At 35.3% G+C, this 72,089-nt stretch overlaps 1 protein-coding gene and 1 pseudogene across 1 annotated transcript; one reads left to right on the top strand and one right to left on the bottom strand.

Annotated features, from left to right (window-relative positions):
• The first annotated feature begins 26,791 nt into the window (after window positions 1-26,791).
• LOC131029133 (non-specific lipid-transfer protein) lies at window positions 26,792-27,538 on the top strand. Its single transcript, XM_057959531.2, has 2 exons — window positions 26,792-27,208; window positions 27,296-27,538. The coding sequence occupies exons 1-2, from the start codon at window positions 26,838-26,840 to the stop codon at window positions 27,303-27,305; spliced, it is 381 nt and encodes a 126-aa protein (XP_057815514.2). The 5' UTR covers window positions 26,792-26,837; the 3' UTR covers window positions 27,306-27,538.
• A 32,760-nt stretch (window positions 27,539-60,298) lies between these two features.
• Window positions 60,299-68,846, bottom strand: LOC131029138 (amino acid permease 3-like; annotated as a pseudogene).
• Window positions 68,847-72,089: the final 3,243 nt, after the last annotated feature.

The raw sequence follows: 72,089 nt of genomic DNA, 5'->3' as shown, positions 1-72,089 counted from the left end.
GATACCAATTGTTAGGCCCACTATGGAAAGCTAATGTACTAAGAGGGGAGGGGTGAATCAGTACTCCAAATCTTTTCTTCAATAATAACTTTACTATTATGCATAAATAGAATAGTGTAGTAACATAAAATAAAGTTAAAACAAACAGATAACAATCATACATGATTCACTCCATAACACATATATTTTGGTTATGCAGAAACTCTTGGTTAGAGAGAAAAACTATGGTGGGGATGGCACCCACAACTTCACTACGACAATAATAAAGATTGCTCGGTTAGAGCTACATTTAGCTATTTCTGATAGCTTACCCTATTAGGAGTATCAAGATTTGTTAGATCTACCTTACTAAAGGATTTTACAACACTACATAAATGCTGCACCTGATTAGAGGATTTACAATTTATAGACTTGCTTAGAGTCTTTTACCCTGTTAAAGGTTTCTCTTACAACTTCACAATTTTACAATAAAATCACTACAAATATCTGCAACTTTACATCTGAAATGTTATAGCAGATTCTATGTGCTTAGAATAAGATTACCTAGCTTGTAGCATACCTCGGTAACCCATATTGTAACTCGGTAAACCCTTCTGTTTACTCTTTTCTTTGATTGTTCACTGATAACCTTCTCGATGACCTCTCTGTGTCTCTGTAACAGTATTCCTTCATGCATACACACACATATCTCACATCTCTCTTTTTTCTAACCCTAAAATCACGCTGTATAAATAGATCTCTTATAGCAGTGATCTAATTCATTGCTTCAATCTTACAAAAAGATTCTTCGAATGAATATCTAAACAAAATATTTCATTGGTCAGATTGACCTTGTAATCATACACAATCTCCTAGTGCAATTTCCAATGTAAAATGGTTAGATGTGCCTCGATCTTGTAACGCATTTTCATGTGCATGACTAGGTTCAATGTATTTGGTAAAACATTTCACTCCGTGAATATCAACTCGGTGAGTTAACTTTACTACTCGGTAGCCATGAAGCATTACTCGGTAAACAGCTCGGTGGATACTGCAATCTGTGACTGCTTTCTTCTGTAACCGACTAGACTGTTCATACCGACTTCTCTGTGTGTACCGACTACATGATTCTATAATACTAACTGACTAGAATATATAGTATGACTTTGGATATGAAACTAATGGCAATTTGATAAGTAGTAACACATATGACCCTTTAGGACACCATATGACCCCCCAATGACACCATATTGGGTCGCTTAGTGTCATATTGTGTCCTAAGGGATCATATTGTGTCCTACGACTCCTTAGGACACCATATGACCCATAACGACACAATTTGGTGTCTTAAGGGGTCATATGGTGTCCTAAGACACCATATGACCCCTAACAACACCATATGGTGTCATAAGGGGTCTTATGTTGTCCATAGGGGTCATATGGTGTTCTATGAACCCTTATGACCCCTTAGGACACCATACGACCCGTTATGACACCATTTTGGGTCCTATGGTGTCCCCTATCTCTCTCTCTCCCTTCCCCCTACCCATCTCTCCCTTCCCCTTCCCCCTCCCCATCTCTCTCTCTCTCTCTCTCTCTCTCTCTCTCTCTCTCTCTCTCTCTCTCTCTCTCCTCTCCCTCTCCCTAATATCATATACTAATTTATTTATAAATTAATATCTTAATAAATATTAGATTAATTATGGGCAAATTTAATTAGAGAATTTACTTATTAAAATCGGATATCCAATTATATTGGATATCCGGTTTTTGTAGTCAAATTTTCAAATTTCAAATTTCGGCTCGGGAATGCTTTGGTATTTGCCTTGGAAGTGACAAGCCTGGAAAGTCAACTGAAAAAATGTGTTTTTCAATATTCCTTGATTTTCCAGACTTTACACTAGTGGTTGACGACTTTTTTTTGTAGCCAAAATTGATAAAATGAAAAGGGTTTCTTAAGGACGTTCCCAGCTTTCCAACAATGTAAGGCTTGTCTTATTTCGACTTTAATAAATAATTATTATTTATTTTCTAATTGAATTCTGACAATAGTTCTAATTGATAGACTGATTGAAAAACACTCATAACTTTCAAACAGTATAACATTTTTTGAATCTGAAACATGCATCACATCCAGTGCTTCATCTACTATAGGGAAAGATTGAATTTCATAAGGTTATGACCAAGTTAAGGTGGTCAAACATAGGAGTTTCTGAATTTCTTAAAAGTTGTAGTTAAAAATTCATAAATAATTATTTACTTTATAAAAAATTAAAAACAAATATGTGTCACATCCGGACATGAGTCTAATACTTATCTTATAAATATTATAAAAAAATATCATGATTTGATTGTGATTAGGGTGGTCAGACATATGTCTACCTCTTATTTTTTCCTGAAATTTTAGTAGCACTGCATTGAAATTTGAAATTTTGATCAAATAGGATTTTTTTTGCAAAAAATAACCAGTATCTTAGAAACTACATTCAATTTTCTATATATTCTCTTCTTACATATTTTAAAAATAATGTTCACAACTGATTCAAATTTTCATGTCAAGTTGCATAACTCTGATTTTCTGAAATTCGATTGCCACTTAAGGGCCTGTTTTGGCACACCATGATCTTGCACATACCCAGTAGATGAAGGTGTGACCAATGAGGAGTCAGAAGAAGAAGATGACAATGAAGAAATTGTTTTTGTAGCTGTGAAGGGGGAACTATCTAAAAAAAAGGCACTAGTATCTCATATGGAGAATAGTGATGAATGGATTATAGACAGTGGCTTCTCACACCACATGACAAAGAGAAAAAAGTAAGTTCATAACCCTTAATGAATTTGATGGAGGTGTTGTTAGATTTTGGAGCAACTCTCCTTACATGGTGAAAGGTAAAGGTTCAATCTCTCTAAATGGAAAGAGTAATGTTGATGATGTATTTTGGGTTGATGGTCTTAAGCATAATCTTTTAAGTGTTGGTCAACTCAATGATAAAGGTTATTTGCTTGAGTTTAAGAGTGGAGTCTGTAGAATTCTTGGAGGTAATAGTGAACTGATTGCTACCGGGAAGCAAACTAGAGGTAACTTATTCCATTTGAATAGTAATGTTAATAATTGTCAGGTTACAAGAATGGAAGACAGTTGGTTATGTTATAAAAGATGTTGTCATGTTAATTTTGATAATTTGATTAAGATAAGCAAGTCAAGTATTGTAAGAGGATTACCCCAACTTGTCAAATCGGATAGTGTGATATGCAAAGATTGTCAAATCGGTAAGATGACCTCTATTTCTTTCAAGTGAAAGAATGGTATTTTTGAGAATGTTTTATATTTGGTACATACCGATCTATGTGGCCCTATGAGAACAAAGAGTTATTATGGTGATAGGTATTTCATGATCTTCACCTATGACTATTCTAAACTGATGTGGGTAACATTTTTGACAGACAAATCAGAAGCATTTAATAAATTTAAATCCTTTAAAGCTCTGGTTGAGAAGGAAACCAGTAAGAACTTGAAGTGTTTAAGATCAGGCCGAGGAGGCGAATTCACATCTAATGAATTTGTTAAGTATTGTGATGAACATGGTATAAAGAGACAGATGTCTGCTCTGAGGACACCACAACAGAATGGCGTAGTAGAAAGGATGAATAGAACAATAGTTGAAGCTGCAAGAACCATGTTATTATAGGGTAATGTATCCAATTTTTTTTTTTGAGAAACGGTCAGTACTATTATATACAATTTAAACCGGGTACTAGTAAAAAGAGGTAACAATAAGACACCCTATGAGCTATGGTATGGAAAAAATTTGTGTGTTAGTTATTTTAAAATATTTGGAAGTCAATGTTTTATCAAGAGAGATAACTACACTGAGAAGTTTGATGCAAAATCTGATGAGGGAATTTTTATTGGTTACTCTTCTAAGATTAAAGCATATAAATGTTACAATAAGAGAACTAAGACAATTGTTGAAAGTGATAATGTAAAATTTGATGATTTATCTGATAAGTCTAAAGATACAAGCAGATTTGAATCTAAAAAGGATGATAATGAGGAAAAGTTTGTGATCATTGAACCGAAAGCAAATAATAATGAAGAACTGGTAAATGCATAACTAGGTGCTCAACCAATGAGCGATGACACTGAGGAAGAAGATGCAGAACCGGCATGGGCAATACCTAGATATGTTAGATTGAATCATTCACGAGAGTAGATAATTGGTGATAAGAATGTAGGTGTACAAACCAAGAGAAATATCTGAGAGAACTCATGTTCAAAGATATCTACAATTCAACCCAAGACAGTTAAGGAAGCACTAAAGGATGATGATTGGGTTAAGCCAATGAATGAAGAATTAGATCAAATTGAGAAAAATCAGACATGGCCACTTGTTCCTAGCCCGGAGGATAAGAATGTAATTGGAATAAAATGGGTCTTTAGGAATAAATCGGATGAAGAAGGAAGGATTATAAGAAACAAGGCAAGGTTAGTCTGCAAAGGTTATGCTCAAGAGGAAGGTGAGGATTATGGTGAAACATTTGTACCTGTTTCTATATTAGAAGGTGTAAGGATGCTACTATCATTTTTGCATATAAGGGATTCAAATTCTACCAAATGGATGTCGAGTCATCCTTTCTGAATGAGATTCTAGAAGAAGTATACATTGAATAGCTAGATGAATTTTCCTTGACCGATGATAAAGACATGGTGTGTAAATTGCACAAAGATTTATATGGTCTTAAGGAGGCACCGAGAGCATGGTATGAGAGATTACATGCACATTTGATCAAGATTGGACTCCAATGTACCAGTGAGGACAACAACATTTATTTGAAGACTGATGGAGACAAGATGTTGATAGCAGAAGTGTTTGTTGATGACATAATTTTTGGTGGCAATGATGATATGTGTATGGCCTTTGCTGAAATAATGAAAAAGGAATTTGAAATGTCTCTAATCAGTGAAATTAAGTTATTTATTGGCTTATAGGTTCAACAACTAGATGGTGGTATATTTATTTGTCAGACCAAGTATATCAAAAGGTGTTGAAAACTTTTGGCATGGAAGACTGCAAACCGGTAGGGATTGGCTGCAAGTTGTCAAAGGAAGATGATTCACCTGTTGTTAGTGAAAAAGAGTACAGATCTATGATTGGAAAGCTAAACTATGTTCTCCATAGTAGACCGAACATTAATCATGATATTGGATTAGTGGCTAGATTTCAAAAAGAGCCTAAAGAAAGTCACATGGTGGATGTGAAGAGAATTTTTCGGTATCTCAAAGGCACAATAGACTATGGTTTATGGTATCCCTATAAAAGTGATTTTACTTTAGATATCTTTGCTGATGCTGATTGGGCAAGTAATGTGGATGATCAGAAAAGCACAATTGGTGGAGCTTTTCTACTTGAAGGAAGATTAGTGGCATGGACGAGCAAGAAAAAAACTTGTGTTTCTCAATCTACAACTGAAGCTGAGTATGTAGTTGCATCCATGCATTGCACATAGGCAATATGGATGAGCCATGTGCTAGAAGGATCCAAGATAGATATGTCAGAACCGGTGACTATCTATTGTGATAATACAAGTGCAATCAACATTTCTAAGAATCATGTACTTCATGCTAGAACCAAGCACATTGAATTGAAGTATCACTTCCTAAGGGAAATAGTTCAAGATAAGGAGGTGAAAATGGAATATGTGAAGAGTAAAGATCAATTAGCCAATATCTTTACTAAGCCCTTACCAAAGGCTACCTTTGAGTTTCTCAGAGGTGAACTAGGGGTTAGACCCCTACACTTGAAGAACTAAAATGGTAGAGATCCATCAATCCTGTGGATTTCATGTTTATTTTTCACTAAGGATTGATGAAGGTACAAGCTACTCCTTTGGGGAGTAAGTCTGATGTAAAGTTATGATTTAATGCTCTGTTATAATTTTATTTATTTATGTAGTAGAGATGATGAAAGAGGCAACAATAGAATTAAAGACAAGTGATGCATTTACATCTTTGGTATTGTTGTCAAAGGGGGAGAAGAAAATAATAGAAATCAGATTTGGCAGACATGTGAGAAGTTGAAGATCAGATTGAGTGAAGCATTGGTTAAAGGGGGAGATGACAAAAGGAAAACTAGTAGAGATGTGCTATCGAAAAGCAAGTTGCAGATGATGATGTTATTCTGATTGTATATCTGATTAGTGTTACCCTCAATACCGAAGGGGGAGATTGTTGGCATTTGGCATAACTGATGCAAATCAGGTGATGCAGTTGAAGTTGGATAACTGCACCAATAAAGGATAGAAGTCTATTTGTGATGAAGAGATTGAAATTCTATGAATAGATGACATGATCAGTTATTTGTGTTTTCATTCCTAGCAACTAATGTTCCTGATGTTCCTAATGTTTTGTTTTGTCATCTAAGTGATTTAGTTTACCGGAAGATAGGGTTTACTAACAGTGAACTAAAGTCTGTGAAATAGGACTTTAACTAGTAAAGTAGAATTGTTTTAATTGGATCAGTCAATTAGTGATGACTGGTGATTTGCGGTTTGGATGGTGAACTTGTAACATGGAAAGGTGTATATGACTAGAACAAAAACTTGTGATGATTACTGAAAGGCATGTTTCAAATTTTTGATGAAGTTTTGCTAAGGTTTTAGTAGGGTGTAAGGACCGATGAATAAATCATCAAACTGGTAATGATTTTTGTTATGACAGTGATCGATAGTGAGTCTAAATGAAGTTGGTAACATGGCACAACCCACATGAAATATTTGATAGTTGTTTTAGCACAATTCAAGGAAGATTTTCTTGGGAATCAACAAAATGCTTAGTAGAGTGTTTGCAGGATACAGATCGGATTTCCGTGATGGGTTATGATCAACCAATGATTAATATTGCATTGTAATTTGTTATAATGATCTGTATAGCGATCTATGATGATCTCTTGTGATCTAATTGTAAATTCATGATTTAATTAGGTTTTGTGGCCGACCTAGTTGAGATGGCTATTTAGGTTGACATAGTTGATGTTTATTGTGTCAGTGGTCTTAGAGAATGTGTTAAGCCATCCAAGTAAAGTGTGAGATCTTCCTGAGAGTTGCATAGTGTTGTGAATAACTAGATTTGATCAAGCAAGTAGATAAGTGCAAGTAAATAGATCATTTTCTTGTTGTTGTTCCCTAACAGCTGCAGTAGGTTAAATCCCTTAACCGGGTAGGTCCTTAATAGGGCAGCTCTCAAAAGAGTGTTAAATCCTCTCATGAGGTTGATCCTAACAGATCATCAAGTTCCTAACCGGGTGACTCCTAATAGGGCCTGCTCCTAACCGAACGTATTGTGAGCTCCTAATAGGGGTAAGCTCCTAACAAGCCGAACTTGAAAAGAGTACAAATATTTGTGGGTTCCAACTCCCACCATGTTTTTTCCCTATTTGGGTTACCACATCAAAAACTTATGGTGTTCATGTGTGGAATATTTTTCATGTGATGTTCTTGTTTATATTTCATTTCATGCATTATTTCTGAGACATCGGTTATGATGTTTTATCAGAAGTTTATTAGAGGTTATCGGTACTGATAAGAAGTTGTTTGAGAAATTATTTGATCTTATTGATAAGGTAAATGAGTTGGTAAATGATCAAGTTTATATGATTGCTGTGGTGGTGAAAGTATTGGTAAATGATTTGATTAATGTGTTAAGCAAATTTGATAAAGAGGTTATGAGATCTAATTACAGAAGTTGAGATATTTGTTAACTGGTTTCAGAATTTAGATAAGTTTGATTTTGAGTTAAAGTTTGAATTGGTTTTAATACTGATTCACCCCCCCTCTCAGTATTAACTGGATCCTCATAGGATTAACAATATATATTTTTAAATCTATATTTGAAAGAAACTTCTAATTTAAAATTTAAAAGAATCTTCTAGTTTTTTTCATGGAAATCATTTTATGTTCTAAAATAAGCATCAATTCTAAAAATTGTATTTTCAAATCTAGATTTAAAAGAATTTAATTTAATTGTGCTTTTAAGTCTAGATTTAAAAGAATTTAAAAATTATATTTTTAAATTTAGAATTAAAATAATTTAAAAAATTATGTTTTTAAATTTAGATTTAAAAGAAACTTTCATTTTCAAATCATTTCATATTCTAAAATAAGACTAAATTCTAATAAATATTAATCATATGAAATTAATTAATCTAAAAAATAATATTTTATAAATTTGATATCTTTTCACTCTTATACATTAATTTTATTTATAAAATAAATATGAATATACTAGTTTGCAATAAACCTACCATTTAGCACTTCGCTTCATTTCCATCTCAAGCATCGTTTGAAATTTAGCTTCACTCTTTATCTCTCCAACATTATTCTTTTCCAAGCCATAAATCCACAAGTCATGCAAAGATTTATTTGCAGAAATAACTTAAGAGAAGCGCAAATAACTTAATAGAAACGTGTCACAAGAACAACAATTTTCCATCTTAAACACACAATTATCTGGATAAAAAATGGGAAATGATGTGCCCCAAAAAAGTATATATATTCTAAGCCCACTTTTTGTCTTCCCCATACTAGGGGTTTGGGAAATGTCATGTGGTGTTTACAGTCGCAGAAGCAATGAAGAGCGAGTGTCAATTGGCTTACATTGTGGCGACGATGGTGGTCGTGGTGGTGATAAATGGCGGTAGGACACATGTCGTTGTTTCTTGCTTTATGGAGTTTATTTTGTGCCTTCCTTTTGTTTCAAATAATGCTCCATTGCCTATGCAGGGGTGTTGTAATGGCTTTGGAAGCCTCCAAAGAGAAGCCAAAAGTAGTGAGCAAAGGCAAGAGTTGTGTGAGTGCATTCATAGTATTGCCATTGCTAGTGGTGGTTTTTTCAATTGGGCCAAGGATGCCAAATTGCCCTCTCTTTGTAGAGTTAATTTGGATTTTCCTCTTGATCCCTGCATTAACTGTTCCATGTAAATAATTACCCTATTCCTTTGTGCTTTCAGATTTATTTATTGTGATTCAGGAGATTTTAATGATAGACTCTGTTGTTTTGGTTGTTTTTGATAAATAGGGTCGGCTGAGATGTAGGGAAGTCCTCGATTTCTGTGTGTCATGAGAAGGAATTGACTACAATGTAAGTGTACGAGAAAGGAAATTAAAGCTCTGCAATGAACATAAATAATATTGGTTTTATTATTTATGTTATTTCTTGGAACTAAATGTGGCCATATACCTTAGCAGTCAAGAAAGCATCATAGATTCCATCTGCTTGATGTTGTTCTATTTTTTTATATGATGTAATCTTATTTTAATCTAATAAAAAATATATAAATAGTCACATATATCCTCTTTTTTCATTGATTTATTATATGTTTGTTGGGTTTGAATCTGATGGTATTCAATCAAAATATTTATCTATTATATTCAAGTATGTGAACTACATTATGTTAGTGTCAAATAAATTTTTAATTGTTTTAAATGTTAAGATATATGTGTATGTTTTATCAAGATTTTTTTTTAATGAAAAATTTATCATCGACAATGATTTAGGTTTCATTTCTTATGATATGGGAGTCTTGCACTCAACAAGATTTGATCAATGTGGACTCATAACAACTTTCAATTTCAGTAGTAGAATAAGAGCCCATTGACACCAAGAAAGATATTGAATCGAGACTAAGGATAAAATTCTTGCAATTAATGGCTGAAATCTTTTTACTCGAGTGAAATTTAGAAAAATAAATTTGAATTAAATGTTTGTAGTTTAATTAGTTGAGTATGATTGTAAAAGATAATAGTATGTGTAGACACCTAAAAATGTCTCATTGATGATGTGCTAATTATTTGTCTAATGGATTAAATAATTATTTAATTATTTAATTAAGTTAATTAATCTTGTTCTTCTAAATTCATATTTCCTCATCATTTAATCATTTTAACAAATTTCTAATATTAATTAAATATTTATTCCCCAATTTAAATTATTTTTATTATTTAAATAAATTACTAAATTCTATTTTTATATCTAATCAATTAATCATTCAACCCTTTTCTAAATATTATTTAAATATCTATTATTTTAATTGTGATTTTATTCCTTTAATTTAAATAATCTTTATTATTTAATTAAAGTCCATTTCTAAATAATTAAATAGTTTCTTTAAATTATTTAATTAACTAATTAAATCTTCTAATTCTATTACAAATCCCCAAATTCTAATTTCTTTCAATTTCAAATTCTTCTAATTTCAAATCCATGTGCATGATTTCAAAACTCAAATTGAAAATCAAAGTCACTTTCTAATTATATTCAAATACTAAATTTAATTTAAAATAAATTCAATTATTTGAATAAATCTCATGCAAAGATTAAATTGAAAATCTAAGTTAAAATGCAAGCACATGCTAAATTAATTAATTAAGTCAATTAATTAATTAAATCATTTATCTCTCCAATCTCTATTTCCATCTTCTAGTTAGCTTTCCCATCCTTTTTATTTCCTCCAATCATTCTTTTTCTTCCTTCAGTTAGCTTTTTCTCAAATAGATGACTCAATTAATCTATTCAATCTATTTAGTTTCACCTCCAAATCAGTAGTTCAACAATCAATTTTCATGTGAGCTCAACTGAGTTCCACCTCTTCATCAATCTGTTCCACCTTTCAATCAATCTTCTCCAAAATCCTATAAATTAAGCATTCAATCTCCATTTTCAATAATCACGAACTTTGAATCTTTGTGTCAATTGCAGGTTGTTGGCGTGATATCTGAGAGCCACCATACCACAAAGAGGAGAAGAGAAATGGAAGCCATGATGCACAATAGGGAGTTTTATATTGTTTAATTTTAGTCTATTTTGCATCTATTTCATTGGTTTTGTGTTCAAATTGCTTAGATAGTTAAGGGATTCATGATTTTCCTTATTTCCTATTTAGCAATGATGAATTTGAGCATAGCACAATATGTTCTTTAATTTCATAGTCTATATTAACGAGTTATAAAAATAGAATCTATAAATATGATACATGGATAGAAATTTGATACATGGATAGAAATTTGATAATTGCAATCTATATATGCACCCAAATTATCTATAATGATGTGTCAAATAAATTTTTAACTAAGAAAAGAATTTTAAACGACAATGATTTTAACTCCTTTACAATATGGAAACATAAATGAAATTGATTTACAACATTTAAATTTAATGAAAAAATACTATTTAAAAAACAAATCATTAAATTTGAAAGATAATGAGTGAGAGATATAATTGTATTAAAAAAAAACTAAATTTGAATTGAAACACTATATGTAGATGGTGGCAAATCTAAAACCACATTTTAGGGGAAAAAAATCTTACAATTAAACCATAAAAATTGATTGTGCTCATTCTTAAAGAATGATACTTCAAAATCTAGTAGATAGTGTGAGTGCAGTCCTACATGTGAGAAGATTCAAAGCTAATGGAAACAATATGCAAGTTATGGATGTTTTGTAATAGGAACATTAATATGTTTGTTGTTTGTTGAGATAAATAGAAATTTATATGTTGAATGAGATAAAGCACAATACATCTTATCCATATGGAAAGAATAGTGTAGACATATATTGTGACTATAAATGGTGTTCTATATGAATAAAGAGATGAACGTTAACTATTATTTTTTCCTATATATATGTTTGGATATGAATCGCCTCTCTTCATAATTAATGATTATATATGAAGAAATACAATTTCATTTTTCATATGATTATTTAAGAGATTATTTTGATGATTTAAATTTATACTTAAAAATAATAATATTTTTTCTAATTTTAATAAAATTTTAATTTTTTTATTATTAAATTTTTTTAAAAGAATGATAATTTAAAATGTGTTGATATTGTTTTTCATATTTCTTTATGACTATATATAGTTATTGTTAAAATTATCGCTATAAGAATTAAGAAAGTTTTGTTAGGTACTATTTATAACATTTAGTTTGGTTTTTAACATGGTATAGAAATCCATGATATCATTAAGGTAGCATAGGAAGATGTTTGCACTATCAAAAACAAAAAAATGTCAATTGTTATAAAGATTGATCTATAAGACATGTGATGAGTGAAATAACTATATAAACAACTATTAGTAATTCATTTATATTTTTCCTTAACGATTGTAAATTGGATCATGGATTGTGTTACCTTCATATCCTATACCATACTAACAAATAGTTGCTCTTCAAAATTTCCAAACATACAAGAGGTTGAGACAAGGTTCCCCACTATCTCCCACTATGTCTTGGTTGAGCTCAATTGGTAGCTTTAAGTAGTTTGGCATGATGAGAGATTAGCAAAAAATAGTTTATAACCCACACTTTGGTGGATGATATTTTATTATTTAGTGATGTTTCCAAACATAGTTTGACCAATTTAAAGGATATTATGTGAGATGATAAAATCAATACAAACATTAACAATTGCATGTTTTATAAGATGGTGAGAATTGATATGACATTAATATTATGTTTGTTATTTGTAGATATAAATAGGGGTTTATATTGTGCATGAGAATCTCAAACCACCACACATTTTAGCTATATGAAAATAATGGTATAGATGTATGTATGTATGTATGTATGTATGTATGTATATTAGTGTATATATGTATATATACACATATGTATATGCATATACATATACATATGTACATGTACATATACATATATATGTTAGCATTATGTTATATTTTGTCATTAATGTCAAATCTTGTGGTCTGGATTGGGTTCAGATATGGTATGTTGACCAACAGTGCTTGTATGAGATGTTGTTGGGTGTTTGGAGGTTTCCTGGATATCTTGGATTTTTGGAAGATGTGTTGATGATACTACTAAGTGCTATTTTTTGGTATGGATTGGTCTGGAAGTTGAGGTTTCTGGTCTAGATGATGAAGTTGTGTAATGATAGTCGTATAGCATGTGGATAATGATTTATGTATGGCTTTGGTGATGTACGGAACGTGTTGATGTGTTCGATGAGGAACATTGTGCTTTAGTCCACTTCTCATTTCTTCCCACCATCAAAATGTTTAGTGGTGACCTATTTAATATTTTTGTAGGTAACCTCCAATGGAACTATAGGTACATCATTGTGAGAGTCAGAGAGGAACATGGTTCGATGGGTACTATAGACAATTGTACCCATCAAGGTGGCAAACCTTCTTCAAACTATGTCACAACTGAGAATGACAATTACCAACATAGTCAGTGACAACACAGTCATCAAGAAACAATGTAAGCCACATGAGGAAGAACTAACAAGAAAATGACCACCTAAAGGGAATGAATCCAATGATCCAATGTTGATGCTAATGAGCAACAGAAGGAAGTCGATAGTCATCAAGATGGAAATAATGGGGAAGAATTTGGCAAACACCATCATTGATGGTGGCTCAGTAGTCAATGTGCTACCAAAGGAAACTTGGAAATGCCTCAAAAAACCAACTATGGTTGCTAAACTTTGATTTGGTAGGTGCCAACCAGCATGGAATCAAGCCATTTGGGATGTTGATGGCACATAAAGTAATGATTGGGACACAACAATTCATGTTGCACTTTGTCATCATCTAGTTGTAGAAGAAGGGACACATTGCACTCCTCGGGAGGGGATGGTTGATTGTTGACAAGAAAAATTATAATTAGAAGTGGAAGACACTCTCGATCGAGAGTAAAGGCAGGAAGTACATCATCAACTTGAGAAACTGGGTGGTGAGCAAGGAGTTGGCATCCTTTGAATCAAAGTCTGAAGATAGAGAATCTAGTATGGACGGAGGATAGAAAATGATGGAACTTAATAATGAAGGGGTGCTTGAACGAGAAGATTTCTCTAAGGATGAGACGAGTGCTCTGAATGTATTATTTCACTACAGATGGAGGATTCTGACTATAACATGCTACAAATTGGTGAAATTGAGGAAGTGCAAAGTCCGTACATAGGCCAATTTTGAACATTATGTATAAGAATAGGCTCGAAGAAATTGTATGGGGTTAGGTCGTATGAGAAGGAGAAGAGAAGTTGTAGGAATATTGAAGGAAACTAGGAAGAAAATCATCCATACAAAAAATCCATACAAAATTTGGAAACACACCATTTACCTCCTAGGGTCCGTACATCGTACAAAATACTAGCCGAACAAGGAGTAAAGATTACAGGTCTGAAGGGTTCCATACCACAAATCTATATAGAGGCCAAATTTAGAAAAGCCACACAGACAAACTGTACATTATCAGAGTCAGGGGCTAGACGTTCAAGGAATAAGGCACAACCCATATGAAGGAATCTATACGGAATGAGACACGAAGGCAAGTAAAGACCAAGACATCATCATACGGACACGATACATTTCATACATCAGTGACCAAGATGGAATCACATCAAACTGTCAGGAGGAAATTGCCAATGTACGGACATCTTCTCCTCACCACGTACAATACCTCAAAACCATACATCCAACTATAGAGCATATTTGGGGGGTAAGCGTATAGACCTCGTAGTCATTATTGGGTCATATCGTATGACATTCAGGTATACATCCTATACGGAAACACCAATTGTGTCATTCCCGTACGATAACACCAAGAGGTCATTCCCATACAGCAGTAGCAATATGTCATTCCCATACGAAAGTACCAACATTCCATCTTCGTATGGAATCTTCATCATAAATGACAATACGAACATTTCATTTACGTGCGGCAGCATCAGATTTTTGGATTACTCACTCATATCAACAAGAACGTATGGTACTTTCATGGTGACATTGTGCAGTCGGCTCTTATAGGGCTCGTATGCCAATTTCATCAATTAAATTTTGTCCAACATATTTTAATACGACGAAGAAAATTCTTCATGAAACATCATATTTTAAACACTTCAACATCTCTATTATTGAGCCTTCTTAGTATTTCTTTTCACATCTTAAAAAATTAGAAAAATAATGTGAGCCAAGGAGTTTTGTGTGGTTTTTAAGGTTGTAATATGGTGTTAGTGGTGGGAGCGCTACACCTCGACCCTGCCTTGTATTGCGACAAGGAGCATGCCTTGGGTGTTGCTTCGAGACCTTGCAAGGAGCGTTGCCCATTAACCCCACTAGGGGTGCTGCCCCCAGACCTCTTTCGATTTGGAAAGTACACTACAAGTTGGGGTTTTCTAGTTCAAGTCACTATCTGTCATTAATCTTCTCGAATATTACTTAATGTTTGCTTGTTGTCTAGAAAATGACTTTTTCTTTTGGGGGGGATAATGTCATTGGCATAAAATGCATATTTTTTATGTTTGATATTTTTGGTTCTCTACAATATATTAATTATTTTTATCAAGTGGGTTGTCACTCTCAGGTAGTTATGTGTTGGTTGGTTGATGGTTGTGTACCTCTCAGCAACTGATGATTCCTTTAAATATGTCAAGTACAACCAAGGAATGTAGTACGATATAGTTGGGTCTATTGTAATCCGTGGTAGACCATCTCTAGTCTCTCCTCTGTAGTAATTGCATGTTTGAATAAAGATATTTTTAACTGTTGTGCCTAGTATGCATTGTCATGTACATTATTATTTTATATATTTAATTTATTAGTTGTAGCGGTAAACACTAAGTAAGATTGAGCGTCATGTAATTAGGACCTAGGTGGAAAATAAACAAGGTAAAATGTCTTAATTACACCAACACCCCCCTTTAAGTGAAACTTAGGGAGATATCTGATGTGTACAATTGCAAGATACTCAGTGGTGTGGTAGGTGTTGGACTTGAATGGATCTTGATCATGTTTTCCTACAAGACTTTCAAGACACATAAGCAAAGGAGGAAGATGAATAAGGCCTTTTACCACCTCCTTGAAACTAAATTGATGGAGGGAGCAGGTAGAAAGATGACCATATCTATAATGCCAGAGAGCAGTGGACTCGACTATAGAGACACAAAGAGAAATTGCAAAGGAGGAGACAACATCAAGGGCAAACAGGTGGCCCTTATTAAACCATCTAGCAATGACCATTTTGTCTCAGGATATGAGACAGGATTTGACACCATTCTTGACTTGCAACTCCACCTTAAGCTTATTATTCAAAAGTTGACGGATAGACAAGAGATTGGTTGTCAAACCTAGAACATAGAGCACCTTGGTTCGATAATAGCTTCTCATTTTGAGAGGGATGGTGAAAATACCAATACCTTCTACAACATACACCTTATCATCTTCTATTTGGATCAGAACACTAGTAGGTTAAGTAATCAGGGAATCAAATTGTTTATTGTAAAAGTGGAAACAACAATATTGAAAGGCTAAATGAATTCAACCACAAAACCCTAACCTAACAACAACAAAGATCCACCATAACATATGAAGATTACCTAAGACAATGCAAATCAAATGAAATCACAAAGATTATACCATCACATGTCCAATAGGGTTTGGATCTCCATTCTTCCTATCACCATTGATCTTGCTTGATATATTTGCTCTCAGATTTTATGTGTGCACAAAAGCTCAACAAAGAATGGAAATGTGGTTGCAAGTAGGCTTGATTGCATATGAAAGTTCGAATGCTAGGATGCGTAGTCAGGTAGTTAGCGGGGGGTTTGATAATGAAGGAAGCATCTCCTTATATAGAACACACCATAAGAAATGGAGGGATAAGATTGAGAGGTGTAAAAGATAAATGGTCGGCTATGATTAAAGGGTAGGTAGGGGAAATAAGAAAATAATGAGAGGGTAGGTAGTGTGGGAATTAAGAGATGAATGACATGTGTAATAGGTGGAAAAGGCTAATGAATTAATTAAATAAATAAAGATTCATTTAATTAATAGAGGAAGTGGGATCAATTAAATAAATAAGATATTTATTTAATTTAGGAAAAGGGATAAATTTAAATAAATAAATGTATTTATTTAAGTGAGAAATAAGGCTAGAAGAGGATAAATGAATTAATTAAATAAATAAATATTTATTTACTTAATAGAAGAATTGGGCTAAAATAATTAAATAAATAAAGATATTTATTTAATTAGACATGATAATTTTAGGTGTCTACATTTTACCCCTCTTTGAGACAATGCAGCTTGTTGCGTTGTTTCAAAGAAGATAAGATGAACTGATACAAAGTTGCCCCAAGATGAGATTGATATGCCTCGTTGAGAGATTGGATGAAAATATGTGAAAAGATCGCAAACAATCTCTCAATAAGAAATAAAGGCTAGAATGGACTGACCGGATAAAGTGATAGAGTCACAGGATAAAGAAGACTGACTCGGGAAACGAGGGCTAGGGCTAGGACTAGAGCTAGAGCAGTCTATAAGACAGACCATGAGGCAAAACCATCCTCATTATCATCCACACATCCAAGAGATCAGAGTGCAGAGAGAGAATAGAGTAGCAGTAGTCAGTAGCGATGGCTTTGGTTCACAGATTCGATCGCGTTCGCCAATTTCAGAGGCTAGCAGATGCAAGAGAGCCGGTGAGTACCGCAAAACCTCCTTGTACTTTGTCACAATAAATGTTGTCATAAATGAATGTTAGGTAGCGCATTTAATACTTTTTAGAATATGTCAAGCTGGGTCAAAAAATGCTAAGGCGCATCTATGGTGGTGCCAGGCCCGTCTGGGTTGGCTAGGTGCATTTGGGTTTGTACTAGGCACGTTTATGAATGCAAAGGCATTTATGTCAAATGCGAGCATGTCTATGTTGTGCAGGCACGTTTATGTTGTATGGGCACGTCTGTGCAGAGAAAAGGCACATCTATGTATGGCAGGCGCATTTGTGTAGAGCAGACACGTATGTGTGGTATGTAAGCGCATTTATGTCTTCTCGGTCGAATCGACAGTTCTGTGATGAACATACGTTGCCAATTGGATAAGTTGCTAAGAGGATACACTCAAAAGGGTCCTTTAAGGAAGACTAGGATAGCAGATAGGGCTAGGATTGACAATTATGTGATAGAACATACGTTGCCAATTATGAAACTACTTAAGAGGATACACTCAAGCAGAGGCCCTACGATAAGATAGATCGAGGCACTATGTGATGAATAGGGAATGCCAAGACATAGTACTTTGTGATGAATAGGGAGTACTAAAAAAGAGCAGAACTTTATGATGAACAAGGAGTACCACTAGGATAATCAGCAACACTTTGTGATGAACAGGGAGTGCCACTAGGATTGACACAGTTGATTTGCGTGACTGTAGGAGGACTTACCTATACTGAAGTCATGAGAGAGATTCCTATCGACTCAGAGTTTGGGAGCAGAGCTGATAGTTGAGGAGAGAGCAGCAGTTCAGGCTATGGGCCTATGATATATTTTGTATATGTCTGAGTTTCGGGCAAACATGGGGTTGCTGACTACACTGGTTGAGAGATGGCACTCAAAGACTTGTAGTTTTCATTTGTTGATGGGTGAGATGATAGTCACCTTAGAGGATGTTTACAGGATTCTGAGGATACCAATCGATGGGGAGTTAGTACCCTACGATCAAGATGGAGACAGGGATGCACTGAGACGAGTGTTCCAAGATCCAGGACTAGAGATGAGGGCTGGACAAGTGGCTTGGGATACCATGACATGAAGAGGATTAGCACTACCAGCAATACTAGAAGGAGTGATCAGTGGGTTCCTCTGTCCAAATAGGGCAACACAAGGATTGGCTGTGGGATGGGGTGGTAAACTGGAGACATTGGTGACACAGCACACCATATTTGCATGGGGACCGTGTCTGCTAGCACATTTGTACTATGAGCTACATCAGTTTGTATACCACAAATCGACAGGATTGGGCTACGGAGTTACACTATTGTAGGTGTGGGCATATGAGCATCTGTCAGTGACACGACCAATTCATTTCAAAGGCAGGGGCGATGGGTATAGTTTTGTGCATCTGTATGACATGATTACATCTCAGCCCCGAATTTGGAGATTAGAGTACTAGCATAGGGTCATTGATGAGATTGGCACTGTAGTATGGAGGTTGCACCAAGAGTGTGAGGAGTGGGAAGATAATGCAATGGAGCTACCATATACATTTCAGAGCAGGTATCTAATTGGGTGGATGCCATATGTGCTGGAGAGGCAGTTGGTGGATAGGGTGGGCAGGCAGTTTGACAAGATACAACGGATGCGATGAGGTTTCGGGATGTATGCTCGGACAATGAGGGATCAGATGCACTTCGGGCCATTGTTATCGTATGATCAGGTAGTGATGCAACTGGTAGAGATGATTCCCTTGCCTTGGGATATGTGGCCAGAGATAGAGGATGCAGGGATGGATGCAGAATATACTGCATATTGGGTAGAGCATCCATTTCCATTGTTGACAAATCCAGGGGAGCTGATAGATGGAGATGGTAGAGGTGATGGGGATGATGATGGAGATGGCGGAGGTAGAGGCCAATGGAGGAGGTGGAGTATAGTAGGAGAGAGGAGAGTGGGTCCGAGGAGGGAGGGTGGCGAGGAGAGGCAGGCTTGGCAGGTTCACAAGGTGAGGGGCAGAGGTGGATTGCCTTTATAGGTGCTAGCAGCACAGGGTCCTAAATAGGTATAGGGACAGGGACAGGGATAGGGGCAGCCATAGGATGAGGAAGGAGAGGAGGAGGATGAGTTGTTGGAATTGAGGGAGATCTGCTAGGGACAGGTAGATGAGATCCAGGATCTTGAGCGAGAGAGGGATAGGCTCAGGAGATAGCTGAGGGATACTAAGCGAGAGAGGGATTAGGCTATCCAGCATTATATAGAGGCTGAGACAGCACTGAGGGCAGGGAGACAGGAAGTAGAGGACACGGGAGCTTGATACACCTATGTTCTGCGAGCTAGGGAGGAGATAGGTTACAGGAGAGACCTATACTATGGAGCGGTGCCACCAGAGAAGTAGGCTAGGATCTTCCGTAGACCATCGCGGATAGCGACGACCACTGGAGGGAGGGACAGGAGACAGGTATCGAGTGGTGGGGTCATGGGTCCTCCACCAACTCCAGACAGAGGGGACAGGAGAGACGATCCTGGGGTGGGTCCTTCCAAGGCTCAGACTTTGTCGAGGCCAAGCGGTTCCGAGGGAGGGAGTTCATCATAGCCTTAGAGGGCTCCCTATGTATTAGTTTTGTACCATTTTGTATGATGACACCTTCGGGTGATTATAGCCATATGTATTTTGACATCATTATATCATGACACTTATGATTTTGATATATATATATGAGATGATTCATCCTTGTGGCAACTATATGCATGTGTACCTATGTGATGTTTCTATATGATGCCTATGATATGGATGTAAATATGTACATGAGGAAATGCAATATTTTTGTTCTTTTATGTTTTTAATATGTTATGCATGATGTGGATGTATGAAATGCAGATGAATATGATTATGAAAATAACTATTTACATGATGAGAATGTAAAATGTGCTAACATGTGTTGTGTGCAGGATGAGATGCAATTTTGATATCTATATGTATGTATGAAATGCTTAATATGTGGTAGTGCAGGTGCAGCTACATGAAATGTAGATATTTTTGGTGTGTCATTATACTCAGTCATGTGATAGCAGGTTACATGGACTCAAGAAGGACGTTGGAGGTCAATCATGAAAGGGGGATGAAAGATAGAAGATATAAAAGTGAAAGAGTTTCTTGTGTGTTATCATCATTGATCTTTATTATGGAAAAATAGGTTATGACAATCGAGGCATAGGTTCGATCCAGAAAGTCATTGTACCCATTTGCATGGAGATCAGACAGCTACAAATAAGGAATGCCCCAGTTCACACTAGACTCATAGTGTCCTCATATCCTTGGACAAGTCATAGCATTACTAAGAGACAATGCATAGACAACAAATAAAAATAGGTGACGATACCCCATCCTCGCCTTTCTAGTCAAAGACATCTTGGAGATAAAATCTCTAGTCAGAGACATCTCGGAAAAGATAAAAGATATGTCACTAGAAAAATAAAATCAAAAGAAAACCAAGACTCGACACCAACATCCATTGTAGTCCTCAAGTTTAGTGTCTCTTGTCACTTGTATAAGTCTATTTGATTGTGGTCACAATGTTTTCGTTCACAAAAGGATAGATAGCACTGAACCACAATGTTGTCTGAGTCTATTGAAAGATTTGATTTGTTGAAGCCCGTTGTTGTTGTTGGCTCTCATCTGAAACTGACTGAATTCATGAAACTGATACTTTATTGTAGAGAATACGGAACTTTATTATGGATCGGCGATGCAAATGCTTCTTTATTGTGGATTGTGCGTGGATAGACTGAAGAAAACTGGAAGAAACTATACTCCTCAAAACATGTGATGCTCTCAGTTCCACAACCATCACTAGACATAGGACTCGCCTTAGCCACAGACAGGAGTTGATTTATTATGGATGGAAAGGTTGTGAAAAGGAAGGATTATTATGAATGGCTAACCAATCTTAGGTAGATCAATAACAATCCATGATGGGAATGGGTAAGTTTATTATGGATGGATAGGTTGTGAGTGTGTGCAAAGTGACAGCATGAAAGTGAATCCTGAAGGAGGGAGGAGCAATGTCCCTACACATGGTGCCAGTGACCGGGTTTTCACCATGGTACTTGCCCAAGGCACCACCAAAGTGGTTTTCACTATTGGACAAAATGTTTTTTCTTTACTTTTTTTTTTTTTGATTTTTTTTTAATTTTTTGGTGTCACAAGGCACCTATTTGCCAGGTTTTCATCAAGTAACAATTTTTGTATTTTATGATTTTTTTTATTTTTGATATTTTATGACATTCTTTTTTTTTGTATTTTATGATTTTTTTTATATTTTTGGTATTTTATGATTTTTTTTATTTTTTGTATTTTTGGATTAGGATATTCTGAAGAGCTATGTGTAAAACCTACCAAGCCAATTCAGTTCAAACTTGTCCTTCTTCTGTCTGTCTTGCTGATTTTTAGGATTTCCTTTGAGAACTAAGTCACCTACCTCAAATGTGTGAGGCTTCATCTTATGATTGTAACTACATTGTTCCTTGACTGAATGATGTGTAGCTCGAGTGACTGTCTTCCTTGATAAAGGAACTGAAATAGAATTACTAGTGTGTGGACTACATAGGCCCATATGCGTGTCACCTAAAGAAGCTTGGGCATCCATGATAACAAAGTCATGTGAGGAAGCTCCATTAAAGGTCCATGATGTATCTACAAAAGAGAAAGCATGTGTGGAACAAGTGGATGAGTGTGAAGGTTTGTGATTGTGAAAATAAGTGAAAGTAGGATAGCATGATGGAGACTTAGGATCAACAAGTATGCTTTTTGACTTTAAATTTTAGAACTTTTGCCCCTAGTTATTTTGATATTAGGGGAGATCAACTCTTGTTCTTTTTCTTTCATAGGATTTCATCCTTGACCTTGATTTTTGCAGAGTCCAATAGCTTTTGATTTTGATTTGGACTAAAGGACTTTTCTTTATTATTGACTTCTAGATTTTTCTTTTCAAAGTTTGATTTTTGATCCCCAATTAGTAAGGGCTTTTCTGATTCTTGTTGATCCAAGTGTAGAAGTGGAGCAGAAATGGAATGAATGGATGAAATGGTAGAGCTACGTGAGTTCTCAAGAGGGATGGTGATACGCTCAATAGATTCTTCGCTGGAATCACTCTTAGGACTATTGATGTCAAGAGATGCTTGCACCACTAGAAGATATTTGCATTTAGACTTAGTAGCCACAACACTAGGTGGTTCCCTCCCAATTCCTTGATTTTGCAAATTGCTTATAGATTTATCTTGTCGACTGAATACCTTAGGAGATAGTGGGAGTTGGTCAACATGAAAGATATACTCACCACATCCCATGCCTTTAAACTTGAACTTTTCTTTGATCTCTTCTTGTTTTGATGTAGAAGCTTTCAAGGATTTTGGATCAACATATGCTAATGAAGGAACAACCTCTCGATTGACTGGTATTGTTATTTCTGATCTAGGTTGCATATTATTGCAATATATGAATGGATTTGGGTCAGCTTTGACGGTCACTTCAGTTCCATTATGAGGAAACTTGATATATTGATGATATGTAGATGGGACCGGGCTCATCTCATGAATCCATGGGCATCCCAAGAGTATTTTGTATGTGATATCTAGGTCTAGGACTTGAACAACCACATCCTTTGTAACTGGCCCTACTCAGAGAGATAAAGTGACTGTGCCCTTAGATGAATGCTCTTCATCATCATATGCTTTGATGGTAATTTTATTTGTAGCATTCACGACCCTTTTAGAATATCTCAATTGTTTAATAGTGCTCAATGTACAAATGTTTATACTTGCTCCTCCATCTATCAGGACTTGTTTTATTTGGTGTTTGTGTAGGAAGGCTTCAATGTGTAAAGATGCATTATGTGATTGGCTCACAGAGGTATCGTCAGCTTCTGTGAATGTAAGGGAGTATGGAACAGAAAGGTATCCCACCATGGCTTGAAACTAGTCCACATTCAGATCAGTAGGGATAGAAGTGTCTATCAAAGTTTTGTCAAGAATGGCTTTATGTGCGGGGGATATGCATAAAATCTTGAGGATTAAGATAAGCGTGAGTGTCTTCCCTAACTGCTCTACAAGGTCATACTCAAGTTTGGTTGATGAGGAAGTGGTGTTTTTAGCTGGAGCACCTTGCAAAGTGAATTTATCTCGACGAGATGTAACATTACATTCAAAGGTGGGTTCAGAAGAAGGTCCAATGCCTTTTAGGACAACCTTGGGTCTTTGGGTAGAATTCTCAGGTGTTTTGTCCTTGATGATAATGGTAGAGACATAATTGTCCATCGAAATGTGATTAACAGGTGAATCATAGTTATAGGATGCTCTGGTATAGTTGGTCTGCTCATCTGTGGCTTTAGCTTTTCCCTTGTCATATTTTGGGAATGGCTCTTTAAACATTTCATGTTCTTGATTGGATGAGTGTCCTTCAATCTCAATGTCACCTCTATCAATAAGATCTTGTATGATGTTCTTCAGTCGATGACAGTTTCCTATTTTATGTCCTTTTCTCTTATAAAATTCACAATACTCATCATCATTCCACCAATTTGGTTTAACCTTTGGCTCATATGGAGGTAGATCTTATATTGTTATTATTTTGTTTGCCACTAGCTTCTTGAAAACTGATTCTAGTGGTTCTCCCAATGGGGTGTACTTCCTTCGTGACTTTGAAGTCGTTTGAGTATTCACTTGATTGTTTGTAGAGCTTGATCCGGAAAAAACAATTTTGGGTCGTACTATATTGGCATCAACAACATCATTGACGGTGTTCTTGTTTTTATTCCAAAATCTTGGCTTGTCCTTTCCTTTAAAGTCCTCTTTGTTTTCTTTGAATATTTTGACGATGCCTTGCTCAATTAGGACCTTTTCTGTCACTAAGCCTTTTTCAATGATTTCCTTGAAGGTGGACAAACAATCTTTTCTTAGGTCATAACCAATGTCTTTTCTTAGGTTATAACAAGCATGCATACCAAACAATAGGTTATGTTTTATTGGAAAACATGAACACTTTTGTGTGGGTGAAATATTTGATCCTCTTAATCTTATATATTTTTGAAAATCTTTAGTAGTTTATAAACCAGATTTAGAGTACTACAATTCTTTTTCTTTTGGTATTTTCAAATTTTGAGTGCATGAATCTCAAATTACTCCTTCAAGTTCATATTTAGTTGATTTTAGAAAGAAAAAAAATTGGTCGCTTTTACGCCCTTTTTGTATACAATCATAGTGCACATACCCAACAACTCTCCTCTATTCAAGTTTTCATCATTTCCTCCATCACCAAACTAACCTTAGAACACTCTCTATCAAGGACGATGTTGCATAGCTTATATTATTTAGGTGGAAAAATGAGGAACCAACAATAATTGTATCTTTGAACATTTGTTTGCAATAAAGAGAATGTGTCACATGAAATGGTATGGTATGGGAAAAAAATAGAAATGGAAGATTTTATAGCTACTCATGATTCTATATTGTAGATACTTGCACTTGGCCCCAACCTCTCACTATCATTAGACCTCCTCTTTCTTTTTCTAGAAAAATCACTAATACCACTAGCAACCATGGATGACATAACAAATTGTGTACTTTATTGACATTGGCATACCTTAGAACTTGCTTCACTTTCCATAAACAAATCTAATGCTCTTTGTCTATTTAATTGTGGTCAAAACCATAACCCCATATCCAATAAATCCAAGAAGTGACCAAATAACTTAATTTATATATTTTTTAATATCTTTGTTACTAATTGACACAACAAAACTCTACTTCCCTCTTTCTTTCTTTCTTTTTTGGCCTTTTGTGTATAGCTCTCACAAATTGGAGAAGTAGTTTAGAAGGTTTGAAGGGCCTTTTGCATAATATTTCAAGACGGTAGATGAGTACTCTAACATATTATTTGGACCTCTACTTCACTCCCACATTCTAATGAAACTCGTGTTGAAACCCTTCTTTATTCCATACTAATTGTATTATGTTCACTCTCGCTACTATTGTTCATGTTATTTAGTATTTTTAAAAAATATATACAACTTACAAATGCTTATTAAAAATATAAAAAAAATAATTTAGAAAGAATAAAATAACTTAAAATAAAATCTACTTGGACATTTTTAAAATGTTTTTTCTTACTTTTTAGAGTTGGGGATGATTGATAATTGTCAAGATAGTTATCCAGATGTCTATGTTGGGGATGATTGGTAAATGTTTTTTCTTACTTTTTAGAGTTGAGTAGAAAACTACTCTAACATATTATAGTTGCATGCTTGTTTTGGTGTGCATGCTTGTTTTTTTTTTAAGTTCCTATCTTTTCTTAGGACATAACAAAAAAAATATTGATAAGTTGCACAGACATACATCTAGTTAACTTACAATGATTTGTAGAAAAGCATAGGAACCTTAGAATTCAAATTTTAGAAATTTAAATATCTCAAACATCTTAAAATTGATTTCAAATGATACCAAATTAAATCTTGATAGAGATGATAACTTGAAATAGAAAATAAATATCTAAAGTAAGTGAAAATAAATTAACAAATATCTATTAAAGAAATGAACTTTACTTAACAAAAAAGTTTCACATTAAGAAATTTCATTAAAATAACATAAAACTAAATAAAAATTGACATAAATATAAAAATACCACAATTACGACTCCATAATTTCTACGCAAACAGAGTCCCATCAACTCCATAAATATGTAATGCCTAATTAAAACTCTATTGATGAACCAATTCTAATCAACTCCTATACCAACTATAAAACCTCCTCTAGTATGGGACCCTCTCCCCTATATAGTCAATCATCCATCATATATAGATCATATTTAGGAATACACTTAGGAACCAAAAAAAACAAACATAATTTAAAATCAATAAAACAATAAAATAAAAGTTAACTGGTATCATGACCTTAGAAAATGAATCTGACCTCCATTTCTTGAATACCGCGCGAATCAAGCACTAACTTCACGCCATTGCACGTAAACCATATGGATCCCATTCAACCACCCCATGATAGGGAACCTTTCCAACTTGCGATCAATCAACGGACAAGAATCTGTCTCCAGACAATCTTGCTTTCCCCACAGTTTAAAATGGCCGCTCCACTCCTGCAATGGTCAAGAATTCAATTAAAAACTAACATCTCATTCCCCTTAAACCCCACCTCTGTGAAAAAACCAAACCAAAAATATCTCACAACTTTTCTTTGATGTGATCAAACCCACTAATAGATTCTTCACAGCTTCTATATATTATCTTAGATACCCACTGATACATGCAAGAAAATCTCATCTAAGCTCTAAGAATATTTTAAGCATGGCAATGGCAATGGAGGGAAGTTACAGATTGAAATCAGTTTACTTTGTGGTGGCTATAATTGGCATGGTGGTGGTGGGAATGAGCAGCAAGGCGGATGGCGCAATATCATGCTCAACGGTGGTGTCTGATTTAATTCCTTGTCTTTCCTACGTTTCAGGAAGCTCCGCCCAGCCCACGAAGGGATGCTGTGATGGCATTAAAACTCTCAACACCGCCGCCAAAACTACAGACGACAGGCAAGCCATCTGCAACTGCATAAAGTCGGTGGCGTCTTCCTACAGCAGTTACTTTGATAAGGCCAGCAAGTTGCCCGGTCTCTGTGGAGTTAATCTCGGCTTTGCCATGACACCCTCGCTTGATTGCAGCACGTAATTTCTCCATCCCTTCATTTTTTTAGCTCTTTTTGCTTGGCCAGCTTCAAGTTCATCATGTCTAACTGGTTTTTTTCATTACAGGGTCCATTGAGATCTGCTCATGGGTGGGCTGCCAGCTTTGTATTGCAGTAAAGTTTAGTATCTATAGCTGTAGGAGACCTGAATAAGCATTGGGGATACTATGAAATGTGAATATAGCGCTTCATCGGCGATGGGTAATAAAGAATACCATTGCTTAGTCTTCTGCTTATGCGCATATAGCTGTTGTATAAACGGTGTGGGCTCCTTCCAATTATCTATTGCAAGAATCTACACCTTAAGTTATTTTGGCCAATTGTGTTTTTGCTAGATTGATGATGATGATTTTAGATCAAAATGGGAGTGAGATGAATACAGGGACTCTTAAGGGTCATCCAAAATCATGTTAGTTGTTTTAGAAGAACCATTTATTAGTGTGTGTTTTAAACTGAGAATGTGTTGGTTAAATCAAAATAAATACTACAGCAAAACAAATTAGCCATAAGCCACCATTAATAAACAAATTTCGTTTTGACTCTGCGGTCATTTCATTTCTACTCGGCAATCTTGGCTTCACAACTCCATCCCTTGTGACAGCTTAAATTTTCTAAAATTCTTTCCAAAATGGGAGAACTGCATCTTCTTTTCCTTATTTTCTGTTTGAAAAAAGAAAAGTTTGGGAAAAGGAATCTATAGTGGTTCAGGTAAACTTTACATTTTTCAAAATCATATGTAGATATTTCAAATTACATTTGATTTTGTATAACAATTTATTTATCAAGTTATTTATTTAAAAACTTGTTTTTAAGTTCATATAGTCAATTCTATATCACATCAGGAATTTGTTTTTTGTTTGAGGTGTCTAAAATAGTCCCAATAAAAGGTAAGATCGATAGTTGTGCAAAAAGTAATGTTTAGTGGTGTATTGATGTGGCATCAAAGAATTGGTTGCTTTTTAAAATTACGAGTCTACCTATTTTTTCGGGATAAGTATTGACATAAAAAATTTAGTGCACCACTACAGGGCTCATTTTGTCCACCTACTATAACATGTATTGGAATCCCCCTCCACTATAGATACCTCTCCCCTACCCCTCACAATTATTTTCACATTCTCAAACCATAAGGCATTCACCAAGTACAGGATGAATCATTTTACTACATCCATAAGCATTTTACAATAGCATTAAGAGTTTCAAGTGCTCATGTTTTATATAAAATAGAGATTATATATATTTTACAAAAAAACAAAAATAAAGTTTACAACTCAATTTCTTCTTAATACCTCTTTGTTTATTCATCCGTGTATGTTGACTTGCATCAATCTGGTGTTGAACCTTAAGATTCAAGGAGAGGGGTCAATAATTATGTAGACTAACTTTGTTATTTATTTTAATTGTAAACTAGCCTCTTTTGTGTCCATAACTAAGGTTTGGAGATATGATTCATCACATAACTTGCCATATTAGCACATCTAATGAGAAGTGTCGTAAAATTTACTTTCTTAAAGATTCAACCAAAACTTAATCATGGTATCCATAGTAGTTGAACAAAAAATATCATTTGTTGTTAGCACAATATCATATTGTTATTTAAAATATAACTTATATGCAACCTAAATGATCACAATGCCTTTTGGTAACCATTAATCTTGTCATCCCAAACCTTTATATCCAACACAAATGGAACAATAGTTGAACACTAAATTTTTTTTATAATCCTTCACATTTCATGGTAAAATTATAAAGACAAGGTAATAATTGTACTCACATTTTATATTCGTGATAGGAAAAACTATTAATATATATTACTATAGTGCATATATGGTGTTTCTCCAATAGTTGTACACATAAGAATAATATTTTTTCATTATGAAAAAAATACTTGTTTAAATGAGCGCCTTATTTTCAAAATGACACACTCATAGTAAATAGTTATGATATTTCATTTGAAATGAAAAGTATTTATTTCAATAGAAAGGTTGGATAGATTGTTGTAATGGAGCTATCCAATGCACATTCTACTTCCTTCACATTTATGGCCTCTAGCTAGCTAGGGTTCATAATCATGCAAATGAATTCACCACCTTGGATCTCTATAAATCTATCATGGAACTTGAGGCCAACCTCTTTTCTCTATTTTTGCATTTCGAGTCACTTAGCTCTACCATAAAAAATAAAATGTTGATTATAATTCAATTGGAGATGCCCAGATTAAAGCTCAATTGCTTTGGCTTGATTGGGAAACAAAGCTTCTAATAAGTTATTTCAATCTCATCATGCTCATACCACCTCTCAAGATATCAAATAAATTATGCATGCTAGTAATCACTCAAAAGAGCATATTGATACATGCCAAGCCTTGTTAGTCATTATAAACAAGTTTCCAAAGTGCAAGAGAATTCCCCTAAATAATCTAGCATGATTTGCATGGTGTATCTAGGTTATCCTTCATTGTCACTCTTCTTATCAATGAGATGTTTTGGCATTTATTTCCCGCCATTGAGGATTTCTAAAAAGTGGTATTTACTATGGCCAATGATAAAACACTAGGTTCTAGTATAGTTTCCCTTATGAATTTTACAAGACCCTTTGGAATTGTATTGGTATAGATTTTCATAAAGTTTATCTTGAATCCTTTAATTTTAAATTATTAAAAAATTTAGTGGAAAAAAAATATTAAATCTTACTCAAGAATGGTCATCTTTAGGATATCTCCAATTGAAGGCCAATCTTGCTACTTCATGTTGCATACAAGTGCATATCCAAATCCCTTGTGCTAAAATTGAGCTTATGTGACTCAAGAAAACCAACTTATTAAATATAAATGAATCCTAGATAATTTCATTATAGTCTACAAATGTATGAATTGGGATTAACAATCTCATTAGCAAGCAATTTTCATTAAAATCAACTCTACTAAAGCTTATGTCTACATTAAATGGCCTTTTATCCTCACCATACACCAAGGTTCAATTTTTTACCTCATTTTCCATAATCTACATGTATTATCTTCTTTAAGGCTTCAACTTGTCTCATTATTCATGGCTAGCAATCTAATACTTTTGACCTTTTTTGGTGTATCCACTAGGGATGTCTCCTATCTCCCCATTATATTTCACTACCTAAAATACCTCATATTAGTCATTTCCATTAAGATGGCACCATTTGAGGCATTATAAGGAAGGAGGTGTTGAATTCCTATCAGTTAGGATAAGCTAGAAGATAGGCTAAGCCTCAGTCCTAAGATGCTCAAAGGTATTTCATTACTTCATTCCAAAATTCAATTGTACTTAATAGTCATTTTTCTTGTAATAATCTTCTCACTCTTTTGGAAGAAAATAATTATTTTCTAAATTTTTGCTACTTGGATATTAAAAATTTACCCACTGAATTGCCATGCAACTATGTGCCAATAAACCTATAAATGTAGGGTGTCTCTGAGATACTCTATGACACACATTCATATGTTCTACCTATACATAGAAGAATGGTTTCTTTGATCTATACATATTAAGCTTAGAGAATGTCAGCCAACTTTGAGTGTTTAACATTTTTAAGTAAAAATCAAAGCTTAATGTGTGATTTAAATAGTGTCTTCAACAAATAAATTATCATGCTATGACCAATCACTATTATTCAATTGTTTCTCCAATCACAAATAATTCACTAATAATTCCTTTTCTTTTTGTCTCGTTCTCTAAACTCTCTCTATGATGGCTCACCATTAAGATATGTTTTGATGAACAGTATTAGCCAAGTTGTTTCAAATCTGCCCATGACATCGCCACCATGAGTGTGACTCTAGTTGTTGGATGGGTTATGGATTTTAGATTATGGCTGAAAAGATCACAAATGTATATCTCTTGTTGAGCTACAAGTTAATGAAAAAAATAGATGAGTGAACAGTGTTTTTCAATTTAAAAGAATTACTAATATTTAATTATTGAGTTTAATTTATAAATATTTAAAGAATTTGCTTGTAATTTTGTTGTTGTTATATTGAATGTTAATATAACATGATATAGAAATGAGATTGGATACATAATAATATTTAATGAAAGAGTATAGGAAAAAAAAACAATAAAAATCAAATACACAACGTAAATATGCATTCAAGTCAGCCAATTTTATTATGAAATTGGTGTACATAAATAAAACAAGGTGTTTGATTGAGTTAGAGTCAACTTAAGCACCCAAGTAGTGGTGGAAAAATAAGACCACCAAGTGGAAAGAGGGATGCTTCACATAGCTTAAAAGAGTTTAAACAATTGTCAATGACACCTCAAGATGCCACAAACCTACTTAAAATAGTTTAATGTTATGTGTAAATTTTTTTAAGATAATCACTTTTCAAATAATAAATAAAACATATTCTCCTCTAACACTTAATATATGATAGCTGTTGTTTGATAATTGAGTAAACAAGGTTATGTATAAGTTTACTAAAAGTATTTCAGCTATAGATCAATAAATTAAAAATAGAAAAGATTAGTGATTTTAAAGTTAAAAGTGTTTACTAGGAATTATTGAATCTATTTTTAAATAAATATTTATGAAAAAAGTGTGAAATATTTGTACTTGATTCTTTTTTATTTGTACTTTACATTTTTATTATTTCAACATGGTATCAAAATGAGTTTAGGTATAACTTCCTCATAGGAATGTCTATGAAAATGAGAGTATAAGATATAATACCAAATAGATTATGTAAGGTGGTTTAAAATTTGAGCATTTGTACAAGTGAATTTTGAGCATTATAGAAATTAATTTATTGTAAGAAAGTTTTTGTGATATTCATATGAAAACTATTATGCTCTTATTCTAAAGAAGAAATCTTTAGGTCAAAGGAATATTTTAAGGCTTAAGGCAATATTGTTTTTTGTCTAATAATTTAGAAAATTTAGAATTTGAAATATTAGGAAGGTGAATTTTAGAAACTCAATAGTTCAAATGAGTGGGAACTTAAAAATTATATGTCAATGAGGGGAGAAAGATATATTAATCTTCATAGTTAAGCTACTACCTTTTCTATATTCATGACATCTCTCCTTTCTATCTCCCTCCATCTATATATTCTCCAATCCTATCTCCATTACTTCTACAGATGAGATAACTGATTGTGAATATTGATGATAGCAAGGATGATGAAGAGCGTGTGGGAATTCATTTATGTTGTGGTAGCAGTAATGGTGATGATTAGCATAGGGACATACATGTGTTAACAATGAAGAGCAAACAAAAGCAAATTGCAGAATCAGAAATAAACATGAAACAAACAATCACAATAAATAACATTAGATTTATAGTGGTTCATCATAAAGGTTACATCTACTTTTTAAGTGGGAAAAAACTTAATTAATTTTTGTTTTACAATACAATCAATAACAACAATTTGTATCATATAAATAAACATAATTGTCTTATCTAGAATATGAATGGTCAAGAGACAATTGGAAGGAAACCATGATGACCATTAGACTTCATATATCCAGCAATCTCCCACATGAAGTCCAATGACTTCTGCAACATATCAAAGACATTCCCCTACTTTGCTCCTAATATCACATCTTGACTATGCTGAGAGAAGCCTAGCAAAATTTGAACTTCTCCCGTAGAATTATATTTGTCAATGTCCAGGTGAGTCCATTTCATTGCATACATGAGACTTTCAACAAAAAATTAATGTGGAATGACTATCATTTCTACTTGTTCTTCTTGTATTGTGGGACAAATGGTAGAAGATAAATGGAGATGATCAGCTAATGGAGTGCTAACAACCTTTGCATTTGTCATACCAAACCTATCCAAGATCTTACTAATATATTTTTGTTGTGACAACTTGATTTCTTTCATCTGTCCATCTCAAATTATGGTCATACCAAGTATTCTCTTCGCTTCTCCTAAGTCCTTCATTACAAAATGTTAAACTAAGTGTTTCTTAAATTCATGAACAACTCTCATGCTAGCGTCGGTTACTAACATTTCATCAACATAAAGATATAGTAGAACAAACTCACCATTAGAAAACTTCTTGTAGTAAACACATGGATCAGATTCACAACATGTGAAGTGATGCTTACTCATGAAGCTATCAAACTTGAGATACCAATGCCTCAATGCTTTCTTGAGCCCATAAAAACTTTGCTTCAACATGCAATATAAATACTTCTACCCCTATTTTGTACAACCTTCAAGCTCCTCCATATACATTTCCTCTTCAATATCTTCATGTAGAAATGTAGTCTTCACATCAAGTTGTTCAATCTCAAGATCCCATGCAGCTACCAAACACAAGATTGCTTGGATTGTGATCATCTTCACTACTAGTGAAAAAATTCCATTGAAAACTATCCTTTTTGTTGATCATATCCTTTAACAAATAGTTTGGTCTGATAACATTTCATGCCTCCTTCCTTTTCGATTGGGTGGAAGTTTCATCAAATCCTAAGTGTTGTTTACCAGATCAATAAGTCAATTTCCTTTTGCATTGCATCCCTCCATTTGTCATGATTAACATCATTACAATATTGTTTGAAAGTAATTAGCTCTATTTGATCAGTAACAACAAATTTAGGTGATCAGAAAGTAACAACTCATAATTATCATATTTTGTTGGAGGTCTTCTCTATTCGATGGACCTTCTCAGCTTAGGAACTTAGCTCTGTATATTACCTTATAATGGTTACAACTTTGGTCCCCCAAGAGTCCCAACATTATTATTAGCATCATCAAGATTACACCTCTATAATCCAATATTTATCCCCTTTGAACTACACTCTAGCTAGGTAGAAATCTAGTGACCAAATTGACTCTTATACAAACTGAAATTACTAGTATAAACATTTAGCAATTCTCTTATTTTCTTGCAACCAAGGTTTGGTTGTGTGGGAGTTTGATCAAATTCTTATGCTAATTTTGGTTATTGCAGACCATCTAATATCCTCTACGGTTAAACATTGTGTCTTTGTTCCACGTTTTGAAGTTGTCTACCATTGCTGAAAACCTACAAATTTTCATGACCCCACACCCCTTGTTTTGACTAATCAGAGGATGGATAAACTACCGGCGATGGAGAATCTAGCCGATTGGAAGACCCATACCCAGACCTCGCGTGTTGCTCTGAAATTTCCTCACATATTGAGGACTGTTGGAGTGAATAAGTTAATGGGAGTCATGTGGCGTGAATATCATGCATAGTGAAGCAGTCACCGGTGAGGAGGGACCTCATACAGATCAATCCGAACCGGTCAGCAAAAGTAAACACAATAGAAAAAAAAGATATGATGGAGGAAATATAGAACAAATTGTTTAATTGCTTGAAAATTGCTTACAACCAACTGATAACAACTAGGTTACAACATACCAACTCACAGGCCTAGTAGAGCATACAGAATAGGTCACAACTAGGACCTTGAATCATAAGATCTATCTTCTATGCATATACTAGCTACTTGATTCTCTTATTGATTACATTCTGATATACAATTCAAATTATATATATATTGATCCAAAGGATCTAGTTAGCCCAAAAGGGATAAAAACCCAAAGAACAAGACCTAACGTGTAAAATAAACAAGGTCGGCCTTTACCAAGATATTCTTTTGGAAAAACCAAAGGATGAAATGTAGATCACAGGAAAAGGTTGGCCACACGCCAAGGAACATCAGAATCAATGCCCAAGGCTCCACAAGCTTCGGAAAGGGTTCTGGTAGATCACCAAAAAGGTCTAGGCAATCGGTAATAAGAATTGTCAATCGGTAATAGGAAACTATCAAGGAAACCGATAGCAATATCTTTCAAGAAAATGAGCCAAATGCGATGCAGTCTAGAACTAAGAAAGATGATCAATTCTTCATGTATAATCCTACTCCACATGATCTGGTGAGCCAAAATTGGGACCAACATAAATAAAAGCTGAAACTGCAAATAGAAAGCAAAACAGAAAGAAAATATTTTTGCTTGATGCAAGATTGCTATGAACCGGGGATGCTCCCGCATCACACATCTGGGGTTATAGAAAAAAGGTGAGCCTCTCACTTTGTTGGGGTTAGAGGAAAACCAAGGCGGTCTACCTCTACCTGAGAAATCCAAGATGAATCTTCAATTGGTTTTTCCTTCCACTTCACAAGATACTCCTTATACTGATTGCTTCGAGTACTATGCCCAATCCTACTATCCAAAATTTCTTCAATCTGATCCAGTTCCTTCCGGGGCAACTGTTTCTCCAAATCTGCAATACTATCCTTAGTGAATTCTGGTTCATGATACTCATGAAGATTTACAATGTTGAATACATGTGAAATACTCAGACTATCCGGTAACTCCACTTCATATGCATTTCCAGAATTGAACTTCCTCAAAATCCTACAAGGTCCAAACTTCTTCATCTGCAACTTGTTATAAGTTCCAACCGGGAATCTCTCTTTTTCAGATATACCATCACTTCACCAACTTCAAATTACTTATGTCTTCTCTTCTCATCTATTTTCTCCTTATACTTGTTGTTCATGTCTTCTAAATGTTGATTAACCCTAATATGTAATTTTGCCATGTGATCTACAAAGTCTTCTGCTTCTGAACTTCTCTAGTCTTCACTGATAATGTCTCTCAATTTTGATATGCCTCTAGGATGCACTGTGGTAACAATCTCAAAAGGTGTTCTTCTGGTACTCCTATTCATTGAATTGTTGTAGGCAAACTTTGCTTGTGCAAGGATGAAATCCCAACTTCCGGTTTTCTCTCCCACTAAACATCTCAAAAAATTTCCTAAACTTCGGTTAATAACTTATGTATGTCCATAAGTTGGTGGATGAAAATTAGAACTGAGCTTCAAAACTATCTTCATCTTCTTCCAAAGTCTTCTCCAAAAATAGCTAACAAACTTAGTATCTCTATCTAAAACTATGCTCTTAGGTAATCCATGCAATCTCACCACTTCCTTGAAAAATAGGTCTACTACATGTAACACATCTGATGTCTTCTTACAGGGTATGAAATGATCCATCTTCGAGAATTTATCCACTACCAAAAATATAGATCATTCCCTCTCGGTGTCTTAGGAAATCCAAGTACAAAATCAATGCTTATATTCTCCGAAGGTTTTACCGATACTGTCAAAGGTTTATACAACCCCACATTCTGACAACTACCCTTTACAGCTTGACAAACTCTACAACTCTGTACATATCTCTTAACATCCTTATGAATGTGGGGCCAAAACTACTGCTCACTCATCAATGCTACTATTTTGTCAATGCCAAAATGTCTAGCTAAACCTCCACTGTGTTTCTCCTTTATCAGATTCTCCCTCATAGAACTCTTAGGTATGCACAACTGAACTCCTTTGAATAACATCTCATCCCGAATGAAGTAATCAAATCACTTGCTTCTATCAACCATAATTGGTTCTCTACATGTTTTCCAAGGTTCTACAAAATCTAGGTCATCATCATACAATGTCTTCAAATCTTTAAATCCTAATATTGTCACTCTCATCTCTATCAGCAAATTCCTTCTCCTACTCAATGCATCAACACATTTGTTAGATTCCCCACTTCTATGCTTCAACACAAAGGTTTAACTCTACAAGAATTCTACCCCTCATATGTCTTTGATTCAACTTACTCTGACTATTCAAATACTGCAAAGCTTGATGATCTGTATACAACACAAACTCCTTAGGCAACAAGTAATGTCTCCACTTCTTCAGGGCTTGAAATATTGCATAAAACTCCTGATCATTCAATTTATCACTAAAATAAGCTACTGCTCCTATTGTTGTTCCACTTGCATCACAATCCACTTGAAATAATTTGTTGAAATCCAATAAAGCTAACACAGGCTGCTCAGTAACTTTCTACTTCAACAGTTCAAAACTTTTGTTTTCTCTAGTGGTCCACTTGAATTCCTTATGATCTCCTCTTATGGTCTCGGTCATAGGGTTACAAACTAAACTAAAATTTTTGATACACTTCCAATAAAAACTAGCCAATCCATGAAATGATCTTACCTCTCCAACGCTTTCTAGTGTAGGCCACTCTACAATTGCTTTGACTTTCTCAAGGTCCATCTTCAAACCATCCTTAGCTATCACAAATCCCAGATAGACTAACTCATCCTTCATGAGAGTACACTTCTTGATATTGATCAACAACTTTTATTATCTCAATCTCTGCATAACTTGTCTTAACTCATTCATCAACCTCATAAAAGTACTTGGTAAATTAATCAATCCAAAAGGCATCACCAACCATTCATACAGTCCTTCATTTGTCTCAAATATTGTCTTCCACTCATCACCTTCTCTGATCCTAATCTAATGATATCCACTCTTCAAATCTATCTTTGTAAAGTATTTTTCTCCACTCAAATAGTCCATGATGTCATCCATCCTAGGCAAAGGAAATCGATATTTCACTATGATCTTGTTTATTGCTCTAGAATTTGTACACGTCTCCACTCTCCATTCTTCTTAGGTACTAATACTTCTGGTATTGAACAAGGGCTCAGACTCTCCCTGATGAAACCTTTCTTCAACAGCTCTTGCACTAGTCTATTTAGTTATTCACTCTTTGTCGGTGTCAACTGGTGTGCATCTTTGTTAGGAAAGCTAGCTTCGGGAACCAAGTCCATGCAATGACTAATACTTATCATAGGTGACAATCCATCAGGTAGATTATCTAAAATGATGTCTTCATATTTTGTCAGGAAATATTTTATCTCTTTCGAGTGTTCTCCTTCTAGTTTTGGTTTCTCAATATTCTTAGGAATTAATGCAAAACATACATTCCCATGTCTCAATCCATCAATGAATTTCCTTCCATCTACCAAACAGATTCTAAAATTTGTATAGACTTCATTCTTCAAAGGTTCCTCCAAAGGCAACATGGTTTTCTTCATCCCATTGGCCACAATAGTGTATGTATTTTTCCTCCCATCATGTGCTGCCTATCTATCAAACTGCCAAGGTCTACCCAACAAAAGATGACAAATATCCATAGGCATAATATCACACAAGACTTCATCATGGTAATTCCCAAATTTAAATTTCACCAAACATTACTCACTTACTAACAACTTATGTTCATCCTAAATCCATGTTATCTGATAAGGCTTAGGGTGTTTCAATCTCTCCGATTTTAATTTATTCACCATCTCTTCTGAAACAATATATCTAAACTACCACTATCAATAACTACTTTACAACATTTACCGGATACCTTACATCTGACCTTGAACAAATTCTTCCTCTGCAAGGGCTCTTCATCTCCTTTGGTATGACACAAAGCTCTCCTCATCACCAATAGTTATCCATATTTTGGTTTATTGTCTGATCTGGTGGGGTTTTCTTCCACCACTACTGCTCTTCCAATATTTTTTTTCTTCTTACACTCAAATGCACGATGTTCTTCCCCTCCACACTTAAAAATGATTCCTCTAAATATTCTCTTGTATTGTCTCCCAAAATTCTCATTTCGGTAACCATCTGGTTCTCTTCTTTGGTAGAAATTTCTATCATCCTTCCGGTATGAATTACCTTCTTTGTTCACTTCCTTGTCCTTGTTATGATCTATACTGATTCTTCTACTTCTATTATATCCTCTTCCTCCTTGAAATCTTCCTCTGTTAAACCTTCCACCTCTACCTCTCTGCCTCTACTCATGTCTTTTATTTAACTTCTCTTATGCCTTTAGGGCATACTGGTAATCCTCTTCAATGCTCTCCTATTTGATCAAACTGAGTTCATCTTGTATAGACATCTATAATCCATTCAAATATCTTGCAACTTATTCAACATCATCATCAACATGTATGGATTTGATATTCAACTTGTAAAATGCTTCAGTGTACTCCTTCACACTAGACTCCTTCTATCTCAAATTTTACAACTTCTAGAATAGATTCACTTGATAATCAGTTGGCATAAACTTTGATTTCAACTTAGAAATCATATGATCCCATGTCTTAATCTAGTCTCTTTACCTCTGCTATATTTATCAGCTTGCAAATGCTCCCACCAAAGAGATGCATGACCTTTCAATCGAGTATAGGCATCATATTCTAGTGGGGTAAAATGAGGTTTAGTATTCACCCTACTCAAAACTGTCAAAAACCTTTCCTCATCTAGATCAACCGTCAGTGGCTTTACGTGTTCTGTTGGGGCTTCTTCTCCTTCATCTTCACTCACATCTTTGATATGTCGATTTCTTCTCTGAGCTATCTCCATGGCTTCCAACTGGGCTGCTATACCTTGCAACATCTCCATCACAACAAGGTCTACATTCCCACGCGCTCCACCATTCCTAGGTCCTCTTTGTGCCATTGTTCATGTCTATCCTCTGCATATGCAGGTCAGATCCGCAATTTGCAACCCTACAACAAAATTTCAGGACATGCAACCTCCAGAACAAAACTTTTCTCTAATACCACTTGAAGTAGTCACCGATAAGGGGGGACCTCAAAGAGATCAATCCGGATTGGTCAGTAAGAGTAAACACAATAGAAACACAGATATGATGGAGGAAATAAAGAACATATTGTTTTATTGCATGAAAATTGATTACAACCAACCAGTAACAACTGGGTTACAGCATATCGGCTTACAGGCCTAGTAGAACATATAGAATAGGTCACAACCAAGACCTTGAATCGTAAGATCTATCTTCTATGCACAGTCTAGCTACTTGATTCTCTTCTTGATTACATTCTAATTCCCAAATATAATTATATATATTGATCCAAAGGATCTAGTTGGCCCAAAAGGGATCAAAACCTGAAGAACAAGACCTAACGTTCAAAATAAACAAGGTCGGCCTCCACCAAGAGATTCCTCCGAAAAATCCAAAGGATGAAATGTAGATCATGGTAAAAGGTTGGCCACATGCTAAGGAACATCATAATCAATGCCCAAGGCTCCACAAGCTTCATAAAGGGTTCTCGTAGATCACCAAAAAGGTTTAGGCAACTGGTAACAATAACTATCAACCAGTAATAGGAAATTGTTAAGGAAACCGATAGCGATATCTTGTCAAAAAATGATCCAAATGCGATGGGGTCTAGAAATAAAAAAATATGATCAAGTCTTCAAGTAGAATCCTACTCTATAGGATCTAGCGAGCCAAAACCAGGAGACACAGAAAGAAAAGTTGAAATTGCAAACAGAAAGCAAAACTGAAAGAAAATGTTTTTGGTTGATACAAGATTACTATGAACCGGGGATGCTCCTGCATCACATAGGCAATGAGGAAAAATTCTCATGGGAAATAGATGTATGCTATGTGGTATTAAGAGGTCATTCCTCTATCATGGGTTGCAAACTCAAATTTTTATACCCCCAAAATTCTTGTAGATTGTGTAGACTTATAATCTTGAGAAAGCTTTGCAGGCTGCATGGGATAAACTCTTTATCATATGGGGATTTGAAATAATATGATTCGTTCCTCCTTGTATAGATGATGGCAGATTTCCTCGAATTGGTGGTTCTTGGAGATTATTATTTGTAATGTCTAATAGGGCCACAAATTCTTTTACTAGCTTTTTTTGTATTTGTAATTGTAAACCTGGAAAATCTTTTTCATTAAAAACAACTATCTCTGCTATGAATTATTTGTTTGGAAACTGGACTCCATAATCTGAAACCATAATGTTCTTCAGCATAATCAACAAATATACATCATGGAGATTTAGGATCCAATTTTGTTTTCTTTTCTTTGGAGACATGAGTGAATGCTTCCCAACCAAACACTCATAAGTAATTATAGGAAATTCATTTTTCCAGCAATCTTTCCTCTAGAATGTCCAAATCTAATCAAGATGAGGGTGTTCAATTGATCAAATATATTGTTGTATTACATGCCTCTACCCAAAATTCTTTACCCATTCGACATTAGAGAGCATACACTAAGCTCTCTCAAGAATCATCCTATTCAACCTCTTAGCTACACCATCTTCTTGAGGGGTGAAACAAACATTTTATTTTGTGCCCAATTCAATTCTCAACAATGGCTTAAAAATTTTTAAATTTTGAAAACACTTTTATATTTCTACTAAGCATATAAATCAATACTTTTCTAGTACAATCATCGAGAAAAGTATCAAGTAATTAGCTCCTCCAATAAAGGGTACCTCCATAGGATCGAATACAGCCGAGTGCACAAGCTCCAAAAGTGTATTTTTCTTATTATAACTAGTTTTCAAGAATTTGATCCACCTTTGTTTGTTACAGAGGCAATTCTCACACATCTCCAAATCAATAGACTTCAAACTAGGAAGTTGATCCCTTTTGAGCATAACTTCAAGTCCCCTTTTGCTCATGTATCAGAACCTTTTATGCTAAAGCTTTGTATTGTTGTTCACAACCACTATTGTAGCTCCCACCTCCACGTTACTCTCTAGCACATAAAGACTAACTAATTTGCTTCCTTTCGCAATCACCACGGCTCCTTGGTCACCTTCCACATGTTTGAAGCTAAAATGGCATTGCACCCTTGAGCACCAAACTATTCCATGGATATCAGATTTCGTTTCAACTAGGGAACATGTCTTACATCTTTTAAAAGCCACTTCTTTCTATTTGGTAGTTGTAATATCATGTCACCTTTGCCAAGTATTTCACATACTTTGTTATCAGCAAGATACACTCTCCCAAGATGGCCTTCTTGGTAGTTTTTGAAGGCTTTTCAACATCGAAAGGTATGGAAAGAGGCACCAAAATCTAATATCCATGAATCTATAGTAGTGTCACTTCCCGATAAAACTAGAACGCCCTCATCTTTATTATATGTAGTATTGGTTTTGTTGTCCTTTAATTTTTCTTGTGGCTTTTTGTATAACTAGTAATTCTTTTAAGTGTGACCCACTTTATAGTAGAACCTATTGGATATCATTGGCATATGATGACCTGGTATGTTGATATGATGATCATGTATGTTGTCATTGATGTCAATAGGTGTAAGTGAACCGATATGCAAATTGAAAGAAGTTGGTGAACTGGTGTGAAGAGGCATGAAGAGATGTAGTGAACCGGTGCCAGTGTTTCACTAAGTGTGACTACTGGTTGGTAGTCTTAGCTCTATGGTTATCGGTTTGGTGATCCAGCATGTGTAATGCAACCGATGATACTTTGTGATGAGTTAGCTAAGAGATATGAATGAGATCGAGGTGCCACATTATCTTTGTGCACGTGAAGGATCTTACATGAGAAGATTGACTGCGTTTGAAGTCTACCTCAGGAATGATCATTCTTCTTAGTGGTATGAGAAGAAAGCATGATGGGTTACCGATTCCCATGAGTGGTGATGAATGAACGATGCAGATTGTCATGTGATTAGTTTGAAATTATAATAATCTATGCAATGTGTTTGGACAGTTAGGATTCGACCACCTGTGTTGTAAACCTAAGCTGCTTAGGGTTTAGGGTTTATGCTAACGACTTATCTGTTGTCTATAAGGTTAATGATTTTTGTTATTGTAAAGTTGTTGGAAAATGTTGTGTGTATCCGAGTGATGAGATACTTGCCAGACCAGTAAGTGGAAAATTGCAGAGTGTGATTGCAGAGTAGAGGAAATGAAGAGGATCTCCCTTGGCATGTAGTGATGTTATCAGATCAGAAGTTTTACCTGTTGTCTTCTAACCATTTCAACAGTTGGAAAATCCCTTTACTGGGTATCTTTAACAGGCTTATTGTAAAAATTGTAACCAGGAGAGTCAAGATCATAGAGTTCTTCAAATCCTCTAGCGAGGTAACCTTTAACAAGGTTTCAACCTTTAACACGGTATATAGCCATCCCTTAATCGGGTGATCTCTAACAGGATCAGTTCATAGCAGAACCTTATTGTAAAGTCTTTAACCAGACTAGGCTCCTAATAGGGCGAGCTTCAAAAGAGTTCAAAAACAAGCTTGTGGGTATTCATCGCCACCGTGGTTTTTCCTATTTGGGTTTCCACATGAAAAGGGAGAAGTGTCTGACAAGAAAGCTCTTGTCTCTCGCATTATAAACTGTAATGAGTGGATAATTGATAGTGGTTGTTCTCACCACATGACTAGTGACCGGAGAAAGTTTTTGTCTCTGGAGGAATATGATGGAGGTGTTGTTAGATTTGGCAATGATGCACCATGCTTGGTAAAAGGTTAAGGATCCATCTCACTGAATGGAAAGAGCAGTGCACATGATGTCTACTGGGTAGAAGGTCTTAAGCATAACCTATTGAGTGTTGCTCAGCTGAATGATAAAGGATTAGTTCTAGAATTCAAAGGTGAAATTTGCAGTATAATTGGGAAGAGTGGTGAACTTATTGCAACTGGTAAGCAGACCAAAGGTAACCTATTTCAGTTGAATGCCAAGATAAGTCAGTGTCTAATGGCTAAGTTTGATGATAGTTGGATATGGCATAGGAGACTCTATCATATGAACTTTGACAATATTGTTAAAGCTGGTAAGATTAAGGTGGTAAGAGGATTACCTTTGCTGAACAAACCTGAGAATTATTTGTGCAGAGAATGTCAACTTGGGAAGATGTCTTCCTCAACTTTTAAAGGTAAGTCTTTCTCAACAGAAAATTTACTTGATCTTGTGCATATTGATTTGTGTGTTACTATGAAAACTAGAAGTATCAGGGAGATAGGTATTTTATGATTCTTACTGATGACTGCTCAAGAATGATGTGGGTCACATTCTTGAAAGACAAGTCTGAAGCATTTGGAAAGTTCCAAGCTTTCAGAGCATTAGTAGAGAAAGAAAGTGGTAAAAAGATAAAATTCTTGAGAATTGATCAAGGAGGAGAATTCACTTCTGATGAATTTAATAAGTACTATGAAGTTAACGATATCAAGAGGCAGTTGTTTGCCCCAAGGACACTACAAAAAAATGGCATACCAGAAAGAAAAAATAGTACTGTAGTTGAAACAGCCAGAACAATGTTGATCCAAGGAAAGGTTGCTCACACTTTTTGGAGAGAAGTAGTGAGCATTGCAGTCTATACTATGAACTGGGTACTCATCAAGAAAGGAAAATATAAAACTCCTTATGAGTATTGGACCAGGAAAACTCCCACTGTGAGTTACTTTAATGTGTTTGGTAGTAAGTGCTATATCAAGAGAGGTGAGCATTTGAGCAAATTTGATGCAAAATGTGATGAAGGAATATTTCTGGGATATTCCACTAAGAGAAAAGCACTCAAGTTCTACAACAATAGAACTCAGGAAATTGTTGAAAGTATTAATGTCAGGGTTGATGAATCCCCTGAGGAACTTGAGGAAACAAGCAGTGAAGAAGTGGAAGATGAACAGGGTATAGCCTTTTGGGAACCGGTTAAGAAAGAAACTTGTAAAGATCTTAGTGCTCCTGTACCGATAGAAGCTACAGTGAGAGAAGTAGAAGAAAAGCTAGCAGATCAGGCTAGATTCATTCCTAGATATGTGAAGCTACATCATGATCCAAAGCAAATCGTAGGAGATAAAGATGGAGGGATACTCACAAGAAGAAAAGTAAAGGAGAATTCTTGCATGATTTCTGAATTTGAACCCATGACTTCTAGAGAAGCTCTTACAGATGAAGATTGGATTAAAGAAATGGAAGAGGAGCTAGACCAGATAGAAAAGAATGTGACATGGTCTTTGGTGCCTAGACCAGAACATAAAAATGTCATAGGTACCAAATGGGTCTATAGGAATAAGCTTAATGAAGAAGGTACAGTTGTAAAGAACAAGGCTAGGCTTGTATGCAAGGGATACACTCAGGAGGAGGGAGAAGACTATGGAGAAACCTTTTCTCATGTGGCTAGATTAGAAGGTGTTTGAATGCTACTTGCATTTGCAACATTTAAGGGATTTAAGGTTTATCAAACGGATGTGAAGTCTGCTTTTCTAAATGGAATCCTAAAGGAGAAGTGTATATAGAGCAACCAGAAGGGTTTGCCTTATCAGAAGATAGTGACATGGTGTGTAGATTACACAAAGCCCTGTACGGACTGAAACAGGCACCTAGGGCATGGTATGGAAGACTACACTCTCATCTTGTGAAGATTGGATTTCAAAGAACAAGTGAAGATAGCAACATCTACTTGAAATCAGAAGGTGATCAGATTTTGATTTGTGAAGTGTTTGTGAATGACATAATCTTTGGAGAAGATGATAAAATGAGTCATGTGTTTGCAAATGAAATGAAGAAAGAGTTTGAGATGTCTTTGATAGGAGAAATAAATTTCTTCATTGGTTTACAGATTCAGCAAATGAAAGAGGGTATTTTTATTACCCAGTCCAAGTATGTCAAAGAGGTATTGAAAACTTTTGGCATAGAGGAAAGCAAACTAGTTGGTACACCGATGGTGATTGGCTGTAAATTGATTAAGGAAGATGATTTAGCACTGGTGAATGAGAAGGAGTACTGGTCAATGATTGGTAAAATGCACTATGTGGTGCACAATAGACTAGATATTGCTCATGCAGTGTGCATAGTAGCTCATTTTTAGAAATGTCTAAGAGAATCCACTTGGTAGTTGTCAAAAGGATTCTTAGATATCTGAAAGGAACAATTGATTATGGACTTTGGTATCCATATAATGGTGACTATAATCTCAAGGTATATACCGATGCTGATTGGGGAGGTAATGTGGACAACTAGAAAAGCACAACTGGTGGAGTGTTCTTTCTCGGAGAAAGATTAGTATCATGGACAAGTAAGAAGCAAAGCTGTATTTCCCAATCTACAGCTGAAGCAGAATATGTGGCAGCATTTATGAACTACACTCAAGCAATTTGGATGAAGCATGTATTGGAAGGTTTCAAAGTACCTGTATCTGAACCGGTGAATATATTTTATGATAATACAAGTGCAATAAATATATCCAAGAATCCGGTATTGCATGCTAGAACTAAGCATATTGAGCTTAAATATTACTTCTTGAGAGAGAAAGTTTAGAGTAAGGAGGTTGTACTACAACATGTTTCCAGTAAGGAGCAGCTAGCAGATATATTCACTAAGCCCTTACCGAAGACTACATTTACCTATTTGAGAGGTGAATTAGGGGTTCTACCCCTTCATGAAATCAATTAAAGTTGTGTGCTCCATATTAGTCAAGTACTACAGTGACTAATCTTTCAGGATTGATGTGTTGAAGGATACTACTCCTTAGAGGGAGCAACATAGTAGATTTTGGAAGCTTGTGCCTCCACTTTGGCATTGTTGTCAACGGGGGAGAAGATATCTGATGTATGGAGGAGAAGATATCTGATGATGTTGATACACTGGTCTATGATGTCTACAGTTGCAATGCTACACTGAGTATTGCCATCAATGCCAAAGGGGGAGATTGTTGGATATCATTGGCATATGATAAACTGGTATGTTGATATGATGATAATGTATGTTGTCATTGATGTCAATAAGTGTAAGTGAACCGGTATGCATATTGAAAGAAGTTGGTGAACTTGTGTGAAGAGGCATGAAGAGATGTAGTGAACCGGTGTCAAGGTTTCAGTAAGTGTGACTACCAGTTGGTAGTCTAAGCTCTATGGTTATCGATTTCATGATCCAGCTTGTGTGATGCAACTGATGATACTTTGTGATGAGTTAGCTAAGAGATATGAATGAGATCAAGGTGCCATGTCAGATTTGTCCACGTGAAGGATCTTGCATGAGAAGATCGATTGCCTTTGAAGTCTAACTCGGGAATGATCATTCTTCTTAGTGGTATGAGAAGAAAGCATGATGGGTTACTGATTCCCATGAGCAGTGATGAATGAACGATGCAGATTTTCTTGTGATCTGTTTGAAATTGTAATACTCTACGGAATATGTTTGGATGGTCAGGATTGGACCGCCTGTGTTGTAAACCTAAGATGCTTAGGGTTTAGGGTTTATGCTACTGACCTATCTGTTATCTATAAGGTCGATGATGTTTGTTATTGTAAAGTTGTTGGCAAATGTTGTGTGTATCTGAGTGATGAGATACTTGCCAGACCAGTAAGAGGAAAAATACAAAGGGTGATTGAAAAGTAGAGGAAATGAAGAGGATCTGCCTTGGCATGTAGTGTTGTTATCAGATCAGAAGTTTTACCTGTTGTCTTCTAACCATTTCAACAGTTGGAAAATCCCTTTACTGGGTAGCTTTAATAGGCATATTGTAAAATCATGTAACCAGGCGACTCAAGATCAATGAGTTCTTCAAATCCTCTAGCGAGGTAACCTTTATCAGGGTTTCAACCTTTAACAGGGTATATAGCCATCCCTTAACCGAGTGATCTCTAACAGGATCGGCTCCTAGCAGAACCTTATTGTAAAGTCTTTAACCAGACTAGGCTCCTAACAAGGCAAGCTTCAAAAGAGTTCAAAAATAAGCTTGTGGGTATTCATCCCCACTATTGTTTTTCCTATTTGGGTTTCCACGTGAAAAATCTGTGTGTTATGTGTTATGCTTTTTTCATGTGATGTTTATGAAGTATTTGGCTGAAAAATTATGCATGCAAGGCTAATAGGTTATGGTATTTCTAGTATACCACATGCATATGTTTATGGGTGAAGTTGATGTCAAGTATTGATCGTATTTGATGTGATTAGACTTATCAGTTTATGGTATGTGATGTCTTACTATGTTTAACTAGTATTGCCATGGTTAAGTTCAGTAATGGTGACAATCGGTTGGTATTGCTTTAGCTAGATAAGTTGTTGGGAGATTTTTTATCTGTATTGATTCACACCCCCCCCACCCCCCTCTCAGTACTAGTTGGGGTATCTGTTGTTCATCATTATTCATCAGAACCAACAATCACAATTTCTACCACCTATACTCATATGCTTTCCTATCATCATATGATCATATATTTATTATTTAAACTTGCATTCACACATTGAGAAGTTATTATTGGCATCTGATGATTCTACATCACTTTCAAATGCCTCTCAAGACTATAGTATGTTTTTTGTAGGTGATGTTATCAATTTCCCCATGGATCAAAAAAATATTGAAAAGGTTATTCAAATTAGACAATTTCTTTCTCCTCAAGATCACTCTTCCCATTTCAACTTTTGCATAACTTTATAGATCTATTTTCCTAGATGTATGAGTCCATATACCTAGTATTGATCTTGTAGATATGGTTCATAACATATTTCCTTATCTTGAATCCCAATCTATCAAATGAAAATTCCAAACGAAAGCATCCCAAGGTAATTTTAATGGTTAAGGTTCAGATATAGAAGATTTGAAAACATGGGTAAATTTGTCCCATAAACTATTAACCTTATATCATTAATACTATTGTTGTCAATAAACTTGGTGGTCATATTCAAATATTCATTAACTTTTATGATTAAAAAAATTGTCTAAAAGATAGTTTTCCTCCTCTAAATATTGGATATGATTACGAACTATAAAACACATCATATTTGCTTTCTTTCATGAATGGTTTTTCTATCTATAATTATATCGTTGTTAATCCTCTTGATCAATATAATATTACTTTCATAACTCCTTGGGATACATTCTAACATGTGATTATATTATTTGGTTTAAAGAAATTTGGCACAACTTACCAATGTTCTATGAACTATCCTCCATGATTTCATTCATAACATTCTACAAGATTATGTCAATGACATCTTGACCAAGTGAGATTTTTGCAAAATCACATTCATTGATAATGGAAAATTTATAGGTTTTATCATATAACACCATGGTATCAAGGTTGATATAGAAAAAAAATAGATGCTATTGTCTTTTACTAAGATAAGCAACAAAAAAAGGGTGTTGGTCCTTAATACAAATAGCTCGTAGGCAGGAAAAAAAGAAAAGTAGAAAAACAAGGGTGTAAACCCTTAACAAACCTAGGTTTGATAAACCTTTAACAAGAAGTCAAAATACCATTGCTAAAAGCCTACAAGACCATCAATAGCCTAGAACCCCGACTCAAGAGTCCAAAACTTGACCAGAAGAAATTTGTGAGGCGAGGAGGGCTAACCCTTTTGCATGCAACAAACAAAAGTCTAGACAATAATGTTATTAGGAACATCATGAAAAGGATCAAGATAGAAAACCCCCATAGAGTAATTGTCTGCAACTAGAGAAAATTGTTGCTGTTGAACCACAGTAGGAGTAGAATCACTGGGAGCAAATCGCTGCTACAAAACCACAATAGGAGTAGATTCACCAAGAGCATATCATTGCTACAAAATAGGAGCAATAGGTGGAGGATTCTCGGGGTCACAGGAGGTCACATCAGTAGAAATGAGAGGGCCAACAGGGGCTTCAAGAGCAATAAGAGGCACAACCTTAACCTGGGAGAAGTCATAATCCTCCTATAAGGAGTCATTAGAATCATCAGAATAAAAAGCCTTGACAATCAAGTGATCAATTGTAGCATCCTTCCACCAAGTAGAAGCAGCTCTGTGGTGAGAGAGAGAACAATCTAAAGCTAAGTGACCCATGAAAAGAATCTCCGATAGCAAAAAGCGATGTCGTCATAATCGAACAATTTAATCCATGGCCTATCCCTAACCATAAGAACCACATCCCCAAGGAGGGGCATAATAATTTCGATATCAATTAAAATGTGGGCAAAGGTAGAATGACCCATGGAAGTCATGGAATCATCAACTTTCAAAAACGACCAATAGAGTTACCAATGGCCTCATAACAAAAATGCTCCCAGAAATGAAGGTGGGGGTTAGGAAGGCGAACTCATATCAAACACACATTTAGTGGTTCAGTAAGAGGATTAAAAGAAGCTATCCAAGGTTTGACAAAGAGATAATTAACCCCCCAAACCCATAACTTGCCCAACACTAAATCACAATCATGAGAAAAAGCAAATGAAACAATGAAAAAGCCTTTAGCACAAGGGTAAAACTCAATGCTACCAGCAACTAAAGGCTTCCAGGAATCACTTACCCAACAATAGAGGTTAGGGAGAGAAGGCCATAAACTAGTAAGTCTACACACTAACCCACAGTGTTTATAAAAGTGAACATTTTCAACCACATCTTGGCCACAAACCACCACAACGGAGATTTTAGCATAAGAAAAAGGTCTAAATCTCTCTTTAGGAGGAGCAATGAATCTCGCTATGCATTCAAAACAACACCCACTAGCAGTAGACTTAGCACTAGCATTAATTGGACCACCATCAAAAACAGTGGCATCACCAGGAGCAACCATAGTAACAAAACCCACGGGAGGATTGACAACACTATCCCCGTTGAACATAGCGGCAAACCATTGAGTAGAAATGGCGGAGACGTGGGAAGCAAAACCAATGAGCGCAAACTACATAGGCATGTTGAACGCAAACCTAGGTTGGGTGGGAGGAGTGGGCGATTTCAAACTCATCAGACCAGAGGAGTGCAAAGAGTTTAGAAACAAATAGATTCTATTGTTAACATTCCTCCTCCATAAAACTTTTTTTAAACTATGTATTCTTCAAGAAAATATTTTAGCAATTCATCAATTCATTTCATAACTCAAATATTAGACCCTCCCTTAACACCTTTTCTTAAGAATAAAAATTCATTTTAATTAGAATGAGGATTATCAAAGGACCTTCAAGCTATTCGGCTTATACCCCTATTCCTATGCATATAGTGGAAGGCCATCCCTTTCTTCTTTAGACTTCTACTTGACCCCATGCTTTATCTACTCTTGTAACTTAAGATGACGATGATGATAGAGAACATGTTGTTTACCACATTAATTATACACTACGAGATTATGAAACTTGATATTCTCCAGTGGAAATGCATTGTTGTGGTCTCGTCTTTGTGACACATAAGCTAAGACACTATTTCTACCACATAGAAATGCATGATATCATTTGACTCAAACCATTAAAACAACGATCTCTTTGCTCAAAAGCATGAGTAAAGAAAAGCGAGTTGGCATGACGATTTCAAAAATCGAAACCAACTCACCCATTCTTCATAAAAATGATAATGACTGTCAACAAAAACTCATTCAAATAGAATCTTTGCAGTTAATGCTACTGCCTTTTTTGCATTCATGGTATCTCTCTTTTCTATCTCCCTCCATCTATATATATATTCTAATCCTACCTCCAATACTTACACACATGAACCAACTGACTGTAAAGAATGAGGATGGCAAGAGCAATGAAGAGCGTGTGGGAATTTGTTTGTTTTGGTAACAATAAATGTGATGATTAGCACATCGACATATGCCTCTATTTCGTGCATGATTGTTGCTTCTGATTTAACACTCTGTGCAGGCTTTGTTTCAGGGGCAACCGCTCAATTGGCCAAAGCATGATGTGACAGCATTAGGAGTCTGAATGTCACTGCCAAGACAAAATCGAACAGGCAAGGCACTTGTAAGTGCATAAAGTCTCTTTTAGGGCCCCCTCTTAACTATACTAAAGCTGTCGAATTGCCCAAATGTTGCGGGGTAGACATTGGCATACCCATCAGCCATTCAGTTGACTACTCCAAGTAAGTCACAAATCTTCTTCTTTTTTATGTCTTTGACTCTCTCTGTAAGTACATTGAGTCATTACAAAGCAATACATAAGGAGTTATAATCCATTACATTCGACCATAAGGTTAGTTACATAGAATAAATAAGAATAAAGTATGATGAACCTATTGAAAAGAACTCCAAGAACTTTTCATCTACTATAGGAAAGAACATTTCCCAAGCGCATTACCACCCCACCATGAAGTAATTACTCTTCCCTAGAATCTTTCATGATACGAAGGATTCTTGGTGCAGCATAAGGAAGACTAGTCAAGTAATACCAAGAAGAGTAATGGAATTGTGACATTCTAATGCAACAAAATCACTTAACTAATTGAATTCAATTCAATGATTTGGATCCATCTCAATTAATAATGACTTATCATGATTTCCAAAATATTCCAAGAAGACTCCAAAGATATAATTTTATACAAGAGCATATGCATGCACTCATAAACACATAAGAGCATAAAGGAGTATGTTTCCATCTACTTTCCACAAGCATATGAACACCATTATGAAATCTATGCATGGTTCTTACCAATGATAACATGAGTAATGATAGTAAGCATGGTGATAAACACTCTTTATTCAAGTGACAAGTAGTCAAGTGCAAGTTGTAATTCAAGTACAAATATTTTTAAATCATCATATATATAAGCATATAGACTTATAATAAAGATTTCATAATTTAAAAAATAAGCAATATTTATTAAATAAGGTATATCATATATATGTATATATACATATACATATATATTCTTAAATATACATATATGCGTATACATTCTTATGCAAAAACTAATTTTAGTGATAATTATTGTTAGAGTTATCATGTATTAGATAATAATTATTTATTTAATTATTAGTCTATTATACTCTACGCTTAAGCTAAACTTAGGATAATAATAATATTGTAGGTATTTAATAATTATTCTAATTATTATTTACACATTATCCCTTCAGCATTTCTTTAGGGTTGCTAATATCCTTTTAGAAGGATTGTATTGTACTTTTATTGATTCCCTCTCTGAATGATAATCTTCTTCTTCAGAGCCATTATTGCTTTTTGCCTCCATTCTACTTTTGTGATAGGAATTTGCTTGTAGGTGTTCTTGGGATCTCTGAAGTTGTATTTATCAACTCCTTCATGGTATAAGAGCCTACATCTGCTACTGCTTGTTCCTAATTTTTTCATAAGATGTTTTGGAGGCTAGAGTTTTAGTTTTTTTTTAGAGTTTTATTTTGGATATGGGGTACTTCTTTGTTTTGGGGAATTTTTGGCTCAAATGGACCTCACCGTTGAGCTCGCAACACCCCAAAACCCTCATTTTTATATAAAATTTGTCCAATTTGGACAACTTTGACTTTGGAATTTTTTTTTTGATTTTGGCCCTTGTGGGGCATGTTTTTCAATAAAATCAAAAAAAATTTTGGGTAGTTTAATGGATTGCCTAGGACGACACCGCTCCACTAACAATCAACAGTCTTTGAACTGTCGGGGCTAGTCCTCATGGTAACAGTCGGCCCCTGCCTTATGGTAACAGTCGGCCCCTGCCTCACTGTAATTGTCGGCCTACGGGTCAGCAGACCGTGGCGGTCTCTTCACCACCGGCTAATGCCAACAGCTCAGGAGTTGCTGCCCCACCACCGAGAGCCACCCACTACCTCCACCCTCCACTCGACCGCTACCCGAGATCCGCCCGCCGCCGCTTTGCCTAACTGCCACCCAAGCACCACCTCCTTGCAAACAACAGGGGGGGCCTTTTTGTTTCTTTCAAAGGCTTTTGATAGGCTATTAGTTTTTTTGTCATAACTTGGGCAAATGGAGTCTGATTTTCAAAAATGAATAGCGTCAAAAAAAACTTTCCATGCTCTCTTCAGATATGGAGGTTTGTTCTTTTGCTTTTGCTGTTTTGATGTCTTTTTTTGACATCAAACCTAGAATTTCTTTTTTTCACTCTAGGAGGCATATCTTGAGCATCTAGACTCCATTTTTGGCACATGAGATATCATTGGAAATTTGGTTATGTGCTCTTTCCAATGGTATGGGTCTTCTTTCTAAATTCTACTTCAGATACATTTTATTCATTATTTTGAATTTATGCACTCTGGTGAATATCTTGGATGTTTTCATCTACTAAGATCCTATTCTCTGTGTGGGATGACTCATCTTTGGCTATTATTTTTGTATTTCCAGTCTTTTTTGTTTTTTTTGTCAGCATTGTATACATCATTTTGTAAGCATTTTCCTTTTTGCAAACGCACTGAGATAAAGTGCCACTATGCCTTGCATGCTTAGGATCTTGCACATCTTGTGCCTTATTGTACTCACACTATATTATAAAGTTTCATGGGGGGATTTGATGTTTATCACTTTTCCCATCTACCTTTGTCAAGTGAGTGTTCCTTCCACAACATTAACCTCATGATGTGTGTCAAGTGAGTGTTCCTTCCATGACACTAGCATGTACATGTGTTTGTACTTTCTACTGCACTCTCGTTGTTCTTGGTTCTTCGTCATGCAGTTATTCTTGGCATTCAGTTTCATTGTACCTGCCACCTCTCCATTGTCAGCATTATGGGGGGGTTTCTACTGTTGGTTGTTGGTTCTAATGCTTCCTTGGCTCATTGGAGTACACTCTTTCATTCCTATTTTTGGAGGTAGCCTTCCATCTTCGATTGATTAGCTCTTCAGACTTTGGTGTTTTTGCCATCTGTATCTTCCATTTTAGTTGTTCGCCTTTGTTTTCCATCTGATTCGAGTGGTGTTATTTGAGGGTACTCATGCAGATTAAAGTCTTCTCTACCTGATCATCTTCTATTTAAGTGGAGGTTCTTCAGATCGATAGTTATTCTTCAACGGTGTTTGCAGGTTCTTCATGCTTCAGTGATTCTACTGCTCTTCTTTTGTTCCTATCTTTTGGAATATTCTTGTTTGGAGGCTTCTTCAGTTCTTCACTTGTATTTCATCTCTTTTTGGAGTAGATTTTTTTCCCATGAAGTTTTCTCTATTTCTTTGCTTACAAAGATCTTTTGTGATTGGGTACCTCATCAACATTTGTTGTCGAGACCCAAATTTGCCTTCATCATGTAGTTGCATTTTTTGCTTCGTGCATTTAGGTTTTTAGCTACTCCCTAAGTTCATCTTAAAGGGGGGTGTTAGAGTTATCATGTATTAGCTAATAATTATTTGTTTAATTATTAGTGTATTATACTCTATGCTTAAGCTAAACATGGGCATTTAATAATATTGTAGGTACACATTATCCCTTTAGGGTTTCTTTAGGGTTGCACACCTTTAGGGTTGCTAGTATCCTTTTATAAGGATTGTATTGTACTTTTTATTAATTCCCTCTTTGAATGATAATCTTCTTCTTCATAGCCATTATTATTTTTTGCCTCCATTCTTCTCTTGTGATAGGTATTTTTCTTGTAGGTGTTCTTGGGATCTCTAAAATTGTATTTCTTAACTTCTCCAATTATAATATGAAGAATTCAATATCATATATCAAAAGGAACCACACACGCCATTGTTGCTTTAGTTCACAAAAGTGACTTTGAATATATTCAAGACAACAAAAGCACATCTATCTATTCTTTCACAAGAATGCAGAGTAGAATTAAAGAAGACTTAATTGCTTAATAGTCAAGAGGGAACCTAGAAGGTTAACAAGTCGTACCAAGGCTAAAAGTATGTCCAAATTATGATTTCACAACATATGACATTAAAGAGAATGTGTAATAACCCACCTTGATTAACCCAACAAAATTGACAATTCTTTTTTTTTTTTTTTTTTAAATTTAATCATTGTGTTTGATTCAATCACATACTCTTGGCATCCATCCATTTGGATTAGGCATTCATCCATCCAGGATGAGCATCTAACCATACAGGTTAGGCATCTGTCCATACGGGACATAATATTTCATCTATCCAATACGGGATAGGCATCTACCCATACGAGGTAGGCATCTATCCAATCAGGATAGGAGGTGCTCTGGCCAGAGACTTAGACTCATTGGGACCATTCAAGTCCTGAGCCACTCACTAAGTACTACACTCTTCTAATAGAAGTGCACCAAGGTCGTTGTCCTTAGGAGTAATTAAAATACATAATACAAGCTTGAATTCTACCTCGAAATTTGGCTTAAAGCTTCAGGAAGTCAAGCGAATCCATACAGGATTCCTTCTAAATATGCATTGAATTACTTTTTCTTTTTATTATACTTATCTTTCAAATTAGGATTCTTACTCAATCCTTCTTCTTACCAGGCCTAGACCCCACCCACGAACGCCTAAGTACTAGGGACAACTCTGTCCCAAGACTGCCTACATACCCATTTTGGCATGGGATCAAGGCATAAAGTATGTAGTTCTATTTTCTACTCTATGGTTTGATGTAAACTGATTACTGGGTACGCAACCCTTTCTAGGGTCAATTTCCCAGATAGTTTCTCTGTGGTTGCTACCCACGATGGTAGTGCTTAAGTAAGGCTCAAGATGGCCTATTGCTTGTGGCCTAAAACAACTAGATCCTAATTCTTATCATAAGCATCACCCTTGACCAGTTGCCAATCGACAACAATTCTTCGAGATTAAATCAATTTCATAAAAGAATTTCACTCAAACAACCTTAAGGGGGTTTACTATGGTTTAACTTAGCAAATGAAAAATCATTTATAGATTATCTTATTAGAATATCAATCCAAGGGGGATTACCCGCCCCTTTGGTTTTAACTTCCAAGTGTCCCTTATTACTCCCCAATGATTTATAGGGGCGATGCCACAGATGGCATTGATGCAGCTTTATTAGGCATTAAGTGCAGTAGTTCAACATGATGACATTACTCATAAGCATGACCCAGAGGCACTGTATATACCGAACGCTGCTAGGTTTTGGTTTTCCAACTTCCTTTATTTAATTTTTTAACTTATGATAAACATCATGCTTGGAAAATAATTATGAATTGAGCGTGTATAATTAGACATTGCAAAGCTCAAATAATTGAAATAACTACTTGATGAATCACGTAAAATAAAATCATAACTAGATTATTTAATATTTCCAAACTTGAAATATAACTTGCATAATAATGGCGATTATGAAACTTGCATATTAATAATTAAATGTGTAACTTGCATGAAGATGAGGATAATGTAACTTGTCATTAATAAATGCAGATAAGGTGTGAGTAATTTGCATGAAGCAAGGATAGTGAAAGTTACATGCAAGGTTAAGCAATGTGTTGATTTCTACCAAGAGGATATTCACTTATAAAGTCACTAGCCCCAAAAATAGCAATTATCTTAGACATTTGGTTCAAATCATATTCATATGAAGTAATTGTTTTTAATGAGTCCATAATGCCAACTAAGTGGCCCAATGAATTTTAAATAGCTTTTATAGTTTTCTAATTATAAAATTTTAAATACAATTTAATTTACAATTAGAAAATTACTAAATAAAAATAATAATTTAATTATTACAATTTACAAATAGAAAATTTGCTAAAACAAGTCAATTATTACAATTTTAATTTACAAATAGAAAATTGCTAAAAAAATATATTAATTATTATAAATTTTAATAAGGATGGTAATTTTCTAAAATTACCTAAGTTAAAATTTTTACAAAACTAAAATTTAAAAAAAAAAGTTAACATTGTCTAAATCGCCACGAATTAAATTATAGTGGCATTTTTTTTGAATAAAAAAAGGGGAGGCAAGTGGAAGTGGGACCCATGGGTCCCGTCATCACTACGAGTCTGTGGAAGTAGGCCTGCAATGATGAGGGGACCCCGTGGTCCCCTCCACTACCCTACGGCCACTGTCGTGACAGTGACCGCAGGGGAAGTGGAGGGTACCACTTCCCCGACAGTTACCATAACTGCCTCCACTACCCTGCATGCCGCCTGATACCCATTTAGAATAAATTCCGAAGGACGTGATTTTTTATATATTGAAATCTCTTGCAATATTTAATTTTCATATGAAATAAATTTAATATATGTGTGTGTGTGTGTGTGTGTGTGTGTAGTTTACATTTCCAGATTTTAATGGTTTCTGAAAATAAGAACAAGAATTTCACAGAAATGAAATGAAATAGAGAGATATGCATCAGAAATAAAATAGATAATTAAGTTATCACAAAAATTGTTTTAAATTGATTTCACATGAAATGAAAATAGAGAGATTTGCTTCAGCAAATAAAACAGATAATTAGATTATCACAGAGGTAGGCAATTGTTTTAAATTGATTTCACAGGAAATGAAAATAGAGAGATTTGCTTTAGCAATAAAATAGATAATTAGATTACCACAGAAATGGGTAAATACTTTGAATTGATTTCACATAATCAGAGATTTAATATTCATAGAGAGACTTATACCTTAATTTCAACTAATATTCCAAGAGAGAAATATATAACCAGATATATATGAAATAAAAATATTAATGTGAACAAATGATAATAAGGATTTATTCACAGGAATGAATAACACAAAGGACTATTCATAGAGAGATTTATATCTTATTATCAGGTATTTTCTGTTCATAGGGAAGTAATATTTTAATGTAAGAAAAGAATTACATTTTAAATTTCCAATCCAATAATGAATTTGAGAGAAGAAAAGCAAGAACTGATATTTTCTAAAGAAAATTAAACAAATAATAAAGCTATCTTTCACATGCAAGCCAGATATGATATTTCTTCTCTAGGAAAAATTAAATAAATAAATAAGCTATCTTTTCAATATTATCCACAAAAGAAAATTTTGTAAAGGAAGATCTAGAAGCTATATTTTGGAAAATACCATTTTCTCATATGGGAATGTGAAATAACAAGAAGAGAACTTGGCTTATCGAAGTTCAATGTTGAATCCTCTCCAACCTTCTAGCTATCCTCCTTAGATCCTTCCTTGCCACTTGAGAGAAATCTTTCAAACAATAACTTAACAATCCTGCAACGAAAATGAGACTACCAAAGAAGATCCTACTACTAAAAACTTGAGAAATTTTCTTCAAAACATAATCAACTCCCTTCTTTGAAAACTTGCTTACAATTTATAAGAAAAATCCCTCAATTCCACTATCTAGAGAATTTAATTAAAAAAGAGATTCTTTTCCAATATTGGACTCATGCAAATTGATTAAAAAACATAGTGGGGAAGTTACATGCAAGGCATAGAAGATTCCTCTAGAAGCTTCTAATTCCTCCTACAACATGTGCCATAATTGGGAGTGGGAAAAATAAATAAAAATAATGCCTTTGAATTATATTCTCCAAGTGTGTGTGTGTGTGTTCATTTTTATTCTTTTATAACATTTATTCAATTATTTTAAATAGCTTAACCAAAAATATAATAGAATTGCATTTAAATCAAAAAGTGATAAAGGAGGGTTGTGACAGAATGCTTATTGCACATTAACCACAATTTCAAATATTGTAAATTTATTTGGAACATGATATCTTTCTTTCTAATTTCCAATAACAATCAAAATAACTTGTAATATTAATGTGCATCTTACTCATACCAACTCATATTATAATTATCATCTTACCTACAATATAGTAGATTAGACCATCATAAAAACATAATAAATTCATAACTCTTTAGATGACATGAATAACTTCAAGAACATTTTGACATACAAAACAGATAACACTAACCCAAATACAATTTTTAAACATTATTAATAAATAAGAAATAATATGAAAATTTGTATTTTTTTTTAAGTCATTATCTTTATAGTAATGGTATCTCATAGCTTAATTCTATCCTACTAAACTCATTTCATCTAAAACTTACTTTTCCTTTCAAATGTATCTTATTATCATTTCTAAATATCAACTAGTACTCGGATAAAGTAGAAGAAGATAGAATATACTCTTAAATATATATTTTCCATGCATAAGTAACAAAACTAGTTTAAAGTAATCCAGTTTCTAAAGTTTATTAAAGAACTATACTAATAAAACTAGTTTTCAACTACTATATTTAAGTGACAACTATGCTTTGCAATTTGTTACCATTATCTTTTTCGTATACTTCCTCTAAATTGACATTTGACAAGGGTAATATATTTAATCAATATTGTTCCATGATTCTCTTTGGGATATTTGGTACGTTGCAGGATACCCTTACCTAAAATTTGGTTCCCTGTGACAGTGAAACTTGAAAAGAACAGTCTTACTTAACAATTTCCTTTGTTTCTTTTAAAGAATAACAGAATATTGTTGCATCTATAATGTTTAATAGCATAAAACTAAAATATTATATCATTCTAAAAGGATATATCTGATGCTACGCATGCAAATAGAACAAGAGTTGCAAGCAGCGTAGTTCCTGCCAAGCATTGGCAGGCAAGGCATAGCAGTAGTCAGATGAAATAAATTATTAATTATAACTGCAAATAGAAGAGTAATTGGGAAAGAGGAGATATATTGCATACAAAATAGTAATGCAAAGCGAAATAATGGGAGCAAATACATATACTAAAAATATATGCACCAAGGTAAGAATGCCATAATCATTATACCAATGTAGAGCTTGAGTAAGGCAACACCAAATGACAAAGAGCTTAGCTCTATCGCATTGCTTTCATGCAAGTATAAGGGCTGAGCGGCACATTTTGGAGACTTTGATGAGCCATGGAGAATCTCCTCAGCATGTGGATATTGAGGATGGCTATGGTGAACACTTGGAGGATACAAAGCATAAGAATATTTAAAAACAGGGGGTTAAAGATGAAACTGTTCAGTAGCATGTGAAAATGTCCTGGTTGGAGTGTAGGAAGCCTATCAAAGATGAAATTCAGGATGAGAAGCAGAGAAACAAAATATTTAAAAAAATATTCAAACCAGAGTTTTAGATTTAACTTTTTCCATGAACAGGGACACTCAGTAGCAATTGTTATATAGGAGGTTCGGAACTCCTTTTTGTGAACATGGCCATATATTTTTATCATGCCTCTACAATACAATATATGTATGAATATTTCTTCATTTTCTTGGTAACAGAATTACAGAGAGAGATTTGTCTGACAACTTGATTTGCATGCTAATGGAAAATGTGCATTCAAAATGGAATGCCCAAAGGCCCATTATGTCTATTGTCAATCGAACTTTCACAAGGCCTTCTATGGATGCTACAGTCAATGCCACTAAGATGAGAAGACAAATGAAACTGAATGCTTGCAAAAGAATCCACTCAATTGTCCAGTGTTGGACTTTATTCTGTGCAATGTGCATACTCACTGGAAAGTAAACTACCAATGGCCAAAACTTAGCTGCAGCTGCAAGTCCAATAATCTAATTGAAGAATGGAAACAAAATGGCAATACCAGTCATTGAGATCACAAATGCAGTTCTCCAACACAACCTGAACAGTTTAACATTATGTAATCCAACTGGAGGAATGGATAGGCCACATTCATTATTGAAAGCAAACAGAGGCTGACAAAATACCTGCAAGAATGTAAAATGCTAAGTCAATAGAATTTCATGTATCATTTGAGATAAGATCACTTGTGTTATTCCAAAAATTATTAGGAAGGGGTACGCTGAATACTGACAGTGATAGTCATGTCCATTCTTATGATAGCAATCTGATTGCCTAATTGCTCTGCAATGGTAGGATCCTATTAGATCCAATGTACAAAGCATGCAAATAACCATAATAGAGTATGTAAAAGTAGAAAATCTTAAAGTTCTGCTGAAAAGTAACATGCCATTTCCGTTAAAAAATGAGAAATTAAAAAATAGTAATTCAGAAAATAACCAATTCAGACCAGACAATGGGAGAATCCATAGTAAATATGTACAAGAAGTAGGAAACTTGAAAGAAAACATGAATAAGTTTGAACAGAAAGTTGCGGTATTCTAAGGTTCTGTGTATAAGGAGAGATTCTAGGGTTCCCTTATATGTGTGCAGGAAATACTGAATCGTAATAATCATACAAAACAATTACCTAACATTTAATTTTTTGCAAGTAGAAAGATATATTATATTCATATCCATAGCTTTTAGTCGATAAATAGCAAACCCTAATCTTATATGTGGCCTACTTCCAATCTCACCAGGTAAGAAAGATAAAAAATGCAGAATAATTTTTTGAAATATCTTCACAAAAGACTGATTAAACAGTAGACCAGTTTAATGGAGGGTTCAGAGTAAGAGACTGAAAACACGACTATAGGACAGATGTTGAAATAATTACTATTTAATAGGCAGAACTAGTTTATGATATATTATATGGATTTGGTCACATGACCGGTCATTACAGCAGGCTAGGAAAGCTTAAGAAATGTTGGTTCTCATCCATTCCATTTCTCAGCAACCAGCAACCAACACACAAGCTATATACAGACTCCATTTTAAAAGTAGACTACAAACCCTCCTTAAGGCCCAAATTTTCTCTACAATTTGGAACGATGAGTAGATAGAATCAACCCTTGAATCAATTTCTTCAATATGCAGAGTGATCCCAATCTAGATCCCCATCTGAAGAATTATAATATAATTTATATCACTAGCATAGTGTATGTGCAGAGTGTGGGTTAGCTCTGTTATACAGGAGGCTTTCGTTGATATTGTGGTAAATCAGTGTTCAATTTTCAAGCACAATTTTTTTTTTTACGGCCTTGAAAATGAGATCTACCTCATACTAATTGAAACAGTTACTGTATAAGCAATACACATTCCACACAGGCCCAAATATTGTATTAGTCCACATACCCATGCTCTTCTGTCACTTACAAGAAGAACAATAAAAAATAAATAAACCTATCAACCCTGATATGATGATACAACAAAAAATTAGATTAGGAGCAGAGCAAGATTGGAAACCTAGAATTGCTTTCACAGCCTCTCTGTATGTAAAATTCCTGTGTGGTCCGTTGACTAGTGTAGAAATTCTATTGCAGTCACTGAATATTAATCTCCTATCTCATAAAAATTATTTAACTGCTGAAAATAAATTTACAGCTGAATATCAAAAAATAACACAACTGCAACTTCACTAAAAATACGGAAAGAAATAAGCAACACAAGGACACAATATTTTTGGACAATCGTCCCTGGAAAAACCCCTAAGGGAAAACCAGTTCTACAGATGGAAAATATATTAATCTTCAGCAATATAAGAATTACAAAAGAATTCCTTGCCTCTTACTGGCAGAACTCCGACAAACTCCTAATATCTCCTGCTGATATCCTCCACTGCTATATCAACGCTATCACTGCGCCTCTTGCTAACACTGCAAGACTATTTGCTATCACTGCAAATTCTTCTCAAAACTTCTTGTTTTCCAAATGACCCATGACCCCTTTTTATACTACTTTGTTGGAAAACCAACGGCCAAGATTAATTCAAACCAACGGCTGAGATTAAGACAACTCAATAACCAATAACTAATTTTGGCTATGAGGTGTCACCTAAAAAGAGCCACTATTAAATAACAATTGTTTTTATCCTAACAGTACTTGTTTGACAAAAACAACCATTTTCTAATTCTAGGTCAGGATGAACAGCTGTCCAAAACTACCCATAACTAATGCTGTTATTTCTAGGTAAGGATGAATAGCTGTCCAAGCTACCCATAATTAACACTCCCTCTTAGCGAGGAAGCTGTTCTGCACGACACCCATCTTATCTCTAAAGAAGATGAATTTTTGCCTTCCCCAACGCCTTTGTTAGAATGTCTGCTACCTGCTCCTCTGTAGGTATGTATTGTAGCTGAACAATCCCCCTCTGTACACAATCCCTGATGAAGTGATACCTGATGTCTATATGTTTCGATCTATCGTGAAACACTGGATTCTCAGTCAACTTGATGCAACTCTGATTGTCGTAGTGTATCACCGTAGTCTCAACCTTCTGACCAAACAAGGCTACTAGCAACTTCTGAAGCCATATAACTTCACACGTCGCCATGCTGGCTGCTATGTATTCTGCTTCTGATGAACTCAAGGCCACAGATTTTTGCTTCCTGCTGAACCAAGAAACAACTCCTGATCCCAAGCTAAAACAACATCCTGAAGTACTCCTTTTGTCCGTTGTACTGCCTACCCAATCTGCATCAGTATAGCCTATCAACTTGATACCTTCACCTCGAACATATCTGATCCCGTACTCAACTATACCATGAAGATAACGCAACACATGCTTAGCCGCCGTCCAATGCACTCTCTTTGGCTCTACCATGAACTGACTAAGAGAGTTTACTGCAAAGGCTATATCTAGCCTGGTGTTGACCAAATACATGAGTGAACCAATTAGCTGCCTGTATAGGGTGGGATCAACATCCTTTTCCTTGGATGCATCTACCTTCCTCCAATTAGTGATCATGGGTGTAGACATGGCTTTGCAATCTTCCATCTCGAATCTCTTCAAGATTTCAATGCAATATTTCCCTTGACCAAGGAAAATCTCTCCATCAGTCAGCCACACCTCCATGCCTAGAAAGTAGTGCATAAGTCCCAAATTCTTCATCTCAAACTCTTCTGCAAGGTCCCTCTTGCAATCCTCTATGAGCCCTAGCGCACCAGTAAGAAACAAGTCATCCACATATAGAACAAGAATGAGAACCTCACCCCCAACCACCAAGTAGTAGAGGTTCGCATCAGCGTCACTCTTCACAAAGCCCATTTCCTGCAAGTATGTATCAATGCGCTCATACCACGCTCTGGGAGCCTGCTTGAGTCCATATAAGGCTTTCTTTAATCTGCACACATGGGTCTCCTTGCTGTGTGCTACAAAGCCTTCTGGTTGTTCTATGTATACCTTCTCCTTCAATTCTCCATTAAGGAATGCTGTCTTGACATCCATTTGATGGATCTGCCATCCCATCTGTGCTGCAAATGAGATTACAACTCGTATAGAAGTATACCTGGCCACAGGAGAAAATGTCTCCTCACAGTCTATTCCCTCCTTCTAAGAGAACCCCTTGGCCACAAACCTCGCCTTATATTTCTCGATGCTACCATCTGCACCATGCTTTATCTTGAAGATCCAGCGTGATCCAACTACTACTCTATCAGTTGGTCTAGGCACTACCTCCCATACATCATTTTGCATTATTGAGTTATATTCCTCAACCATAGCATCTCGCCATACCTGATGCTTTGCAGCTTCCTGATAGCTGGAAGGTTCACTATCTACCAACTGGCTGACTAATGCCACATAGTCATTGAACTTGGCTGGTTGTCTCCTCTGTCTTGTACTCTTCCTAGGAGCTCCCACAGACTCCTGAGTATCCCTTTGTATGTCTTGAACCTCATGGTTCCTACTGCCAACTGTAGAGGATGAAATATCAACCTCTATATCATCTAGATGCATATCCTGCTGCACCAGTTGCTCCATACTCTGTGAATCTTCACTACCTGAGTCTATGCTTGTACTAGTAACTATACTTGAGCTTTCCTGTCCTTGACTTGGACTTGGAGCTTTCGTTGGCTGCTCACTCCGATCATCTGCTGGCAAATCTCTGGATCTTCTAAACGCCTTGTCCTCCATGAACTTGACATCGCGTCTGACAATAATTCTTCTGGTCCCTAGAATGAACATCCTATATCCCTTTGAAGTTTCACTATACCCAACAAAGTACCCCTTCTCTGCAGTCTGATCTAACTTGGTACGTGTGTCTCCAGGAATAAGGCAATATGCCAAACTCCCAAATATCCTGAAGTGACCAACATCTGGCTTCTTCCCCGTGAAAGCCTCCTCTGGTGTCATTTTCCCTAGTACCTTGTGTGGAACCCTATTCTGAATGTAGACTGTTGTACTACATGCTTCTGCCCATAAGTAGTGGGGCATGTCCTGTTCATGTAGCATAGCCCTTGCTGCCTCCGAAATAGAACGGTTCTTCCTCTCAGCAACTCCATTCTGCTATAGATTGTAAGGAACAGTCCACTCTCTCTTGATTCCTTCTCTGGTACAAAAATCCTGGAAGTCATTTCCTTTGTACTCGCCTCCATTGTCTGACCGAAGAACCTTTATCTTCCTTCCTGTTGAGTTCTCCACAAGAGCCTTGAACTCTTGGAAGCGACTGAAAACCTCATCCTTGGTCTTCAAGAAGTATATCCAGGTCTTCCTAGAGAAATCATCAATAAAGGTAACATAATACTCATATCCTCTAAGAGACTTTGTCGACATTGGTCCACATACATCTGAATGTACTAGATCAAGAACACCCATAGATCTGGTGTCACTCCTTGGAAAAGATGCTTTCGCAAACTTTCCCAACACACATCCCTTACATACATCATCATGCTCCGTGCTCACCTCTGGAACACCTGTCACCATCTCACGAAGCAATCTAAGTGCTCCATGATGAATATGGCCCATCCTCCTATGCCATAGCTCTCCAAGATCTCTAGGGTTACTGCTGCTCATGAGTGCCTTAGGAGTATCAAACTGCAACCTATAAAGGCGACCACTCCTAACTCCAATAGATACGGGTGATTTCCAATCTTTATGCTTAATCAAAACATGCATCCCTCTAAAGAGAACATTATACCCTTTATCCTGAAGGACAGATACAGAAACCAAATTCATACCTAAGCCTGGCACATGCAACACATCATGAAGAGGAATTACCTTTCCATTCTCCCTCTGAAGCTGAACAGTCCCTTTCCCAACTGAGTTGAGCTTGGACAAGTTCCCCATAGAGATCTAGATTCTGGTGTTCTCCTCCTTGTAGCTGGAGAAGTACTCTCGAACTCCTGTCATATGAAATGATGCCCCACTGTCTATATACCAGACACTCTGTGAGGTTGAGCTAATCATACAGGCTATGAGTGCAAACTCATCCTCCAATCTACTAGAGAGCTCCTCTGCACTTGCTGAAGCTGCCACTTGGTTCTTTACCTTCTTATCTTTCTTCCTTTGTGGGCAATCGCTGACATAGTGGCCAAACTCATGACAACCAAAGCACTTGACCTTAGATAGGTCCTTCTTCTTCTTTTCAATTTGTGAATTTTCTCCTTTGCTAGATCCCTTCTTTGTTTTCCCCTTTCCCACTAGGGCAACATTTTCTTGTTCTACCTCACTTTTCTGATTCTTATTGTTGGCTCCATTGACAAGGCTTAGTCTAAGCTCCTCCTGAGTGAAATCACTCCAAAGTTGATCCCAACTTGGTAAGGTGTCTCGTCCATTAATAACTTGAACAAAGACATCCCACTGCTTAGAAAACCCATTTAGGGCTATTCTTACTAGCTCGTCTTCATTTGGCTTATCTCCAACAGTTGCTAACTCGTCCTTGACAAGTCTAAGCCTGGTGAGGTAACTTGTAACATCTTCTCCCTTGTTCATCCGGGTATTCCTCAATTTTTCTCTAAGAATCAGCTTCCGGTTAGTGGTAGCATTCTGGTACAGATTCAGAATGGCGTCCCACAGCTTCTTCGCTGTATCTAACTCTGCGATATGTGGAACAACATGGTCCTTGACACCATCAAGGATTATCCTCCTCGCCTTGGCATCATCCTTCTTGTATGCTGCAAGTTGTACTGGATCTGTAGGTACAGCTACAGTACTGGTAACATATTCCTTGATACCATTCTCTTCCAGCAATAAAGAAATTTTGGCTTTCCAGACACCAAAATTTGAGGCACCATCCAATCTGTCCTGATCTCTCAAACCTGTTGAGGCCATCTCAAAGAAATAAAGGAAAACAATAACTCGAAAGAGGTCAAACTCAAATTTCTTTCCTTTGCTTAGGGTAAACCTTTTCTACCCTCAACTTGGCTCTGATACCATGTAGAAATTCTATTGTAGTCACTGATTATTAATCTCCTATCTCATAAAAATTATTTAACTGCTGAAAATAAATTTACAGCTGAATATCGAAAAATAACACAACTGCAACTTCACTAAAAATACGGAAAGAAATAAGCAACACAAGGACACAATATTTTTGGACAATCGTCCCTAGAAAAACCCCTAAGGGAAAACCAGTTCTATAGATGGAAAATATATTAATCTTCAACAATATAAGAATTACAAAAGAATTCCTTGCCTCTTACTAGCAGAACTCCGACAAACTCCTAATATCTCTTGCTGATATCCTCCATTGCTATATCAACGCTATCACTGCGCCTCTTGCTAACATTGCAAGACTATTTGCTATCACTGCAAATTCTTCTCAAAACTTCTTGTTTTCCAAATGACCCATGACCCCTTTTTATACTACTTTGTTGGAAAACCAACGACCAAGATTAATTCAAACCAATGGCTAAGATTAAGACAACTCAATAACCAATAACTAATTCTGGCTATGAGGTGTCACCCAAAAAGAGCCACTATTAAATAACAATTGTTTTTATCCTAACAATACTTGTTTGACAAAAACAACCATTTTCTAATTCTAGGTCAGGACGAACAGCTGTCCAAAACTACCCATAACTAATGCTGTTATTTCTGGGTAAGGACGAACAACTGTCCAAGCTACCCATAATTAACAACTAGATTAGGAAACCTATAACAATCCGCTATCAAATAAGAAGAATAGTATGTTACGAGAGCAAAACCATTCATGACCGCAGGCCCTGCAATCCATCCCAGTTGTGCAACACTCCATGGCAATGATAAAACCCCTGCCCCTATCACTACTATGATAATATGTGCAGTTCCAGTCCACAATGTGCCTGTTCATCGGATCCCCAAAACAAAAATTGTTGGTATCTTTCAAATCAAAGCATGTTTACTGAATTTCAATTAACACTACTCAGAATGCCACAACCTTTGCCATCATCCTCCAGCATGTGCCAAAAGAAGGGTGACATAAAAACAGTAAAAAGACAACTATCAAAGTAATAAAAAACATGACTTACAGCAAATCCCATGCCTCTCTGGTAATAATTTCAATCTCTACACACCACCATTGCATTCTGGAAAGGTATAGGTATTTTTTTATTAGAGGGCGGATGCTCCACCTAATGCCCTAAAATCTTCCATGATCTTTCACTTGAAACCAACATGCACAGACAACTATGACGCTAACAGCCAAGTGTTATCTACAACCCTTCTTTTGCATGCTCCTCTAGAGTCGTGCGTGCCTCTATAAACATGTGTTCTCTCCCATTGAAATCTGAGTAGCCCTCTGCAAACCGATAAAAAATCCACTCAGCAGGTGCCAAAAAACTTGACATCGATATTTCAAGTAAAAATTGTGCAACTTCAAAACATAAACATAGGAAAATGAAGAAATATTTGGAAGATACATATTTTTGATTGGTTGCTTCTAATCAAATTAATCACAGGTTAGTGAAGACAACCTCCGCTATAGTTTCCTGCAGGCAGGAACTAATAATGCAATTCAACTTTAAGGTGGAACCAACTATTTGGAGTAGAAATCGAGTATCACATACTAGAAGTGAAGATTAAAGATAAAACTTTTTAAAATAGAGAGTACTATTCTCCTACTATCTTCTATAATTTATGTTGATTTTATTATAAAACTAGAGTGTGATAAGGAATTATCGTAATTCAAATCTAAATAATGTATCTTTGTATAGAGATCTACTTTAGGTCAAGGATTAATTGAACTTCAGTAAATGCAATAGTATTGGCTATGACAAGACTAATAAGTCATAACTATTTTGATTCTTTCATTTTATCTTCTTTCTATTTCTAATACTAATACAACCACCAATCTTTATTTAACTATTTAACTAAATCTAAAAATTCACTATTTACTAAAATCATATCATGAAATAAATAGTCATAAGTCTAGTATTTAAAATAAAATAATAAATTATAATTATTTATTTTTTATTATGATATCAAACTAAAACTTGAAAAATAGACATAAAAATATATATTTAATTTTTTTATTAATTTTATGAAAGATTTCATTTATTAAGTGTTCTAGAAAAGGAGAAAATGATGGATGTTTTATACATTTCCAATAACAATTCAGTAGATGTCAGGCAACTGAAAATGTGTGGATTTAAGATTATTGCTTAAAAGATCACAAATGTGTTGGAGCATAACACTCCAGTCTACTTCCAATAGCTATTATTTAAGGATGTTGAGTGAATATAATTCATATATAGCTCTTGTTCAGCTGTAAGTTAATGAAAAAAAAATAGATGAGTTTAGTGTTTTTCAAGTTAAAATTCATTACTAATATTTAATTATTGATTTTAATCTATAAATAGAATAGGTATAAATTAATTAAAATATTGTAAAGAATTTGCCTGTATTTTTTTACAATTATATTTTATGTTATTACAATATGATATTAAAGTGAGATTGGATATACAATGAGAGGTGACATATAATATTTAATGAAAGAGTCAAGGATCAAAGAGATGGATATACAAGAAAATAAAACAATAAAAGCCAAATAAACAACATAAAGAAGCATGCAAGTCAGCCAATTTTATTATGAAATTTGTGTACATAAATAAAACAAGGTGTTTGAGTTGAGTTAGAAGCCAACTCAAGCACTCAAGTAGTGGTGGAAAAATAAGACCACCAAGTGGCAAGAGGGAGGCATCACATAAATTCAAAGAGTTTAACCGATTATCAAAGACACCGCAAGATGATTTCACATGCCTATCTAAAGTGGCTTAATGCTATGTGTAGCAATCTATAAGATAATTACTTATTAAATAGTAAATAAAATATATTCTACACTAGAACACTTAATAAGATAGATGTTGTTTGATAATTGAGTAAACATGGTTCATGTCCAATAGCACCTCAATTGTGTTGATTTCTTTATTACGAGTTTAGGCATCTTTCTACCTATTCTTCAAATCTATGTCTAGAGAATCAACCTTCTTATTAAGTGGACTACCTATTATCTAGGTTCCTTTCTATCCTCACACTAAATCTTGGAGGTAGGCTTACTCAAACTATAAGGACTCAAATTTTCATAAATAAATAAAGAAAAATTCCTCATATTTTCCATATATAAGTTTTAAATTTGAATAATTTCAAAATATTACATCGAGTTCAAGATACAAAAAAGTTCTCTATCCAAGATACAATACAAATGGGATACCATTTTGGTGATATACATAAATAAAGTGACCACAAGGTCGATATTACATCATATGCATTGCTGACCATAAGGTCAAAATCCATAAAATGGTAAAAGAATGATACTATAAATTCTATCTCCAATCGCCACAGACTCCTCTCCATCCACTTCTATGAAATGAACATGTGGCCCAAGTGCATTTTCCACCCACCCAGAATGTAATAACCCACCATAATTAACCCAACAAAATTTGACCCTTCTTTTTTTTTTGTTTAATTTAATCATTTGTGTTTGATTCAATCACATACTCTGGGTATCCATCCATTACGATTAGGCATTCATCCATCCGGGATGAGCATCTAACCATACAAGTTAGGCATCTATCCATACGGGACATAAGATTTCATCTATCCAATATGGGATAGGCATCTACCCGTACGGGGTAGGCATCTATCCAATCGGGATAGGAGGTGCTCTGGCTAGAGGCTTTGACTCATCGGGACCATTTGGGTCTTGAGCCACTCACTAAGTACTACACTCTTCTAATAGGAGTGCACCGAGGTTGCCATCCTTAGGAGTAATTAAATAACATAATACAAGCTTGAATTTCACCTCGGAGTTTGGCTTAAAGCCTCAGGAAATCAAGCGAATCCATACGGGATTCCTTCTGAGTATGCATTGAATTAATTTTTCCTTTTTATTATACTTATTTTCCAAATTAGGATTCTACTCAATCCTTCTTCTTACCAAGCCTAGACCCCACCCACGAACACATGATTACTAGGGACAACTCTGTCCCAAGACTGCCTACATACCAGTTTTGGCACAGGATCAAGGCGTAAAGTATGTAGTTCTATTTTCTACTCTATGGTTTGATGTAAACTGATTTGTGGGTATGCAACCCTTTCTAGGGTCAATATCCCAGACAGTTTCTCTGCAGTTGCCACCCACGATGGTAGCGCTTAAGCAAAGGCTCAAGATGGCCTATTGCTTGTGGCCTAAAACAACTAGATCCTAATTCTTATAATGAGCATCATCCTTGACCAATTGCCAATCGACAATAATTCTTTGAGATTAAACCAATTTCATAAAAGCATTTCACTCATCATCCCTATAGGGGTTTACTGTGGTTTAACTTAGCGAATGAAAGATCATTTTAGAATTATCTTATTAAATTATCGATCCAAGGGGGATTACCCGCCCCTTGGATTTTAACTTCCAAGTGTCCCTTATTACTCCCCGATGATTTATAGGGACGATGCCACAGACATTGTTGATGCAACTTTATTAGGTGTTAAGTGCAGTAGTTCAACACGACGGCATTGCCCATAAGCATGACCGAGAGGCACTGTATATACCAAACGCTGCTAGGTTTTGGTTTCCATCTTCCTTTATTTAGTTT

The sequence above is a fragment of the Cryptomeria japonica genome, chromosome 10, assembly GCF_030272615.1.
Source record: "Cryptomeria japonica chromosome 10, Sugi_1.0, whole genome shotgun sequence".
In the NCBI taxonomy this organism is placed as follows: Eukaryota; Viridiplantae; Streptophyta; class Pinopsida; order Cupressales; family Cupressaceae; genus Cryptomeria; species Cryptomeria japonica.
Note: the sequence above shows the minus strand (reverse complement) of the source record. Positions and strands in the feature narration are given on the sequence as shown.

Bases quoted from the DNA above. Each gene is read 5' to 3' on its own strand.
- LOC131029133 (XM_057959531.2), top strand. From the start codon at position 26,838: ATGGCAATGGCAATGGAGGGAAGTTACAGATTGAAATCAGTTTACTTT.